General features: G+C 43.0%; 1 protein-coding gene and 1 pseudogene across 1 annotated transcript; both read right to left on the reverse strand.

The window, feature by feature from the left end:
- Nucleotides 1–1,968: 1,968 nt before the first annotated feature.
- LOC109867665 (capZ-interacting protein) lies at nucleotides 1,969–33,522 on the reverse strand. The gene is made up of 7 exons (XM_031801201.1): nucleotides 33,251–33,522; nucleotides 23,044–23,130; nucleotides 20,469–20,549; nucleotides 18,723–18,791; nucleotides 17,850–18,080; nucleotides 15,901–16,464; nucleotides 1,969–13,993 (listed from the first exon to the last, which is right to left on the reverse strand). Exons 1-7 carry the CDS (start codon nucleotides 33,254–33,256, stop codon nucleotides 13,976–13,978), a joined length of 1,056 nt encoding a protein of 351 aa, XP_031657061.1. The 5' UTR covers nucleotides 33,257–33,522; the 3' UTR covers nucleotides 1,969–13,975.
- A 14,690-nt stretch (nucleotides 33,523–48,212) lies between these two features.
- On the reverse strand, nucleotides 48,213–48,337 carry LOC116356430 (uncharacterized; annotated as a pseudogene).
- Between the last annotated feature and the right edge of the window lie 5,121 nt (nucleotides 48,338–53,458).

Genomic DNA, 53,458 nt, shown 5'->3' on the forward strand with positions numbered 1-53,458 from the left:
GTGACCAAAAACGAGCTACATATGGACAGTACCAAAATAAATGATCTAATGACTCTGCCTCCTCACAGAAAAATATGCAGTGCTGGGAAGATTGTATCCCCATGTATTTAACATTTTATTGGTTGCAAGAATAATCATTTAAATGTAAAAATTCAGTCTTGAATCCGGCATTGTTTTGTGTGTCAATTCATAAACCATGTGCCATGGAATCGGTACATCGAAAATCTCTTCCAAACTATTTTGCAATGTATGTGGCACAGCTGTCAATTTGTTGGTCCTTAAATGAAACTGGTACATATCTTTATTCATCACAATTTTCTTTAACCATTTTTGGTCTTTAATGCAGGGCCACCACTTGCCTCTTCCACTTTTGTGGTAATGCTGCAATTAGTTGGTTATAATTTTGGGTAGAGCAGACATTTCCATATGTCTGTGTTAGCTGCATGTGTGACATAACTCCACCAGTCCTATTTATGATATCATTTTCAAAGATTATACCTTTTTCAAATGTTTTTTTTTTTTCAATTAGTATATCAATTAGTATATATGATATACTAATATTTGTTGTGTTATTTGTTCTATCTTTCAGGTGGATTAAACTGAAATTGCAACCAACTTTCTAAGGCTTGTTTTTTCATGCTGTGGGGATGTGTTAAGGGAATTTTTATCTATAATGACTAATTATGTATACATTTCAATCAGGATGTACTAATCAGAATACTATTATGTTACTGTATATGTACTAATCAGAATACTAAATGTTACTGTATATGTATGAATTTTCTTATCTGATCCCAGTACTGAAAATAATGTGTGTGAATGTGGTCAAGAGTTTAGTAACAATGACGGTCTGTTCCTTGGTACAAATGAATCAGACTGGCTAGAATGCTTATCTACACAAGAAAACCTTGACTCGTAAATTATATTAAATTGGTAGGGAGACGGATGTGGGAAGGCTTGAGACACAGCCTTGGTACTGGAACGGAGTTGGCACGGAGTAGTGTTAGAACTAATGACGTCATTTTCAGTTTATAACCTGTGGTAACCTGTATTGTGGCAGTACTCTCTTGAATAAAGGATGTTACTTGACTTTAAGACCAGGGCTCTGTCCATTCCTATAAAATAAGGGTCTTACAAATTCTTATGAATTGACAGAGTGTTTAATTTTAATTGGGAATTAAAACAGAGGAATTAAATTCCTTCAACAGGATGTTTTTCAGTGGCAAGGACTGGGAGACTAGTCTGGATATAGGTAAAGATGAACGGAGCAAAGTACAGAGAGATCCTTGATGAAAACCTGCTCCAGAGCGCTCAGGTCCTCAGACTGGTGCGAAGGTTCACCTTCCAATAGGACAATGACCATAAGCACACAGCCAAGACAACACAGGAGTGGCTTCGGGACAAGTCTCTGAATGTTCATGAGTGGCCCAGCCAGAGCCCGGACTTGAACCCGATCTAACATCTCTAGAGAGACCTGAAAATAGCTGTGCAGCAACGATCCCCATCCAACCTGACAGAGCTTGAGAGGATCTGCAGAGAAGAATGGTAGAAATCCCTCAAATACAGGTGTGCCAAGCTTGTAGCATCATACCCAAGAATACTTGATGCTATAATCGCTGCCAAAGTTGCTTCAACAAAGTACTGAGTAAAGAGTCTGAATAGTTATGTAAATGTGATTTAGATTTTTTATAAATTAGCAAACATTTGTAAAAACCTGTTTTTGCTTTGCCATTATGGGGTATTGTGTGTTGATTGATGAGGGGAAAAAAATATTTAATCTATTTTACATTAAGGCTGTAACATAACAAAATGTGGAAAAAGTTGAAGGGTCTGAATAGTTTCCGAACTGTATACAATATTCTGCCTATATGAACAAATACAATATTTCTAGCTATACTTGATTTAATGAAAAGCAGTAAACATACACATTTAATTTAACAGACACGTGAACACAATAGTAAACACACACATTGTTTCACATTCTTTAATAACAGACTTGTAAAAAACAAACAAGCAATAGGCTACAGCTCGCTTCCGATTCCATTTCACAGCTGCCACTGGAACCTCAACCTATTGTAACCTATTGTAATTCACTGCTGCTGCAATGTAAGCAGTAAGATACACGTTGTGGCGGTACTTTGTGATTTTTTTTTACAGTGTGACTCTGTAGTTCACTGCTTCCTGTACGTAGTCAGTTATCTGTAATACTGTTTCCAGAGCCACTGTGGAAGGAACCAAAAATGTCACAAGGAATTTAATTGAATTCTGTAAGTTTTGTTTAATTTGTCTCATATGTGAGATATATGGTCAACTTTGTCATCTCTAGCTAATCATTTACTTATATTAGTGTGGTTGTGGTGGTTTTTGGCCAATAGAGAGGGCCGTTCGCTCTAGTGGTTGCTTCAATTCACGAGCTCTCGCTGCTGTAGTTCTCACGCTATGTTGTCAGTCGAATGAGTGACAAGCCAGCAGTGGCTGTACTAAGAGCAACCAGATATAAACTCATTGATTTCCAAGGTGAGTGAGTTGTCAAGCACATAATAAGAAACACAAAGTTAAGAGGAGTGTAGTTATGTTATTGTTGTATTGTTTTCGCAATGTTTTCAGAGTTAACCCTTTGACACATACATTGACGTATTTGTGATCATTGTTGGGTGGTCCCTGCGGCCTATGGAACTGTAGCAACAGAACGTATGACACAACAAATGCGTCTAAACAGCATTGTTGTCTGAACAGCATCTAAATATTTTTATACTGATGGAAAATAAAGATCTTAAACTTTATTCCTCAATTTTTCCATTAAAGATAAATGCGAACTTCATCATCCAAGCATCACACAGAACACATCCACAGCCAAACTCATTCTATAAAACAGTCTAAATAACAGGTTACTCTGACAAAAAAACTAAACATACTGTAAGTTAGCGTCCTAGACTAGTTTACAATGTATCACATCTCTGGTGAGCACAAAAGACTAATGTAATGTTGTTTAGAAAAGAAATGTGTGTCAGCTAAGCTAACAGCAGCAAAATTCTTTATGATGGCAGCCATGTTTGTTTACGTTTGCGAAAACTCCATAATCACAGAATGCAAATTCACTATAATGCCGCATTCAAAACAACTGGGAAATTGTAAATCTCCAAATTCTGACTTCAGTGTATTGAAAACCACTGGGAACTCTGAAAATAATGAGCCCCGACATGGAAAAATATATTTTAAAAGGTCGTCCAACTTGGAATTACAACTCGGGGCCTCTTTCTAGAGCTCTGACTTTCCGACGTGAACATCACTGATGTCATGATTTTACCTTGTATTTTTCCGATTTCCAAGTTGTTTGGAACGCGGCATAAGACACAAATAAACAAAGTCAAAGATGGCTGCGCCCATTGCCCTGAAATATCAACTTAGTTTGGCCACTTTTCAGCATATTACAAATCTGCATGAGCTTGTTATAGTGTATACACGAACCGGAGCACATGACTTGACAAGTTGTTTACAGTTTTTGACCAATCCCAAATCAAATAAAATATTATCGACTCACAGATCATCACCCAAATACAAGCCTACTGCTACTGGGTTTTCAGGTACATGGGGGAGGAGAAATGGGGGAAGGTATCGTGGGAGGGATATGATGAGGGAAATATTACTATGATTGGGGATTTATCAATAAATGGGGGGCAAACACAGGATGTTCATAAACTAAATCAAGTATAAATATACTGTGTAGTTAGTACTACTTGACGTTTATGTAAATGTAACCACGTTTTGGAAGGAGAGCGATAACTGGTCCACCCACGTGACATTCAGCCCCTTAGATGGCGCCAAAGCATAAACCTAGATAATCCTGTCTAGCTCCATAGTTTACGACAACCCATCATATCTAAAACTTCGCTTCACTCACGCCACGTTCTCTGCATATAATATAGCTGGTTAGACACACGCACCATTCAATCTGATCACCTTGCACAAACTACCTCACTTTGTTGCTTCCATGACTTTGTCCACCACCCTGTTCTCGTTATCCTCTGCCTTGACCAGGCAAAAACCTATCCAAGCCATAATACTCATCGCATTTGATGAGAAATATCTTCCTCGCTTGCTGACGAGGCAGGCATCTGTAGGCTACATGTCCAGTGGTGATAATACGTTGACATGGTGATGAAATGTAGGTTAGTTTTTCCAGGGGAGAATAAATTAAATCCATTTTTTTTAAATGAAGGAAAGGTTTTTAGGATGCCGGCCTTAGCAATGGTAGGCATATGTAATAATATATGCTCATAGCCCTCTCACTTTTTGTATGCCACTATTGTATCAAAGATAGGTTTCCCGCCCTATCTCTCACGTGCAGCCCCTCAGACAGGCTAATACCAAAGCCTCTTTCAGATGATAATACATGTAATATAGATGATGATAATTATACAATGATCAATAATACTATAGATACTCACTACTACTACTACTACTATAGAGTAAAGCCTCATATGAATCAGACATTGCGGTATTGATACAATGTGGGGTATGCTTCTGAATTCTAGAACAGAAGCATAGAATTCTGGTACCACGTGCTAAAAGAACGCGGTACCAGTGACAAACCTAGTGTCACTGACATTAGAGGGGAGAGGTCTGTGCAGAATCACACAGCAGGAAAACTGCCAGAGGTCACTATTCGGAGGGAGTCTCATATCAGTGGGCAGATAGGGGAGGGAGGGAGGTCAGAGGGACAGGCTCTCATACACCAACCTCATGCACCAGATAAACGGGGGGCTCTGCAAGGGTCACACAGAACCAGACATCATTGAAGCAGTCATCAAAGCCAAGGTGAGGGATATGTTAGAGATCAAGTGTAACCTCACACTTCAAAAACTCAGAACGATCTTAAAAGGGCACTACAATGAGGAAGACACCTCTGATCTATGTCAGAGGTTGCTGAGCATCTCCCAAGAACCCAGAGAGTCAGAACAAAACCTTCTGTTCAAGGCCATAGAACTAAAAAGACAGGCTGCTATTTGCATTAAGGGAAAGGATTGAGAGGAGCAGTACAGCCCAGATCTGATTATGAAGAAGATCCTGAGGTCAGGGTTGTTGTGTGGCAGTTTCAGATCAAGCCTTTCCTGGATAACCAGACAGTCAACAATGAGATGCTCATTAGAGAACAGGGGAATGAGGCTGCGAGTCAGAGAAACAGAACAAGCTAAAGAAAACAACAGTCAAGACAACCCGAGTGAAAGAGCTGTAAACGGGTTCGAAAGGCGAGAACACCCACATTCAGCAGGTGACCCCCCCCAAGACCCATCAACAGCACAGCCCACCAGAGGTGCCATTGGCTGGAGAGCAGAGGAGAGACCACTGACCGAGCTCCACACCATTGTGAGGGAGCTGAAAAAGGAGATGAGATGAGGAAGATGTGGACGGCATCCATTACCACCATTGACACCAAAGAAGCTTACCAGAGACAGCCAGCGGCAGAGAGAGGGCCACAGAGGAGAGGCCAGGACGAGGGAAAAGGACACAGCTGTATATCCCGTGGGTGTCATGTATCCCGTGGGTGTCTAGCCCCCAGCCACATGTAGGGAAACAGGAGAGGGTTGCTGTTGAGTGACCAGCTATAACCCACCCAATAAAGTCCAGACGCTGTCACTGCTGCCTACAAGGAGAACACAATAAGAACAGGCTGGAGAAATGTAAGGGGTGCTCTGCAGCTATGTACTGTTCAAAAACACGTCAGAGGTCAGTCAGTCATCGAGAACAAAGAGCAGCAGAGAAAGTACTAAAACACCAGACCCAAGAGGAATGTAAAGTCAACTACCTCTCCCCAAAACAAAACACCAGGCTTTTAAACCTAGTAGGTAAAGGGTGTATGGTGAAATGTAATTTGTCTCAGCACTCTGGGATACCGGGGCACAGGCAAGCCTCATCAACGACGACTGGTGACGCCACTACCTGAATCACACCATCATCCGAGTGATAGTCGAGCTACTAGGATCAGGACAGCTCACAGGTATGTCGGCCAATCAGACAATACCATTCATTGGTTGGAGAGCTGTAGAGATCAGCTAAACAGTTCAGGTGTTTCCAGTCCCATTCTCCAAATACCAGTTATTGTGTCCAGTAATCCTAATGTAGCAGAGGAACCTATCATAGGCTTCAATGTGATAGAGAAGGCAATCAAGGGTCAACAACAGCAGGGAATAAAATCAGACCAATGTTGTAAGTGGGGAGATGCAGATGGCCTATCAAGGATGCCATTGGATATGTTCATGACACAGTGTACAGAGGGAGTATGTCAGTGCCACAAAGCAGGGTATCCTAATGCAGCAGGAAGAGCCTACCCCACTGTTCAGCTCTATCACATGTAATGCCATCAAAGAGCAAGCAGAGAATGAGGGACTACTCAGCAAAGTACAGCCAATCTCCAGAGATGAAGTACGGTAGGCTCAAAAGAAAAATCCAGTGATCGGAAAAGGGGAGTACAAGAAGAGAAACCAGAGACCTGGTGCAGATGTCATTCATACAGAGGAAGTTGAAGTGAGAGCCTTGCTCAGAGAATGGGGAAAGCTAGAGATCAAACCAGACAGAACACTGCACAGGGGAAGTCATTACAGATGTCAACTCGTTCTTCCAAAGCTCTACCATCCTCTCAGCGTCAAGGAACTGCACCAGGAAATGGGACATCTGGGCACAGAAAGAACATTGAGCTTAATCAGACCCGGTTCTACTGGCCCAAAATGAAGCATGATGTGGAGCACTTCGTAACAAATGAGTGTGAGTGCCTGAGGAAGAGGAAACCAAATAGACCAGCACCCATGATGAGCATCAAAATGACTCATCTGTTTGAGTTAGTTTCTGTAGACTTCCTTCACCTGGAGACGTGCAAAGGAGGTTATGAGTACATACAGTTGAAGTCGGAAGTTTACATACACTTGGGTTGGAGTCATTAAAACTCATTTTTCAACCACTCCACAAATTTCTTGTAAACAAACTATAGTTTTGGCAAGTCGGTTAGGACATCTACTTTGTGCATGGCACAAGTAATTTTCGAACAATTGTTTACAGACAGATGTTTTCACTTATCACAATTCCAGGGGGTCAGAACACTAAGTACACTAATATATACACTAAGTTGACTGTGCCTTTAAACAGCTTGGAAAATTCCAGAAAACTATGTCATGGATTTAGAAGCTTCTGATAGGCTAATTGACATAATTTGAGTCAATTGGAGGTGTACCTGTGGATGCATTTCAAGGCCTACCTTCAAACTCAGTGCCTCTTTGCTTGACATCATGGGAAAATCAAAAGAAATCAGCCAAGACCTCAGAAAAAAATTGTAGACCTCCACAAGTCTGGTTCATCCTTGATAACAATTTCCAAACGCCTGAAGGTACCACGTTAATCTGTACAAACAATAGTACGCAAGTATAAACACCATGGGACCATGCAGCCGTCATACCACTCAGGAAGGAGACGCGTTCTGTCTCCAAGAAATGAACGTACTTTGGTGCAAAAAGTGCAAATCAATCCTAGAACAACAGCGAAAGACCTTGTGAAGATGCTGGAGGAAACAGGTACAAAAGTATCTATATCCACAGTAAAACTAGTCCTATATCGACCTAACCTGAAAGGCAAATACACATGAAAGGCAAATGCACATGGGGACAATGATCGTTATTTTTGGAGAAATGTCCTCTTGTCTGATGAAACAAAAATAGAACTGTTTGGCCATGGTGACCATCGTTATGTTTGGAGGAAAAAGTGGGAGTCTTGCAAGCTGAAGAACACCATCCCAACCGTGAAGCACGGGGGTGACAGAATCATGTTGTGGGGGTGCTTTGCTGCAGGAGGGGCTGGTGCACCTCACAAAATAGATGGCATCATGAAGATGGACAATTATGTGGATATATTGAAGCAACATCTCAAGACATCAGTCAGGAAGTTAAATCTTGGTCGCAAAAGGGTCTTGATGAAGGATGACCCCAAGCATACTTCCAAAGTTGTGGCAAAATGGCTTAAGGACAACAAAGTCAAGGTATTGGAGTGGACATCACAAAGCACTGTCCTCAATCCTATAGAAGATTTGTGGGCAGGACTGAAAAGGTGTGTGCGAGCAAGGAGGCCTACAAACCTGACTCAGTTACACCAGCTCTGTCAGGAGGAATGGACAAAAATTCACCCAACTTATTGTGGGAAGCTTGTGGAAGGCTTCCCGAAACGTTTGACCCAAGTTAAACAATTTAAAGGCAATGCTACCAAATACTAACTGAGTGTATGTAAACTTCTGACCCACTGGGAATGTGATGAAAGAAATAAAAGCTGAAATAAATAATTCTCTCTATTATGATTCTGACATTTCACATTCTCTAAATAAAGTGGTGATCCTAACTGACCTAAAACAGAGAATATTTACTAGGATTAAATGTCAGGAATTGTGAAAAACTGAGTTTAAATGTATTTGGCTAAGGTGTATGTAATCTTCCCGCCTTCAACTGTACCTGTTGTCATGGAACACTACACATGCTTTGCCCAAGCCTATGTAACCACAAACAAGTCAGCCAAGACAGGTGCAGACAAACTGTTTAATGAAATTCTGATTTCTTGGGAAAATACACCACGACCAGGGATTTTTTTTTTACTTTTACATCGACTGATCAGAGCTCTGTGGAATATGATGGTCACACACCACTCCATTTCACCCACAGGGGAGCGGTCAAACAGAGAGATTTAATCGTACCCTTCTCTCCATGCTAGCCTCCACGTCTCCCCATCAATCTCCTGTTCGGGATAAAAAGAGAGGACAATCCAGGCTCCTACCAGGAGAAAAAGAGAATGACTGAGGCCTATAGAGATAGCATCCAAAAATGAAGTCAAGTCAGCTGACAGTAGAAAGAAGCAGTACGACAAGAGAACCTATGGGTCAGAGCTTCAAGAAGGCAGCAGGGTCCTTGTAAGGAACATGAGAGAAAGGGGAGAGCCAGGCAAAATCCACTCCTACTGGGGAGATTAAGTCTATGTCATCCAGGCCCGCAAAGGTAAAGATAGTCCAGTTTTCGAGAGTGGGAGAGGTGAGATAAGAGTGCTCCATAGAAACCTGTTGTTGCCATGTGACTTTCTACCTGTAGCTGAAACTCCAGAACAACCTCAGAGCAACGACAGAGTAAAAAGAAGATTGAGTAACGGAACAAAACTTAGACCCCATGTGACACAGAACCATCAACACAGACAGCGAGGAACATTCTGATGAGGAGTTCCAGACAGGACAACTTACCTGGTCACCCACCGAGCCACCATGTCCACCCACACTGAACCACACAGCACATGAGTTCCATCCTCAGAGCACACCAGAAGTACAGGAGAGGTGTCAGTCGCCACAAACAGGTGCGATCTCAGCTGGAGAAGGAGTGGGGAAGGGGAAACCTAGTCAGTTGCACAACTGAATGCATTCAAACGAAACGTGTCTTCTGCATTTAACCCAACCATAGACAAACATTGGTAGTAGAATGGCCTTACTGAACAGCTGAGTGACTTTCAACGTGGCATGGTCATAGGATGGCACTTGTCCAACAAGTCGGTTTGTCAAATTCCTGCCCTGCTAAAGCTACCCTTGTCAACTGTGAGTGCTGTTATTGTGAAGTGGAAACGTCTAGGAGCAACGGAGCAGTGGAAACGTGTTCTCTTGAATGATAAATCACGTTTCACCATCTGGCAGTCCGACGGACAAATCTCAGTTTGGTGGATGCCAGGAGAACGCTACCTGCCCGAAATGCATAGTGCCAACTGTAAAGTTTGGTGGAGGAGGAATAATGGTCTGGGGCTGTTTTTCATGGTTCGGGCTAGGAACCCTTAGTTCCAGTGAAGGAAAATCTTAACGCTACAGCATACAATGACATTCTAGACGGTTCTGTGCTTCCAACTTTGTGGCATCAGTATGGGGAAGGCCCTTTCCGGTATCAGCATGACAATGTTCCCGTGCACAAAGCGAGTCCATACAGAACTGGTTTGTCGAGATCAGTGTGGGAGAACTTGACTGGCCTGCACAGAGCCCTGACCTCAACCCCATCGAACACCTTTAGGATAAATTGGAGAGCCGACTGTGAGCCAGGCCTAATCGCTCAACATCAGTGCCCGACCTCACTAATGCTCTTGGGGCTGACTGGAAGTAATTCCCCACAACGTTCCAACATCTAGTGGAAAGCCTGCCCAGAAGAGTGGAGGCTGTTATAGCAGCAGGTGTCCACATACTTTTGGTCATGTCATTTTTATCCGATTCGGTCACAAAGCTGCCTGCAAGCCCCCCCCAAAATGTAATTATTATTTAAAGTATTATTTATTTACAAAATCAGTCTCACTTTTACAGTTGCTTATTTCTTAAAGACATTAAACAGTGCTTTCGTTTCATTTTCAATAATTATAACACAAGTCTTTGTCATTGATCTATTTTTCCAGCAGAAAGAAAAAACAAGGTGAGATTTTTGGCTAAAAATACAATTCTGATCTTTGGGACACAAGCTCAAAAAGCAGCATTGAAGCAATAATGTTGTCTTATATAGTATATATATATATATATATATATATATATATATATATATATATATATATATATATATATATAAGACAACAGTATTGCTTCAAAGCTGCTTTTTGATACAGCAGGCTCTGCCACCTAGTGGGGAACAACTGTACATGTGGTGGTGACAGACATAACTAAACAGGTCAACATGGCCGCAGGGCCAGACGGATTACCAGGACCGAGTATGCACTGACCAACTGGCAACTGTCTTCTCTGACATTTTCAACCTCTCCCTGTCTGAGTTTGTAATACCAACATGTTTCCAGCAGACCACCATAGTCCCTGTGCACAAGAACACGAAGGTAGCCTGCCTAAATGATTACCGACCCGTAACACTCACGTCTGTAGCCATGAAGTGCTTTGAAAGGCTGGTAATGGCTCACATTAACACCATTATCCCAGAAACCTTAGACCCACTCCAACTTGCATACCGCCCCAACAGATCCACAGATGATGCAATCTCTATTGCACTCCACACTGCCCTTTCCCACATGGACAAATGAAACACCTAGGTGAGAATGCTATTCATTAACTACAGCTCAGCATTCAACACCATAGTACCCCCAAAACTCATCACTAAGCTAAGGACCCTGAGACTAAACACCTCCCTCTGAAACTGGATCCTGGACTTTCTGACGGTCTGCCCCAGAAGGTAAGGGTAGGTAGCAACACATCTGCCACGCTGATCCTCAACACGGGGGCCCCTCAGGGCTGAGTCCCCTCCTGTACTCCCTGTACACTCATGACTGCATGGCCAGGCATGACTCCAACACCATCATTATTTTTGCAGATGACACAACAGTGGTAGGCCTGATCACCAACTACGACAAAACAGCCTATAGGGAGGTCCGAAACCTGACCGTGTTGTGCCAGGACAACAACCTCTCGCTCAACGTGATCAAGACAAAGGAGATGATTGTGGACTATTAGGAAAAGGAAGACCGAGCACGCCCCAATCCATTGACAGGGCTGTAGTGGAGCAGGTTCAGAGCTTCAAGTTCCTTGGTGTCCACAACAAACTAACATGGTCCAAGCACACCAAGACAGTCGTGAAGAGGGCACGGCAAAACCTATTCCCCCTCAGGAGACTGAAAAGATTTGGCATGGGTCCTCAGATTCTTAAAAGGTTCTACAGCTGCACCATCAACTCCCCCCCCCCTTTTACGCTGCTGCTACTCTGTTATTATCTATGCATATATCACTTTAATAACTCTACCTACATGCATATATTACCTCAATTACCTCAACTAACCGGTGCCCCTGCACATTGATTTTGTCCCGATACCCACTGTATATAGCCTCGCTATTGTTATTTTACTGCTGCTCTTTAATTATTTATTTCTTGTTTTTCTTTAGGCAATTTTCTAAAAACTGCATTGTTGGTCAAGGGCTTATAAGTAAGAATTTCATTGTAAGGTCTAGCTACACCTGTTGTATTCGGCTAATTTGACAAATAACATTTGATTTGATTCGATTTTAACACCCATTTGAAATGATGCAAAAGAAGCAAACAGACCGAAATGGGGAGAGACTACCTGAACTTGTCCAATAAGGCACAGAGCGCGCTCAGGACACACAGAGTGCGCCCAGAGTAGGCTTTAGCGTTGTCGAATCACACAAAGTTAGTAAAAGGCGGTCATTTTTAAATATTTTTTGTTCAAATTGAACCTTTATTGAACTAGGCAAGTCAGTTTAAGAACAAAATCTTATTTACAATGACAGCCTACCCCGAACACTGCTGGGCCAATTGTGCACCGCCCTATGGGACTCCCAATCACAGCCAGATGTGATACAGCCTGGATTCAAACCAGGTCCATCTCTTGCACTGAGATGGAGTGTCTTAGACCACTGTACCACTCGGGAGCCCAAACAAAAGTCCTAAGTTGCTAAGTTTGCTAGATTACCTCCAATTAATGACTATTTGGCTAAATCTAGTTGATGATTATACAGACAGCATATCAGCCCATGAATAGAGGAAAGTGTTTAAATATCAAGGTATCTTAACGGAGACCAACTGTTTAAAAAATATTTCCATATCTACCCTCATCGGCCTACCATTTGTTGATCACACATTCTCTACTGAAGCTCTCACATCGGCAGCAATACCAGACTACATTATTAGACTACAGGATTACAGAATCAAGTTAGGAATGTTCATGCAAGACAGGAGTCAGGATTTTTGATTTCAGTGGGATTGGGACAATAGGAAAATTGCCTAGGCTCTATATAAGGCTACTACAGTACGTGAGTCCATAGATAAATAATCATCTTGATTTAGGCTACATTATTGCATGCTAAATGTTTCTAATCAGTGATAGATGAGCAAATGAATAGATGATCTACCACTTCCACTTGTCCAGCCAGAGATCAATTAACCAAATATACAGACAGAGATTCAGTGAAACAAAATCACATTGATTGATTATCAGACAAGTCACAGGCTTTTGGTCAGGAGTAGGACATGATTGATTATCAGAGTAGGACAGGCTGAAGAGCAAAATTCACTTGTAAAATGCTAGCGAAATGTTCTGATGAGTTAATATGTGAGCAAACTAGACTAAAGATGATCATTAGCACTCACTTCAACTTAGCTAACATTTCCCCAGCCTAATTGTAAAAAAATACCAAAACAGAGAATTGAATTTCTAATTGATTTATCTAGACCAGGGATTCCCAAACTCGGTGGGGCCCCCCCTGGGTGCATGTTTTTTGCCCTAGCCCTACACAGCTGCCTCCCGCCTCCGCAGCGTTGTTCTCAACACCAGTTTAAATCAAATAGCCTAACGTTTTCTAGAAATCTGTTGTTTTACTAATCTGCATGTTGTGTATTTTGTGGAAAATGTTATAATTTACCAGGTCTTGTCATAAAATGTTTTGGGGAAATGTGAAGTGGTTCCGAGACAGTCCTGGGATCCCGGTTACCTGTGTTAACCTTTACTAACGACACAGAATCAAGTGGAGCACCAAAACATTCTGTGCGGAAGCAAAGCTATCCAAATAAGGATTTTAAAAAAGCTGTACAGGCAAATCTCTTGCGTTAATCTGCCTAAAGATAACAAAGTCACAGGCTGACACCAAATAAGAATTTACAAGAAACATGTCCAAAAATGTGCATAGTTATGTCCCAAATGACACCCTATTCCCTATATAGTGCACTACTTTAGACCAGAGGCCTATTGAACCTGGTCAAACGTACTGCACTATATTGGGCATAGTGTGCCATTTGGGATGGAACCCGAGTGTAGGACCTTCCAGATGCAGAGGACTAAAGGGAGTCCATCCAGTGGCATAGTCTGCAGTCCATACTAGTCTCGCCTTTTCCACTACACTATGTGCTATGGGATGAGGGGAGTGAGTGCACACTATGGGGGTCTCCCACTCTGTAAGGCAGGGGCATGGTGCGGTTACGGACCATCAGAGCTTGGTGTTCTCCTGAGAGGTGGAAAGATAGCAACACACACACACATGACTGTTAGAGGTCAGTTTAAGGCCGGTATAATACAAGTCATTTCTTAAAGATAATAACAGTTGTTGTGTTATCAGTAAAACAGATTATATTCTGTGCATGGGGATGGCAAAGGATAACATAAGGTGACTTGATGTTGAATAGAGTTGTTTAAGAGTTTTTAGGAAACATCCATAGATGTCCATAGATACAGTTGAAGTGGGGAGTTTACATACACCTTAGCCAAATATATTCAAACTCAGTTTTAAAAACGAATTCCCTGTCTTAGGTCAGTTAGGATCAGAACTTTATTTTAAGAATGTGAAATGTCAGAATAATAATAATAATAGTCAGTTTTTATTTATTTCATCACATTCCCAGTGGGTCAGAAGTTTACAAACACTCAATTAGTATTTGGTAGCATGGCCTTTAAATTGTTTAACTTGGGTCAAACGTTTCGGGTTGGGTGAATGTTGGCCCTTTCCTCCTGACAGAGCTGGTGTAACTGAGTCAGGTTTGTAGGCCTCCTTGCTCACACACGCTTTTTCAGTTCTGCCAACACATTTTCTATAGGATTGAGATCAGGGCTTTGTGATGGCCACTCCAATACCTTGACTTTGTTGTCATTTTGCCACAACTTTGGAAGTATGCGTGGGGTCATTGTCCATTTGGAAGACCCATTTGCGACCAAGCAACTTCCTTAACTTCCTGACTGATGTCTTCAGATGTTGTTTCAATATATCCACAGAATTTTCCTACCTCATGATGCTATCTATTTTGTGAAGTGCACCAGTCCCTCCTGCAGCAAAGCACCCCCACAACATGATGATGCCACCCCCGTGCTTCACGGTTGGGATGGTGTTCTTCAGCTTGCAAGCCTCCCACTTTTTCCAACAAACATAACGATGGTCATTAAGGCCAAACAGTTCTATATTTGTTTCATCAGACCAGAGGACATTTCTCCAAAAGTACGATCTTTGTCCCCATGTGCAGTTGCAAACCATAGTCTGGCTTTTTTTATGGCAGTTTTGGAGCAGTGGCTTCTTCCTTGCTGAGCGTCCTTTCAGGTTATGTCGATATAGGACTCGTTTTACTGTGGATATACATACTTTTGTACCTGTTTCCTACAGCATCTTCACAAGGTCCTTTGCTGTTGTTATGGGATTGATTTTCACTTTTCGCACACCAAAGTACATTCATCTCCAGAAGACAGAATGCGTCTCCTTTCTGAGCGGTATGACGGCTGCGTGGTCCCATGGTGTTTATACTTGCTTACTATTGTTTGTACAGATTAATGTGGTACCTTTAGGCGTTTGGAAATTGCCCCCAAGGATGAACCAGACTTGTGGAGGCCTACAATTTTTTTTCTGAGGTCTTGGCTGATTTCTTTTGATTTTTGTATGATGTCAAGCAAAGAGGCACTGAGTTTGAACGTAGGTCTTGAAATACATCCACAGGTACACCTCCAACTGACTCAAATGATGTCAATTAGGCTTATTATCTGAAGCTTCTAAAGCCATGATATCATTTTCTGGAATTTTCCAAGCTGTTTAAAGTCACAGTGTATGTAAACCTCTGACCCACTAGAATTGTGATACAGTGAATTATAAGTGAAATAATCTGTCTGTAAACAATTGTTGGAAAAATTACTTGTGTCATGCACAAGGACAAATGTCCTAACCGACTTGCCAAAACTATAGTTTGTTAACAAGAAATTTGTGGAGTGGTTAAAAAACGAGTTTTAATGACTCCAACCTAAGTGTATGTAAACTTCCGACTTCCACTGTAGATAGTTCAGTGATCTTGGTTCGTGAAATATCTACCATCAATATCTTGGGGCTCTATTCAATCGGATTGAATAGAGCCCCTGAACGTGAAAGAACACCTTCCTCACCTTCTCTTCGTTGCAGTCTGTCTCTCTCTCTCCCTCCTTTTCTTTGCAGGTCAGCTCTTCCCCCTCTTCTTTCTCTCTCTCTGTAGATGACTCCTCCACTGAACAAGTCTCCCTCCCCTTCTCCTTTTCTTCTCCTCCACACCCCTGAACACACTCTTTCACCTCTTCTCCTCTAGACCCTGTTGCCTCCTCTCCTGTCTGTCTCTCCTCTCTCTGGGGCTCCAGCGTTTTTTCGGACTTTGTCTTTTCCAGTGGGTCAGTGTCTGTGGTTGATCTGTCTGTTGTGTCTATCTGTTGCTTTGAGTTAGCAGGGGTAGAGGAGCCTGTCTCTATCTTTTCTTTGGTAGACATAGTGGTGTCTGCTCTTTCGCAATCCTTCTCTTCCACTTCCTTCTCAAACACCTCCTCCCCCTCTCCCTTCTCTTCCTCCCCAACTTTGGCCTCGGGGTCGTCGGGTGTAGTTAGGGGAATCTCTTCACCCGTCACCCCGTCTCCTTCCTCTCCGCTGGACTTCCTGTGGCGTCTCGAAGGTGGGCGTCGCCGGATGGAGAGGCGGGCTCTTCCCTGGAGAGGCAGGGACACAGACCATTAAGAACAGGTATGACACAGGATATGACATAATACACATGCAGACAAACACACAGGCTTAAAGGTATAACACACACACACCCTGTCACACACACACACGTGTGTACACTTACACACACACACACACACACACACACACATTTGTTTTACTAACCTTGAAGGGACCAAAAAATGTATTCCAATCCAAATCCTAATTTCCCTAACCCTAACCTAACCCCAAACCCTAATTGTAACCCTAATTGTAACCCTAATTGCAACCCTAAACATAACCCTTAACACTTTTTTAAATTCATTGTTTTGCCAGTCCCCACAAGGAAGAATGCTATTTTAGCGTTAAGGGTTATGTTTAGGTTTGCAATTAGGGTATGTATATATATATATATATATATAAGAAAAAGCCTTGAATGAGTAGGTGTATCCATACTTTTGACCGGTACTGTGTGTGTGTGTATGTATATATATATATATATATACACACACACACAGTACCGGTCAAAAGTATGGATACACCTACTCATTCAAGGCTTTTTCTTCATTTTTACTATTTTCTACATAGTAGAATAATAGTGAAGACATCAAAACTATGAAATAACACATGGAATCATTTAGTAGCCAAAAAGATGTTAAACAAATCCAAATATTCTTCAAAGTAGCCATCCTTTGCCTTGATGACATCTTTGCACAGTGCTGGCATTCTCTCAACCAGCTTCATGAGATAGTCATCTGGAATGCATTTCAATGAACAAGTGTGCCTTGTTAAAAGTTCATTTGTGAAATTTCTACTTTAAGACATGAAGTTCAGTCAATCCGGAACATTTCAAGAACTTTCTTCAAGTGCAGTCACAAAAACCATCAAGCGCTATGATGAAACTGGCTCTCATGAGCACCGCCACAGGAAAGGAAGACCCAGAGTTACCTCTGCTGCAGAGGATAAATGCATTAGGTTTTAACTGCACATTAGATTGCAGCCCAAATAAATGCTTCACAGAGTTCAAGTAACAGACACCAACTGATCAGAGGATTTCCCAAACTTTTGATTGGTGCTGTATGTGTGTGTGTTTTATTGTCACATACACAAGATGGGTACAGTGAAGCGTGATCTTTTACAGGGTCAGCCATGGTAGTACGGAGCAAATTAGGGTTAAGTGCCTTGCTCAACGGTACATCAATCTGATTTTTTTTGCCTTGTCTGCTCAGGTATTCGAACCAGCAACCTTTCGGTTACTGGCTCTAACCACTAGGCTACCTGCCGCCCTAAAATGATACCACTAGTCTGAATTTTCCTTCTTTTACTATCCTTGTGAGGACTTCTGATCCCCACAAGGATAGTAAAACCAAAAACACACACACACTTAGCATACCTTGTTGATACTGGGCAGTAGGGATCCGTCGGTGGGTGTGGCTGGGACTTCAAAGGTGGCAGGTGTCTCTTCCTTGCTCAGCGACCGAGGGAGGGGTGCCCTGCTGACTGGGGTGGTGGGGGTAACAGGAGGGATGGGGGAGCAGGTGGAGGTGAAGGAGGGGGGCAACAGTCTCAGCCCAGGGCTCTTAGGAGAGGGCAGGAGGGAACAGGGGGATAAAGCCAGGTTAGCCTGGAGAGAGAGAGAGGGTGGGGAGAGAGGGTGGGGAGAGAGAGAGGGGGGGAGGGTGGGGAGAAAGAGAGGGAGAGAGAGGGTGGGGAGAGAGAGAGAGAGAGAGGGTGGGGAGAGAGAGAGAGAGAGAGGGTGGGGAGAGAGAGAGAGGGTGGGGAGAGAGGGAGAAGGTGGGGAGAGAGGGAGAGAGAGAGAGGGTGGGGAGAGAGAGAGAGGGAGGGTGGGGAGAGAGAGAGAGAGAGGGTGGGGAGAGAGAGAGAGGGTGGGGAGAGAGGGAGAGAGAGAGCAAAGAAGAAAGAGAGAGAGAAAGAAAGACAGGGAGAGAGATAGTTATTGCAATGTTATTACATACTAAGACGTACCTAAGATTCAGAGAACATAGCAGGCATTTTGTGTGGGCTGTCCATCAGGAAATGGCTGCTCTCTCTTATTATCAACCTGTGAGACTGTAACTGATCCTCTCCATCTGACCTCCCTTCTCTCTCTGCATGCACCTGCACAGCTCACTGACATACAACAGGGGCCTTGAATGCTCTTCACATAACTGTATGGTACAACAAGAGCATATCACTCTCCAAAATCAACAGGCACACAGATGCAGACCAGCACTCACACACACACACACACACACACCATGCTCACCTGCAGTTTCTCAATAAGAGCAGAGTTCCTTTTGGTTTTGGCAGGATGCAGAGACGGGGAGATGGGTTTCTGAAACACAGGTGAGAAATACACACACACACACACACACACACACACACACACACACAAGCACTGCATCACTGCATGCTTCTCTGTTTCGTCCTACATATTCACTTTATCTCTGCCTGTATTAGATACCAGGTTTAGGGTCAACTCTAGATACAGATTATGTACATAGAACTGTACAACACACAGCCCCTCACACTAGAGGTCGACCGATTAATCGGAATTCAGGGTATATGCAACAGTTTGGGCTGCCTGGCTCATTGCGAACTAATTTGCCAGAATTCTACGTAATTATGACATACATTGAAGGTTGCGCAATGTAACAAGAATATTTAGACTTAGGGATGCCATCCGTTAGATAAAATAACAAACGGTTCCGTATTTCACTGAAATAATAAACGTTTTGTTTTCGAAATGATAGTTTCCGGATTCGATCATATTAATGACCAAAGGCTCGTATTTCTGTGTGTTATTATGTTATAATTAAGTCTATGATTTGATAGAGCAGTCTGACTGAGCAGCAGCAGGCCCGTAATCATTCATTCAAACAGCACTTCCGTGCGTTTTGCCAGCAGCTCTTCGCAAGCAGAGCGCTGTTTATGACTTGAAGCCTATCAGCCTAATGGCTGGTGTAACCAATGTGAAATGGCTAGCTAGTTAGCTGGGTGTGCGCCAATACTGTTTCAAACGTCACTCGCTTTTAGATTTGGAGTAGTTATTCCCCTTGCGCTGCAAAAAGACAGGGAAAGGCTTTTGTGGAGCGATGGGTAACGATGCTTCGAGTGTGGCTGTTGTCTATGTGTTCCTGGTTCGAGCCCAGGTAGGGGCAAGGAGGGGGACGGAAGCTATACTGTTACACTGGCAATACTATAGTGCCTATAAGAACATCCAATAGTCAAAGGTATATGAAATACAAATGGTATAGAGAGAAATAGTCCTATAAATACTATATTAACTACAACCTAAAACCTCTTACCTTGGAATATTGAAGTCTCATGTTAAAAGGAACCACCAACTTTCATATGTTCTCATGTTCTGAGCAAGGAACTTAAATGTTAAGCTTTTTTACATGGCACATATTTTACATGGCGCACATTACTTTCTTCTCCAACACTTTGTTTTTGCATTATTTAAACCAAATTGAACATGTTTCATTATTTATTTGAGGCTAAATTGATTGTATTGATGTTTTATATTAAGTTAAAATAAGTGTTAATTCAGTATTGTTGTAATTGTCATTATTACAAAAAAAAGAAAAAAAGAAATCGGCCGATTAATCGGTATCGGTTTTTTTTGGTCCTACAATAATCGGTATCGGTATTGAAAAATCATAATCGGTCGTCATCTACCTCATACACACATGTACACACAGACATCAAAAGGGACATGGCATTATAGAACTGTACAACACACAGCACTACCCCTCACACACACATGTACACACAGACATCAAACGGGACATGGGATTATAGAACTGCACAACACACAGCACTACCCCTCACACACACATGTACACACAGACATCAAACGGGACATGGGATTATAGAACTGCACAACACACAGCACTACCCCTCACACACACATGTACACACAGACATCAAAAGGGACATGGCTGTACATAGAACTGTACAACACACAATTGTCTAACAGTCCCCTCAAACACTCACACACTCCTCTCACCTCCTCATCCACCTGTCCCTGTGCTGTGGTCTTGGGGAGCTGTAGGGTTCGAGGGGGGCGTCTCCTAACAGGCTTATTATTCTGGAAGAGAAGCCAACAACAAGGGTGTTACTATACCAACAGCCATAATACTATTACACATAGTAATAACATAACACTAACACACACACACAGATCAAAAGACACAAGACCAGAGGCTACTAAACCAACACTGTGCCATGAACACCATGGGCCTACTAACAACATAACATACACACAACACTGGAACGTCAACATAACAGAAGACAACAGAACAACACAACTAGAACACAGGGCGCTACAAACATGCAGACATACAAATCTGATACTACAACACTCACACATGCCACTGACTAACAACACAAACGTTAATTTTAGAGATAGACAAAAAACGATCATAGTGTACTGTCACTGACATGACTCAGAGGCACACAGCACAAATGCAGTACACCGACTGACAACACAGCAACCACAACCCATACATGAACACTGACAAACAAACACACTCCACATACACACACATGGCATGCTGACATCAACGAACACACCAAAGTACAAGAACTGTGCAGCAAGTCAGAACGAAATATGTCGATAAGAAACAGCATTACACATAAATGATATGTTGAAGTACAGTACCAGTCAAAGGTTTTAGAACACCTACTCATTCAAGGGTTTTTCTTTATTTGTACTATTTTCTACATTGTAGAATAATAGTGATGACATCACAACTATGAAATAACACATATGGAATCATGTAGTAACCAAAAAAGTGTTAAACAAATCAAAATATATTTTATATTTGAGATTCCTCAAAGTAGCCATCCTTTGCATTGATGACAGCTTTGCACACTAGATATTCTCTTAACCAGCTTCATGAGGAATGCTTTCCAACAGTCTTGAAGGAGTTCCCACATATGCTGAGCACTTGTTGGCTACTTTTCCTTCACTCTGCGGTCCAAATCATCCCAAACCATCTCAATTGGGTTGAGGTTGGGTGATTGTGGAGGCCAGGTCATCTGATACAGCCCTCCATCACTCTCCTTCTTGGTCAAATAGCCCTTACACAGCCTGGAGGTGTGTTGGGTCATTGTCCTGTTGAAAAACAAATGATAGTCCCACTAAGCGCAAACCAGATAGGATGGCGTATCACTGCAGCATGCCGTGGTAAAGGGAACTGAATGTACTCAACTGAAATGTGTCTTCTGCATTTAACCCAACCCCTCTGAATCAGTAGCCACGCTGGTTAAGTGTGCCTTGAATTTTAAATAAATCACTGACAGTGTCACCAGCAAAGCACCCCACACCATCACACGTCCTCCTCCATGCTTCACAGTATGAACCACACATGCAGAGATCATCTGTTCGCCTACTCTGTGTCTCACAAAGACATAGCAGTTGGAACCAAAAATCTCAAATTTGGACTCATCAGACCAAAGGACAGATTTCCACCGGTCTAATGTCCTTTGCTTGTGTTTCTTGGTCCAAGAAAGTATCTTATTATTATTGGTGTACTTTAGTTTCTTTGTAGCAATTTGACCATGAAGACCTGATTCACGCAGTCTCCTCTAAACAGTTGATGTTGAGATGTGTCTGTTACTTGAACTCTGTGAAGCATTTATTTGGACTGGTAACACTAATGAACTTATCCTCTGCAGGGTCTTCCTTTCCAACGGTGGTCCTCATGAGAGCCAGTATCATCATAGCACTTGATGGGTTTTGTGACTGCACTTGAAGAAACTTTAAAAGTACTTGACATTTTCGGGAATGTAGAAAATAGTAAAAATTAAGAAGAACCCTTGAATGACTAAGTGTGTCTAAACTTTTGACTGGTACTATACATTTCATGAATTAATGTTTACGACTGAGTGTGTGTTTAAGATCTATTTGGTCAGAAATAAACACGTATAAAACATCAATAAGGAGCTAAAATTATTATATTGACACATTACAGTGCCCATCAATACATCAATGAATGTGGTTGTGTGTTTTAAAGCAGGGTTGACACTGTGTTCACACAGAAGCACAGTGTCACGCCCTGACCGTAGACTGCTTTGTAGGTTTTTATTTTTAGTTTGGTCAGGGTGTGATGTGGGTGGGTATTCTATGCTGTAGGTCTAGGGTTTTCTTTTTCTATGTGTTTGGCCTGGTATGGTTTTCAATCAGAGGCAGCTGTCTATCGTTGTCTCTGATTGAGAGCCATACTTAGGTAGCCTGTATTCCCACTGTTAGTTGTGGGTGATTATTTTCTGGTTAGTGTTTCTTGCACCTGTCAGAACTGTTGTTTTGTTGTTTTTGTTTGTGTATTCATTCTGGATTAAAAGTATTATGGATACGTACCACGCTGCACTTTGGTCCTCCTCTCCTTCCACCAACGAAAATCGTTACACACAGATATTCATAGAACCACTTCCTGTGTGTAACTTCCTGTTTCACTTATCAGCGTTTTAACATGTGTAGCTGCTTGAGTACTACCTATCTATCTATCTGAGTGTGAAAGAATAGAAGAGAAAAGAGAGAAAAAAGAGAGATAGAGAAAGGGAAGTTATAATGACCTCACCCCGTCAGTTCCCGTGGGGAAGGGAGGGGCATGAGCTTTGAACTTTCCAGCCAGCTCCGCCACTGACTTCTTAGGCGGGGCGTCCTCCTGAAACACAGGAAGTACAATATGGCTTAGTCCACACACACAAAGTAAATGGCTGCTGACACACAAAGAGATGAGGTGAGGTCATTGATTTGGGGGAAGCTGGGAATGCTTCCCAAATGGTACCCTATTCAATAAATGTTAAAATCAAATGTTATTGGTCACATACATGTTTAGCAGATGTTATTGTGCATGTAGCGAAATGCTTGTGTTTCTAGCTCCAACAGTGAAGTAATATCTAACCATTCACAACTACACACAAACCTAAAAGTAAAATCATGGATTTGAGGAATATATTAGTATTAGGATGAGCAATGTCAGAGTGGTATAGAATAAAATACAGTAGAATAGAGTAGAGTATATACATATGAGATGAGTAAAGCAAAAATATGTAAACAATATTAAAGTGACTAGTGTTCAATTATTAAAATGGCCAGTGATTTCAAGTCTATGTAAACGGGGCAGTAGCTTCTAAGGTGCAGGGTTACGGAACCGGGTGGAATCCGCCTGGTGATGGCTGTTTAACAGTCTGATGGCCTTGAGATAAAAGCTGTTTTTCAGTCTCTATGTCCCAGCTTTGATGCACCTGTACTGACCTCGCCTTCTGGATGATAGCGGGGTGAACAGGCAGTGGCTCGGGTGGTTGTTGTCCTTGATTATCTTTTTGGCCTTCCTGTGACATCGGGTGGTGTAGGTGTCCTGGAGGGCAGGTAGTTTGCCCACGGTGATAAGTTGGGCAGACCTCACTATCCTCTGGAGAGCCGTACGGTTGTGGGCGGAGCAGTTGCCGTACCAGGCGGTGATGCAGCCCGACAGGATGCTCTCAATTGTGCATCTGTAAATGTTTGTGAGGCTTTTAGGTTAATTATTTCTGTTGCGCCTTTTTCACCACGCTGTCTTTGTGGGTGGACCATTTTAGTTTGTCAGCGATGTGCACACTGAGGAACTTGAAGTTTTCCATCTTGTCCACTGCGGTCCCGTCGATATGTGGATAGGGGCGTGCTCCCTCTGCTGTTTCCCGAAGTCCACGATCAGCTCCTTTGTTTTGTCGACATTGAGTGAAAGGTTACTTTCCTGGTACCACACTCCCAGGGCTCTCACCTCCTCCCTGTAGGCTGTCTCATCCTTGTTGGTAATCAGTCCTATTACTGTTGTGTCGTCTGCAAAATTGAGTTGGAGGCGTGCGTGGCCATCCAGTCATGTGTGAACTAGGGAACGAGGGACTGAGCATCCACCTTTGTGGGGCCACTGTGTTGCGGATCAGCGAAGTGGAGGTGTTGTTTCCTACCAGGACCCAGTTGCACAGGGCAGGGTTCAGACCCAGGGCCCAGAGCTTAATGATGAGCTTTGAGGGTACTATGGTGTTGAATTCTGAGCTGTAGTCAATGAACAGCAATTTTACATAGGTATTCCTCTTGTCCAGATGGGTTAGGGCAGTGTGATGGCGATTGCATTGTCTTTGGACCTATTGGGGAGGTATGCAAATTGAAGTGGGTCTAGGGTGGCAGGTAAGGTGGAGGTGATACGATCCTTGACTAGCCTCTCAAAGCACTTCATGATGATAGATACGAACAAAGGATCCAATTCGGGAAAGTCGTAAAAGTTATTTCCAGCTTTATGTAGTAACACAAAAAAAATCCTGGGCTAATAGAGTAAGAATTAACACACAAAAAAATACTGCAAAGCCGTATATATCCCCCCCCCAAGCAGACACATCGATGGCTCTGAACGAACTTTATTTAACTCTCTGCAAACTGGAAACGATTTATCCGGAGGCTGCATTCATTGTAGCTGGGGATTTTAACAAGGCTAATCTGAAAACAAGACTCCCTAAATTTTATCAGCATATCGATTGCGCAACCAGGGGTGGAAAGACCCTGGATCATTGTTACTCTAACTTCCGCGACGCATATAAGGCCCCGCCCCGCCCCCCTTTCTGAAAAGCTGACCACGACTCCATTTTGTTGATCCCTGCCTACAGACAGAAACTAAAACAAGAAGCTCCCACGCTGAGGTCTGTCCAACGCTGATCTGACCAAGCTGACTCCACACTCCAAGACTGCTTCCATCACGTGGACTGGGAGATGTTTCGTATTGCGTCAGACAACAACATTGACGAATACGCTGATTCGGTGTGCGAGTTCATTAGAACGTGCGTTGAAGATGTCGTTCCCATAGCAACGATTAAAACATTCCCTAACCAGAAACCGTGGATTGATGGCAGCATTCGTGTGAAACTGAAGGCGCGAACCACTGCTTTTAATCAGGGCAAGGTGTCTGGTAACATGACTGAATACAAACAGTGCAGCTATTCCCTCCGCAAGGCTATCAAACAAGCTAAGCGCCAGTACAGAGACAAAGTAGAATCTCAATTCAACGACTCAGACACTAGAGGCATGTGGCAGGGTCTACAGTCAATCACGGACTACAGGAAGAAACCCACCCCAGTCACGGACCAGGATGTCTTGCTCCCAGGCAGACTAAATAACTTTTTTGCCCGCTTTGAGGACAATACAGTGCCACTGACACGGCCTGCAACGAAAACATGCGGTCTCTCCTTCACTGCAGCCAAAGTGAGTAAGACATTTAAACGTGTTAACCCTCGCAAGGCTGCAGGCCCAGACGGCATCCCCAGCCGCGCCCTCAGAGCATGCGCAGACCAGCTGGCCGGTGTGTTTACGGACATATTCAATCAATCCCTATACCAGTCTGCTGTTCCCACATGCTTCAAGAGGGCCACCATTGTTCCTGTTCCCAAGAAAGCTAAGGTAACTGAGCTAAACGACTACCGCCCCGTAGCACTCACATCCGTCATCATGAAGTGCTTTGAGAGACTAGTCAAGGACCATATCACCTCCACCCTACCTGACACCCTAGACCCACTCCAATTTGCTTACCACCCAAATAGGTCCACAGACGATGCAATCTCAACCACACTGCACACTGCCCTAACCCATCTGGACAAGAGGAATACCTATGTGAGAATGCTGTTCATCGACTACAGCTCGGCATTCAACACCATAGTACCCTCCAAGCTCGTCATCAAGCTCGAGACCCTGGGTCTCGACCCCGCCCTGTGCAACTGGGTACTGGACTTCCTGACGGGCCGCCCCCAGGTGGTGAGGGTAGGCAACAACATCTCCTCCCCGCTGATCCTCAACACTGGGGCCCCACAAGGGTGCGTTCTGAGCCCTCTCCTGTACTCCCTGTTCACCCACGACTGCGTGGCCACGCACGCCTCCAACTCAATCATCAAGTTTGCGGACGACACAACAGTGGTAGGCTTGATTACCAACAACGACGAGACTGCCTACAGGGAGGAGGTGAGGGCCCTCGGAGTGTGGTGTCAAGAAAATAACCTCACACTCAACGTCAACAAAACTAAGGAGATGATTGTGAACTTCAGGAAACAGCAGAGGGAACACCCCCCCATCCACATCGATGGAACAGTAGTGGAGAGGGTAGCAAGTTTTAAGTTCCTCGGCATACACATCACAGACAAACTGAATTGGTCCACTCACACAGACAGCATCGTGAGGAAGGCGCAGCAGCGCCTCTTCAACCTCAGGAGGCTGAAGAAATTCGGCTTGTCACCAAAAGCACTCACAAACTTCTACAGATGCACAATCGAGAGCATCCTGGCGGGCTGTATCACCGCCTGGTATGGCAACTGCACCGCCCTCAACCGTAAGGCTCTCCAGAGGGTAGTGAGGTCTGCACAACGCATCACCGGGGGCAAACTACCTGCCCTCCAGGACACCTACACCATCCGATGCTACAGGAAGGCCATAAAGATCATCAAGGACATCAACCACCCGAGCCACTGCCTGGTCACCCCGCTGTCATCCAGAAGGCGAGGTCAGTACAGGTGCATCAAAGCTGGGACCGAGAGACTGAAAAACAGCTTCTATCTCAAGGCCATCAGACTGTTAAACACCCACCACTAACATTGAGTGGCTACTGCCAACACACTGTCAATGACACTGACTCTACTCCAGCCACTTTAATAATGGGAATTGATGGGAAATGATGTAAATATATCACTAGCCACTTTAAACAATGCTACCTTATATAATGTTACTTACCCTACATTATTCATCTCATATGCATACGTAGATACTGTACTCTATATCATCGACTGCATCCTTATGTAATACATGTATCACTAGCCACTTTAACTATGCCACTTGGTTTACATACTCATCTCATATGTATATACTGTACTCGATATCATCTACTGTATCTTGCCTATGCTGCTCTGTACCATCACTCATTCACATATCCTTATGTACATATTCTTTATCCCCTTACACTGTGTATAAGACAGTAGTTTTTTGGAATTGTTAGTTAGATTACTTGTTCGTTATTACTGCATTGAAGGAACTAGAAGCACAAGCATTTCACTACACTCACATTAACATCTGCTAACCATGTGTATGTGACAAATAACATTTTATTTTATTTTATTTTATTTGAAGTTGCTTAGGAGCTAGAAGCAGAGCTGCCCTATCTGTCGGCGCCATCTTGCCCTGGTCAAAAGTAGCATACAATGTAGGGAATAATGTGGCTTTTGGAACACAACTTCTCCAATACTCAACCATACTGACACAACAGAACATTTAGATTGATATTTTAGTCATTTAGCAGACGCTCTAATCCAGAGCGACTTACAATAGTGAGTGCATACATTTCCGTACTTTTCCAATTTTCCACAACAGGAAATGACCTCACACCCTCAGAATGGCTAGGGAAGGATATAGGGGGGAATAAAGCGAGGAGCATGATTAAAAGAAAACTGAGAGATGGGTATAGAAATAGAACAAACAGTTGGATGTGTTTGCCTGTCTGCCATTATGTCTGTCTATGGATGCTCTCTCTCTCTCCCTCTTGTCTCCCTGTATCCTGTGACCTCACCACACTTATATTTGCCACTCCCCTTTCCTTCTAACTCTGGAACAGTCAGATTACACAGGTTACACACAAATCCCCTCTCTCGCTCTCTCTCTCTTTCCATCTCCCTCCCTCCCTCCACCCACCCCTCCTCTCTCTCTCTCTCTCTCTCTCTCTCTGCGTATGTCTGGGCTACCAAGTTTTCCTAGCAAGTTTGTAGCTTTCCTCAATACTCCTATAAATCTAACATAGAGATGGATGAGAACCACTCTGTGTCTTATGGTAAGTAATTCTGCCATATACTGTGGCTCACTCTACAGTCTAAGTATGATCTCACCCTGCTCTCTCTCTCACTAGGGCAAAACCCAGTTAGATCATGACTACGTCCCAAAAGGGCCTTGGTCAAAATCTGTGCACTATAAAGGGAATATGGTGCCATTTGGGATAGAGCCCATTCCCCTCCCTCCATCCAGAGCTGAGGTCATATCCCTCTCTCTTTCCCCCCTGCTCTCAGCTGTTTTCCCCTGCTCTGGTCAACAAGCACTTCCCTCTCTAGATATCCCCACTGCCCACACAAGAGAGTGTGAAGAGAGAAATAGGGAAGACAGAGAGATGGAAGGAGAGAGAGAGAGAGAGAGACAATATTGATTATTATTTTTATTATGTTCATATTGGAAATCTCAGTAAGCTTTGGCAATATGTACATTGTTACATTGTTACATTACAAATGTAATTGAATTGAATTTAGAAAGAGAGAGAGAGTGCAAGCCATGTGTCTGTCTGTGTGTGTGTGGGTGGGTGGCTGGGAACCTGGGGACTTGGGATTGGAGGACATTACATAAAGTGGCAGTGAATAAGGTAAATGACAGGCTGGTGAAAGAGAGAAAGCACTGGCTTGAGAGATGTACTTAGGGAGAGGGAGAGAAAGCACTGGCCTGAGAGATGTACTAGGGAGAGGGAGAGAAAGCACTCTCTTGAGAGATGTACTAGGGAGAGGGAGAGAAAGCACTGGCCTGAGAGATGTACTAGGGAGAGGGAGAGAAAGCCCTGGCCTGAGAGATGTACTAGGGAGAGGGAGAGAAAGCCCTGGCCTGAGAGATGTACTAGAGAGAGGGAGAGAAAGCACTGGCCTGAGAGATGTACTAGGGAGAGGGAGAGAAAGCACTGGCCTGAGAGATGTACTTGGGAGAGGGAGAGAAAGCACTGGCCTGAGAGATGTACTAGGGAGAGGGAGAGAAAGCCCTGGCCTGAAAGATGTACTAGGGAGAGGGAGAGAAAGCCCTGGCCTGAGAGATGTACTAGGGAGAGGGAGAGAAATCCCTGGCCTGAGAGATGTACTAGGGGGAGGGAGAGAAAGCACTGGCCTGAGAGATGTACTAGGGAGAGGGAGAGAAAGAATGAGAGGGAGAAAGATGAGAGATCAGTAACAGATTGAGAGTCTGCTGCCTGGAGCACAACCCTTACTCTGTGGTGTTTACAAATCTGAAGAGATGGGATAGGTGTGAGCAATATGTAACAATAAAGCCTAAGTAGGGTCAGCACTATATTACTTAGGCCCCAGACCCCCTGTCCCCTGACCTGACCCAGATGCCTGGCCCCCCGGACCTGGACCTGGACCCAGACCCTCAAACCCAGACCCCCTGTCCCCTGACCCAGATGCCTGGCCCCCGGACCTGGACCCAGACCCTCAAACCCAGACCCCACCAGGCTCTGCTCTATGGACACATCCTGAAAGGATGGATTGGATGCCAGGCATTTTTTCAACAGTTTCACTTATTCCCATGGAATTTTCTCTGGTGGTAAAAGTTTATATGAGGAAAATGGGATGGCCCTTCTTACTGAGGTGCGTTGTTTAGGGTAGAGAGAGAGAGAGGGAGAGAGACCAGAGCTGTTGACAGTTCCAATGTCCCATTCAGGCCTGCTTCTACAGTACAAGACCTTTCTTCCTGTTTATAAGTCCATTTAACACATACACTCAGTATTTGGGACCCATGCAAGGAATTAAACCCACAAACCTAGTGTTGCCACTGCCAGTACTATGCTCCACAATGCTCCAAGTTAGCTCACTGACGTGTGTTATAGAAGAGCTTGGGATAACATTATAGCTGGTCTAACCAAACACACTCTCTGAAGGTGGAACTTCAGACATTTATGTACACTCTGTGTGAAAAATTGTCTTTAAAAGAATATAAACCAAACTGCACAATGCATCCAGTGAGTGCTGCCTGGCCTTCTTCTGGCATCATTACTAGACACACACCTGTTCCACAGTGCATGATGGGAGATGATGTCACACCATGGCAGACAGCTTCAACACCTGAACTGCTGTTTTTACGATGCTTTTACAGCATTAAATAAACACGCCAGTCTCACGCACTCCCTTCCCAGCCCCGCCCCATCCCTCCAGACTTGTTGTTCATTTCGTGTGAGCGTGTGTGTGTGTTAAATGGGCTTGGCAGCACTCCAGCCATAGGGAGAGAGTAAACACTGCAACAGCACAACAAAAACACAACATCTTAATCACTTTACCATGCTGGACCTCTCCCTCCCTCTATCTCTCTCTTCCTCTATAATCTACACACTCTGCTCTGCTCTCCTAACAGTCATGTTGCTATGTGTGTGGTCTCTGGGGAGACGTTATTGGTTGCACCCTTCCAGAAACATCCAGATATAACTCATCTGATCCCTATTTATATGCCTGTATACATCATCCTCACACATACAGTGCCTTCAGAAAGTATTCATACCCCTTGACTTAAATGTCTCAGAGCTTTCCACACCTGGATTGTGCAACATTTCTTCAAGCTTTGTCAAATTGGTTGTTGATCATTGCTCAACAACGATTTTCATTTTCAAGTCTTGCCATAGATTTTCAAGTCGAGAGAGAGAGAGAGCAGAGACAGACAGAGAGAGAGAGAACAGAGACAGAGAGAGAGAGAGAGAGTCAGAGCGAGAGAGAGAGAACAGAGATAGAGAGAGAGAGAGAGAGAACAGAGACAGACAGAGAGAGAGAGAGAACAGAGACAGACAGAGAGAGAGAGAACAGAGACACAGAGAGAGAGGGAGAGAGAGAGAGAGAGAGAGTCAGAGCGAGAGAGAGAGAGAGAGAGAGAGAGAGAGAGAACAGAGAGAGAGAGAGAGAGAACAGAGACAGAGAGAGAGAGAACAGAGAGAGAGAGAGAGAGAGAGAGAGAGAGAGAGAGAGAGAGATAGAACAGAGACAGACAGAGAGAGAGAGAGGCCTATCATGGAACCGTCAGATTACACAAATTACAATCTGACTGTTCCATTCTGTCAGATAGACACCTCTCTCTCTCATGACATCATCATCTGGATATGCTTATGTGTGGTGGATATGAGGTGGAGTCCAGTGTGTGTGTTGGCAGAGACTAAACATTAAGCTCAAACAGCATCCCAAATACACTCCGAACACACACACTTTCAGTAAGACCATACCCAGATCTTTACAGTCCTTTAGTCCCCTTCCTCTCTTACTCTCGCTCTGTCCCTCTTTCCTTTCTCTCTTTATCCCCCTCTGTCTTGTATTTCTTTGTCCTTCATTATCTGCCCTCACTTGAGGCAGCAGCGGCCTACACACACACACACACGGCTGTTGAAGTGGGGTTGATACACACTAAGTTGAAGGACTCACATTGCTGGCATTCAGCAGATAATGAAATCACATAGCCCGGAGGCCAGGCGAACGTGGGGGTACACACACAAATTAATTCTCATCCTTAAAGGCAGGAGACCAAGTGTATGAGTATAAAACATGCCTTTATCATGGACTGGACTTGTCAAATGGCACCATATACACATTTAGTGTACTTTTGACAATAGGGAATAGGGTGCCATTTGGGATGCAGACAGTCTTGATCTAACGTCTCTTCTCTGGACAACTAGTCGCCCAATCAATGTCACGTTTCACATCCCACTCATGTATATGTCTACAGCGTGTAGAATTGTGCAACTCCATGTGTAGAAACCTGTTGCAAAGGCAACGGTTACACCACTTCCTCTGTGTGTGGTGTGTGTTCCTGTCATATTTCCTGTTTGAGTAACGTACTGAACAACATCGATGCAGAGATGCAGCTACAGTATAGGGTCAGCAAACCAGGAAATCTTGCTGTGATAGGCTGCCATTCCACCACCACATGCATCATGCATCTAACTCAAACCAATATGTCTGCTCCAAAATGTTACAACTCTATTCTAACTACTACAAGAGACATTCTTTCATCATATCCTAATGCAGAGGTGTCAAACTTAATTCCTGGAGGGCTGGTTTTCGCTCTTCCCTTGTACTTGATTGATCAATTAAGGAAATTGTTCAGTTAGAAACTCACCTCACCTGGTTGTCTATTTGTTCACCGTCCCCAGGTCCAGAACATATTCAAGGAAACGTACAGTATTATACAGAGCCATGATTGCATGGAATTCCCTTCTATTTCATATAGCACAGGTGAAGAGCAAACCTGGTTTAAAAAAACAGATACAGCAACACCTCACAGCACAACGCCTCTCCCCAATGTGTTATACCTGCTTTTTTGTATGTATTGACATGTGTATCTAATGGATGCGCGCACACACACACCTTACATGTTAATATGTTTTGTATGTAATGTGTAATGTCTTCTTCTTTATGTCTCGGACCCCAGTAAAACTAGCTGTCACCATTGGTGTCGGGATCGTGATTTAAAAAATACAACATTTTAAAAAGTCTGCCTTAATTGTACACAAATTGAAAGGTCGTAACAAAAACCAGGAATAACATTTGACACTCTGGGCTTAATGCATACAAATTCAGTCATTAGGCTATATGCTTGACAGTCTCTCACACACTGATGGCACTATGAACATGAGAGAAAGAGAGTGAGATGTCATGACAAGTGACAACATGCATGACAAAGTTTAGTTCAGTGAAATGTACGGGCTAAAACTAAGCCCAGGCCTGGTTGTTATGCTCCTCTGTAATTCAAAACATATGAATCATCTAAATCTGCATGCTATCAGTTTGGTCCATACAGATCACACAGAGAGTGTCATGTCTTGTGCAGGTTATTAGACTACATAGCCGACGAAACTCAACTCTACCATTTACGAGTTTAGTCGGCTATAGACTACATTGTACTGGACAGCACAGAATCACAGATAGAATTCGATATGTAAATCAACAACTTAACTCTTCAACACAAACAAAAACGGATTTTAAAACACCCAAAACTCTGTTTACCTCCATCCTCTGCTGCAGCTGCCTTGACTGTCGTCCCGTTCACAGCAAGTTTCAACTCCCTCTAAAGGTTTTATTTTGGGACTTGTCAAAGTTGCGCTCGGTCTCCTCTCCTCACACCCTTCTCTCTCCTGCCAGGCCCGTGTATGTGAGCTCAGCGAGAACCCTTAGTCGGCTGGAAAGGTGCTCTCTCTCTCCCGCTCTCTCTCTGCGGTTATATTTAGAAAGCACTCTCACAACATTTCCAGAACGTGTGACTAGAGTGAGAGTGAGTGAATCAACAGTAGCCTGTTGGTCGGTTTCAAACTGTAGTGTTGCGTTGCATGCATTTTCATGCTGAGCCGATGCTGACATTTATACAAAGTGATTTAAGTTCATTTTAGGGATGCGTATGACGCAGGTGTAGCTACCAGTGGAGGCTCTTCAGAGGAGGAAGGGGAGGACGATCCTACTCAGTGAATTTCATAAAAATAATGCAACATTTAAAAATTTATCCTTTTTACTATACTGAATATATTAATGTCACCAAATAACTGATTAAAACACATATTGCAATTAAGCCTCAGCAGTACCCTCTAGGGTAGCACCATTGTGAAGCTGGAGGACAGCTAGTTTCCATCCTCCTCTGGGTATGTTGACTTGAATACAAAACTTAGGAGGCTCATGGTTCTAATTGAGGACTTCCGGAGGATGTCATCTAGAGCCTGACTGATATATCGGTTTACCAATATTATCCTTTTACCAATGTGCTTGTATCGCATTTAATCCATTGAAAATGACCGATATCAGATGCGGAGAAAACGCTATATTTGCTCTTTGTGAAGGGTATTCCTCAAGCTCGGTCTTTCAAATGTTTTCAGAGACACTAAAAAAACTTTGCAGAAAAGTAGCAGTTTGTTACTTCGTTTTGAAGTATGGGTTCATTGTCACTTGATAGGGATTGGTCCAAATTCACATTTCGCCAATCGCCACCCCCATTTCCATGATGAGTGCTCGCTAGCTAGCCAGCTAACTAGCTGTGTGAGACTACTTGACACCATCACTGAGGTTTAGTGCTATCTGGAATCCTCTTAACACTTACCGTAACCATGTGTATGGATGTCCCAAGGATCTAAGATTGCACCTTGGCAATGCTTGCTGCAAGAGGCAGTGGCAAATTTTGTGAGTTATGTTTTTCAATTCAACTGAATTCAGTGGCTACAGCCCTACAATCGATGAAAACATAGTTAAATATTAATGCATTGAAAATGTGTCCTATGTCGTTGTTTTCTGCTTTGCTTTTCAACACTGGACCCCCTCAGGGGTGCACGCTCAGTCCCCTCCTGTACTCCCTGTTGACCCACGACTGCATGGCCAGACACGACTCCAACACCATCATTAACCTGTTGAGTGTAGGGGGCAGTATTTTGATGTTTGAATGATAAACGTACCCAAATGAAACTGCCTATTTCTCAGGCCCAGGATCTAGAATATGCATATAATTGTCAGATTAGGATAGAAAACACTCTAAAGTTTCCAAAACTGTCAAAATATTGTCTGTGAGTATAACAGAACTGATATTGCAGGCGAAAACCTGAAGAAAATCCAACAAGGAAGTGCCTAAGAGAAAATAATCTCCCTGTTCCATTGCATGCCTTCCCTCCATTTAAAGGGATATCAACCAGATTCCTTTCCCTATGGCTTCCACATGGTGTGAATAGTCTTATTCGAGCCTGTGGATTTCTGAACAAAACGTGCCAAACAAATGGAGGTATTTTGGATATAAAAATAATCTTTATGGAACAAAAGGAACATTTATTGTGTAACTGGGAGTCTCGAGGGTGCAAACATCCGAAGATCATCAAAGGTAAGCAATTAATTTTATTGCTTTTCTGACTTTCGTGACCAATCTACTTTGCTGCTATCTGTTTGTAATGTTTTGTCTGCTGAGAGATATGTCCTAACATAAACACTTGGATAGGTTTTGCTGTAAAGCTTTTTTGAAATCTGACACGCCAGGTGGATTAACAACAAGCTAAGCTGTGTTTTGCTATATTGCACTTGTGATTTCATGAAAAATAAATATTTTTAGTAATTTAATTTGAATTTGGCGCTATGCAATTCAGAGGATGTTGACGAAAATGAACCCGCTAACGGGATGGGTGCGCCAAGAAGTTTTAAGTTTGCAGATGACACAACACCGACAATGACGAGACAGCCTATAGGGAGGAGGTCAGAGACCTGATTGTGTGGTACCAGGATAACAACCTCTCCCTCAACATAATCAAAACAAAGGAGATGATTGTGGACTACAGGAAGAGGAGGACCATGCACGTCCCCATTCTCATCGACGGGGCTGCAGTGGAGCAGGTTGAGAGCTTCAAGTTCCTTGGTGTCATCTGTTGTGTCATCTGCAAACTTAAAACTTCTTGGCGCACCCATCCCGTTAGCGGGTCACCGACAATGACGAGACAGCCTATAGGGAGGAGGTCAGAGACCTGATTGTGTGGTACCAGGATAACAACCTCTCCCTCAACATAATCAAAACAAAGGAGATGATTGTGGACTACAGGAAGAGGAGGACCATGCACGTCCCCATTCTCATCGACGGGGCTGCAGTGGAGCAGGTTGAGAGCTTCAAGTTCCTTGGTGTCATCTGTTGTGTCATCTGCAAACTTAAAACTTCTTGGCGCACCCATCCCGTTAGCGGGTCACCGACAATGACGAGACAGCCTATAGGGAGGAGGTCAGAGACCTGATTGTGTGGTACCAGGATAACAACCTCTCCCTCAACATAATCAAAACAAAGGAGATGATTGTGGACTACAGGAAGAGGAGGACCATGCACGTCCCCATTCTCATCGACAGGGCTGCAGTGGAGCAGGTTGAGAGCTTCAAGTTCCTTGGTGTCCACATCACCAACAAACTAGAATGGTCCAAACACACTAAGACCTCTTCCCCCTCAGGATACTGAAAAGATTTGCCATGGTCCTCAGATCCACAAAAGGTTCTACAGCTGCAACATCGAGAGCATCCTGACTGTTTGCATCACTGCCTGGTATGGCAACTGCTCGGCCTCCGACCGCAAGGCACTACAGAGGGTAGTGCGTACGGCCCAGTACATCACTGGGTCTTAGCTACCTGCCATCCAGGACCTTTATACCAGGCGGTGTCAGAGGAAAGCCCTAAAAATGGTCAAAGACCCAGCCACCCTAGTCATAGACTGTTCTCTCTGCTACCACATGGCAATCGGTACCGGAGCACCAAGTATAGGTCCAAAAGGCTTCTCAACAGTTTTTACCCCCAAGCCATAAGACTCCAGAACAGGTTATCAAATGGCTACCCGGACTATTTACATTGTGTCCCGCCACTCCCCCCCAACCCTTCATTTACGCTGCTGCTACTCTCTGTTTATCATCGAATCATAGTCACTTTCACTTTAAATTCACATACATATTACCTCATCTAGCCCGACTAACTGGTGTCCCCGCACTTGGACTCTGTACCGGTACCACCTGTATTTAGCTTTTTCATTGTCATTTTACTGTTTTATTTTTATTTGGTATTTTGTATCTATTGTTCACCTAATACCTATTTGTTACTTCGGGGCGGCAGCGTAGCCTAGTGGTTAGAGCGTCGGACTAGTAACCGGAAGGTTGCGAGTTCAATCCCCCGAGCTGACAAGGTACAAATCTGTCGTTCTGCCCCTGAACAGGCAGTTAACCCACTGTTCCCAGGCCGTCATTGAAAATAAGAATGTGTTCTTAACTGACTTGCCTGGTTAAATAAAGGTAAAATAAAATTAAAAAAACGTAAAAATCGCACTGTTGGTTAGGGCTTGTAAGTAAGCATTTCACTGTATTCGGCGCACGTGACAAACTTTGATTTGACCCAGATGCAGACACAGGAGGCGGACAGTTTGATTCTCTGAATATTTATTATAACAAATGCAAAGGACTGGTCAATGGCAGGAAGAGGTTCATAATCCAAGACAGAGTCAATCAGGGACAGAACGGCAGGCATGCTCAGGTTCAGGACAGGCAGAAAGGTCTAAACTGGGAAGACTAGAAAACACAACATCTGAACAAGTGAAACACACTGGTAAGACCTGACAAAATAAGACGAACTGGCAACAGACAAACTGAAAATGCAGGTATAAATACACAGGGGATAATGGGGGGAGATGGGAGACACTTGGTGAGGGGTGGAGACAAGCACAAGACAGGTGAAAGAGATCAGGGTGTGACACCATGCTCATAAAACTATTTGAATCCTCCCTAATCTTAAACGGCACTGGTAGCTACTGTAGGCTACAGGCCCTATCTGTCAAAACATGTCAAGAGCTCCACTGCTTCTCTGCTGGGGCAGGTGAGGGATAGTGAAGCCCTATTCTGTAACGCACTGAACTGCAGACCTAATGGAGGTAACACATTTATTCAACTCCAATGAATCAACAGTGCATGGATGAATGATCAAACTAGATGCTTGAAAATATTCAACAAACTAATGGCATTACAATGCAATGTCCCCAAAGTATATTTCTGCTAGGATCATAATAATATTTTAAACACTGCTTTATTTAGGTTATTTAATTCATCTCGACTAATCATCAAGCGGTTGATTAGTTGAAGCAGGTGTATAAGTGCTGGTCAGGAACAAAAATGTGCAGTCCATTGGGACAGGCTTTATGACTATTGTCACGCCCTGGTCTAAGTATTTTGTGTTTTTCTTCATGTATTGGGTCAGGCCAGGGTGTGGCATGGAGTTTTTGTATTGTGGTGTGTTTTGTCTTGGGGTTTTGGTGTGTATGTATTTGGGATTGTAGCTAGTGGGGTTATCTAGCAGAGTCTATGGCTGTCTGAAGTGGTTCTCAATCAGAGGCAGGTGCTTATCGTTGTCTCTGATTGGGAACCATATTTAGGCAGCCATATTCTTTGAGTTTGTCGTGGGTGATTGTCCTTAGTGTCTTTGTTCCTGTCGCTGTATTTAGTTGACAAGTATAGGCTGTTTTGGTTTTCATTACATTTATTGTTTTGTAGTGTTTTGTGTTTATTCGTATTTACGTTTGTTTTCATTAAACATGGATCGCAATCTACATGCTGCAGTTTGGTCCGACTCTCCTTCACCACACCTATAAAGCCGTTACAACTATGGGCCTTGGATTGCACTTTTGTGTCATGTTGGGTCGGGAGACAGGCGCAGGAATGCATAAGAGTTTTTTTATTTCTTACCCAAATGATGGAGTGCTGTGTAAGGCACGGGGACAAAGACCAAACAAACTCTATACAAAACACAGGGTTGAAACCCAAACAAGAGCGAGAAGTACCTCGAATAAATAACACACACCCACGGGAGGAGACCTATAATCATCTGCACAATCCACAATGGCATAAAAGCCTAAACACACAGCACAGGTACTCACACACACCAATGGACATTGTAACAATAATCGACAGGACACTGGTAAACCAAGGGCACACTTATACAATTACTAATCACTGGGAATAGGGGCCAGGTGTGCATAATGAAAGTTCCGTAGGGATCTGACATTTTGGCTTCCATAGCATCAGGCAAGCTCAGTCAATTGTCTGAGAGAAAACAAACAGTATTTGAAGGTGTGTAGAAACATTTGTCTCTTCTCTCTAACTGCATCTTTGCTCCTCACAGGAAGTTGAGTCACTGAACTGCTTTCACTTCTGCTTCTTACACACTGTGAAAGTTGTGAGTCACATTCAGAAGCAGCTCCCCTCGATAGAGCACACTGTCGTGTCTAAGCTAAGCAGGAGAAGCTCTCCCTTGAGAAAGATACCTCCCACCCTGAGTGGGTCAAACCAGACCTCTTCATTATATAACCCCACAGACGAAGAACCCCAAGCCCCCTCGGAGCACCCCCCCGTCAGCCACCCTGATCGCCCTCCTGACAACCCCCCCCCCCCCCACACACACACACACACACACCGATTGAGGACATACATAAGACACAGATTGTAATCCTTATGGACTCAAACTGGAAATATGTTTTTGAACACAGTGTCTGAACTCTGGTGTCCAAACACCCAGCACACCCTAGACCTTCTGTCTGAGGACCAACTAGGTTCACCTAGCCACATAATAATACACACAGGCACAAATGACCTGAGAGCACAGCAGGAAAAGGTGGCCACCGCACTCAAGGGAGTGATTGAAAAAGCTTCTTCCACTTTCGCCAATGCACAAGTGATTATCTCCACCCTGCTACCATGAAAATAAAAACCATTCCCACACCCCATTTAGGCCCCCTCAGATCAGACCTATGCCCTTTCCTGCCCACCCCATGCACCCCACCCCCGCAAAGAGGGCCTCAACATGGAAGTCACACATACGCCCAGGCCGTGAGCAGGCAAACAGGCCCAACCCCCACTCTTACACTAGCCCAAGACAATGGCATTTACCAGATGCTAAGCAGGCTCTGCTCACACTTACTGGCCTGAGGCCAAGCCACACGACCAACGACACTATGGAAAACAAAGCCTTGACTATCTCATCCTGGAATATCCCAGGCCTGAGGTCATCTGCCTTTGGCGTAAAGAGCAGGAACCTGGACTTCATCAAAGAAATCTGAATACAGACATTGTCATCCTACAAGAAACATGGTACAGAGGAGACAGACCCACTGGTTGCTCTCTAGGTTACAGAGAGCTGGTAGTCCCATCCACCAAACGACCAGGTGTGAAACTGGGAAGGGACTCTGGGGGTATGCTAATTTGGTGTAGAGCAGACCAAACTCACTCCATTAAATTAATCAAAACAGGAACATTTGACTAGAAATTCAAAAGGAAATGATCTTAACAGAGAAAATGTCATCCTGTGTGCTACCTATATTCCCCACTAGAATCCCCATACTTTAATGAAGACAGCTTCTCCATCCTGGAAGGGAAATCAATCATTTCCAGGCCCAGGGACATGTACTAGTCTGTACTAGTCTGTGGCGACCTAAATGCCAGAACCGGACAAAAACCTGACATCCTCAGTACACATACATTTTAGACAACTTCCTGGACAATTTATTTTAATTTATATTTTTATTTCACCTTTATTTAACCAGGTAGGCTAGATGAGAACAAGTTCTCATTTGCAACTGCGACCTGGCCAAGATAAAGCAAAGCAGTGCTACACATACAACAACATAGAGTTACACATGGAATAAACAAATACAAATACAAATACAGTCAATAATACAATAGAGAAAAAAAGGAAAACAAAATGTCTATATACAGCATGTGCAAATTAGATAGTTAAAGGGAGTTAAGGCAATAAATAGGCCATGGTGGTGAAGTATTTACAATATAGCAATTAAACACTGGAATGGTAGATGTGCAGGAGATGAATGTGCAAGTAGAGATACTGGGGTGCAAAGGAGCAAAATAAATAAATAAATACAGTTTGGGGATGAGGTATATAGATGGGCTGTTTACAGATGGGCTATGTACAGGTGCAGTGATCTGTGAGCTGCTCTGACAGCTGGTGCTTAAAGCTAGTGGGGGAGATATGAGTCTCCAGCTTCAGTGATTTTTGCAGTTCGTTCCAGTCATTGGTAGCAGAGAACTGGAAGGAAAGGCAGCCAAAGGAAGAATTGGCTTTGGGGGTGACCAGTGAGATATACCTGCTGGAGCACGTGCTACGAGTGGGTGTTGCTATGGTGACCAGTGAACTGCGATAAGGCGGGGCTTTACCTAGCAGAGATTTGACGATGACCTGGAGCCAGTGGGTTTGGCGACGAGAGTCAAGCGAGGGCCTGCCAATGAGAGCGTACAGGTCGCAGTGGTGGGTAGTATATGGGGCTTTGGTGACAAAACGGATGGCACTGTGATAGACCGCATCCAATTTGTTGAGTAGAGTGTTGGATACTATTTTATAAATTACATCGCCGAAGTCGAGGACCGGTAGGATGGTCAGTTTTATGAAGGTATGTTTAGAAGGATGCATTGTTTGCGAAATAGGAAGCCGATTCTAAATTTAATTTTGGATTGGAGATGCTTAATGTGAGTCTACAGTCTAACCAGACACCTAGGTATTTGTAGTTATCCGCATATTCTAAGTCAGAGCTGTCCAGAGTAGTGATGCTGGATGGGTGGGCAGGTGCGGGCGGTACTCGGTTGAAGAGCATGCATTTGGTTTTACTTGCATTTAAGAGCAGTTGGGGGCCACGGAAGGAGAGTTGTATGGCATTGAAGCTCGTCTGGAGGTTAGTTAAATTACAGGTTGTAATCCAACAAAATAGGAAAAACGCCAAGGGGGTGAGTACTTTTGCAAGGCACTGTAGTTGGGAAGGTTTCTGTCTCTTTCTGTGGCTAAACCAACTTGGCTCGTAATTTAACAATTGTATTTGCATTTACAGATGGCATACACAAGGCACATTAAAGTTCATGTACCAGAAGGCATTTCTACCCAAAAAATGCATTGATTTAAAAAAAAAGAATTACGTTCAAATGCCTCTCCTGTGAAGTAGGAACCCGCGACGACTAGTTTCCATTAGCTAACTGCTTTTTGTCACTCTAAACTCTGAGAAACACCTGTACATTTTTATTGGTTTTTGTTCAAATGCCAAATTTGAATAGCAGAGATGTAGAGGAAGATTAAATACACTAAGTTTTTGTGACTTTGTAAAGTGCACGCTGGGAGTCGGGAAGCAAGTTCAAAGAGTGAATTTAATAAATATACTCCCTGAACCAGTTGAATCATGGGAGTCTGTCGCGCCTACCAAGTCTTGTGAACCTGTCAATCCAGCTGAGGCATCCTCGGTAGACTCAGCAATAGATGCTTGATGGGCCAACCGGGTCTTGTCAACCTGACGTGTCGGCAGAGGCATGGAAGCCTGACTAGCCAGCTGAGGCATCTCTGGTTGCTCCGGTAGCGACACCTGAACCCTACGTCACCTACACTAAAAAAAATTCTAATAAATTCTAACTCCCTGATGCTTTCCTTTGGTGAAGCGTTATTTTGTAACGTGTATGCTGGGAGTCGGGAAGCCAGTTCAGGAAGTGTATTTAACTCTTTTGGGATAGGGGGCAGCATTTTCACTTTTGGATGAATAGCATGCCCCGAGTAGACTGCCTCCTACTACTGTCCCAGATGCTAATATATGCACATTATTAGTAGTATTGGATGGAAAACACTCTGAAGCTTCAGTTTGAATGATGTCTGTGAGTATAACAGAACTCATATGGCAGGCAAAAACCTGAGGGAAATCTGAGGTTTGTAGTTTTTCAAAGCTTGGCCTACCGAATACACAGTGTCTATGGAGTCAAGTTGCACTTCCTACGGCTTCCACTAGATGTCAACCGTCTTTAGAAACTTGTTTCAGGCTTCTGCTATAAAGGAGGGGCTCATGAGACCTGTTTGAGTCAATGGTCTGGCAGAGTGTCTCAGGCTCGTGACACGCGCTCCCGACAGAGTTAGCTCTCGTTCCAGTGCTTTTCTTCAGACATAGGAATTCTCTGGTTGGAACATTATTGATGTTTTATGTTAAAAACATCCTAAGATTGATTCCATACATTGTTTGACTTGTTTCTACGACCTGTAACGGAACGTTTCGAGTTTTTGTCTGGATGAAGTGCTCGCACCTCATGAAGATGGATTACTGGGCTGAACACGCTAACAAAAAGTGGATATTTGGACATAAATGATGGACTTTATGGACCTTTATGGAACAAATCAGTCATTTATTGTCAAACTGGGATTCCTGGGAGTGCCTTCTGATGAAGATCATCAAAGGTAAGTGAATATTTATAGTGTTATTTCTAACTTCTGTTGACTCCAAAATGGCAGACATTTCTCTGGCTGGATTGGGCTCTCTGCGCCATTCTGAGATTATGCTTTTTCCTTAAAGTTTTTTTAAAATCTGACACAGCGGTTGCATTAACTTTCTATGACTGCAGGGGCAGTATTGAGTAGCTTGGATGAAAAGGTGCCCATTGTAAACGGCCAGCTCCTTAGTCTCAGTTGCTAATATATGCATATTATTAGTAGTATTGGATAGAAAACACTAAAGTTTCCAAAACTGTCAAAATATTGTTTGTGAGTATAACAGAACTGATATTGCAGGTGAAACCCTGAGGAAAATCGAAACAGGAAGTGGCTTCTATTTTGAAAACTCCATGATACATAGCCTCCCTTTGCTCCATTTAAAGGATTATGAACCAGATTCCCTTTCCTATCACTTCCCCAAGGTGTCAACAGTCTCCAGACATAGTTTCATGCTTTTAGTTTGAAAAATGAGCCAGAACGATAACATTGTGTCAAGTGGTCACATGAGTTTTGCTAGCGCAACAGAGTTTGGATAGGTATTGCTTTTCCCTCTCCTACTGTGAAAGACATTTGCGGTTGATATATTATCGATTTTATATTTTAAAAACAACCTGAGGATTGATTATGAAAAACGTTTGACATGTTTCTGTGGACATTATGGAAACTATTTGGAATTTTCGTCTGTGTTGTCGTGACCGCTCTTTCCTGTGGATTTCTGAACATAACGCGACAAACAAACGAAGGTATTTTGCATCTAAAAATAATCTTTATGGAACAAAAGGAACATTTGTTGTGTAACTGGGAGTCTCGTGAGTGAAAACATCCAAAGATCATCAAAGGTAAACGATTAATTTGATTGCTTTTCTGATTTTCATGACCGAGCTACCTGATGCTAAGTGTACTTAATGTTTATCGTGCGATCGATAAACTTACATAAAATCTTGGATTGCTTTCACTGTAAAGCATAATTTCAAAATCTGACACGACAGATGGATTAACAAAAGGCTAAGCTGTGTTCCCTATATTGCACTTGTGATTTCATTAATATAAATATTTATAGTAATATTTATTGTATGTAGCGCTATGCTATTCAGCGGTTGTTGATGACACTTATCCCAATATTGGGATTGCAGCCATAACAAGTTAAGGAGAAGTCTATCTTTAATTCTGTGAATAACACTTGTCTCTTTTATCAATGTTTATTATGAGTATTTCTGCAAAATCACTGGATGTTTTGGAATCAAAATATTATTGCACGTAACGCGCCAATAATGTAAACTGATATTTTTAGACATAAACATATAAATATAAATATGCACATTATCGAACAAAACATACATGTATTGTGTAACATGATGTCCTTTGAGTGTCATCTGATGAAGATCATCAAAGGTTAGTGATTAATTTTATCTATATTTCTGCTTTTTGTGACTCCTATCTTTGGCTGGAAAAATGGCTGTGTGTTGTTTTGACTTGGCGGTTATCTAACATAATCATATGTTGTGCTTTCGCTGTAAAGCATTTTTTAAATCGGACACGATGGTAGATTAACAAGAAGTTTATCTTTCATTTGCTGTATTGGACTTGTTAATGTGTGAAAGTTACATATTTCCCAAAAATATTTTCAGCGGAATGTTGTCGAGGGGTTCCGCTAGCGGAACGCCTGCCCTAGAAAGGTTTTAATAACTAAATGAACACAGAACAAAACAAGAAACACAGGTAGAGTACAGACATGAACACTGGAACAGAAACAGTAAAGCGTAGAAAAAGAACCAATGGGAGTTACAAATATAGGGAAGGTAATCAGGGAGGTGATGGAGTCCAAGTGAGTCTGATGAGGCGCTGGTGACAGGTGTGCGTAATAATGAGCGGTTCCCACCTAAAAAGTCAGAAGTATGACGAAGATTTAAAGTCGGGACTTTTGCTTCGCAAGTCACACCTAATAATATGAGTATGTAAGAAATCTACAGTTGTGCATTGCTTTGCATGCACTTAATAATAAGTATGTTAAAGATTTAAGTGTGGGCTCTTGCTTCGCAAGCCCCACTAATAATAATAAATAGTATGTTCAAGATTTAAAGTGGCAACTCTTGCTTCGCAAGCCCCATTTAATAAATAATTGAAGTAGGATGAATAACAGTAGTGTTTACATAACCAGATACACAGCCTTCAGTCTATGGTCTAGCTACCTGTATACTCACCACCATTGGGGACCAACGAACTCCAACCACCTATTTCGCATGGTAGTGTACTAGGGTCCTTCGGCAGAGCATGCAAACCATAGTTGGCTGTGGTCAATCCGTATAAGGCTATTCAGTCTCGGCCGTGATACTTTAATTAAACAAGTTGGGGGTGATGAATGGAGTACCCCCATTCAATGAAGGGAAGAAAAGTGGTAGGAGGGGCGATATGCACGTAGTGCTTGCCAAAAGGGGGCATGAATTGTTGACAATTGTAATCCAAACCCAACTTCAATTTACTCATTGTGACGCACTCAGCTTCCAAACTCTGTTTTAGAAGAAACTGACATTATGACCAAAATTATCCTATTTAATAATAATTTATTACATTTGTAAAGCACTTTTCGTTATACAGAATAATCTAAGTGCATTACACATTACATATTTACACTTGTAGTAAATATTGACACTAGAATAAATGTTTCTGATTTAAATCGATGCTACAGGTCGTTTTCAAAGGGATTAGTTGCTTTTTAGGGGCAGTCGCTCTAATATCTTCGGCAGTGAGTGAGAAAACAAAAGGCCTTCATAACAATTACTGGAAAAAATTCTACGGATATTTTTGGTACAAAGGTGATAATGAAAGTGTCTTATTTAGTACTGCAGTTTAACAGACGAGAAGAGGAAAATTTGACTTCTCTATGGGGAGATCTATGGGAATTGTCCTTTTGGGCTCAGCTTTAGCTAAACTGCCATACCGAAAGTGCCCTCTGAGCACAGTGGAAAGTGTGCTTCCAGATCGGAACCATGGCCCCCTGGCCAGAGGAGGGCCTCAGGCTCCCAGCCTACTGCAACACAAGCAGTCCAATTGATATTTTTTCACTCTGAAAAAGATCTGATGTGAACATTAGTTGAAAAAATATCCGAATTCGGCTGCCTGTGTAAACGCAGCCTCAGTATACTGTCTCTGAGACGTACACGTTACTCAGAAAGAAATCCTACCCAATCCATAGGTTTAATGGCAGATGCTAGATATTCAGTGGAAATAAAATGATCTAAGATCACAGAAAATAAAAGACAAACTAATTCTAGAGAACTTTATTTGGTATTCAAGTCCCAAGGTGACAAAATAATTAAAAAGCTAACTTTGTAAAAGGGGTAGGAGGAACCAGGGAGACGCAATCCAGAAAGCCACCCCAATCACTGTTCACACAAACAAACTGTCAGATTTCTTTTTATTGAATATTGAGTATTTTTTACCAAACAAAATTGCTATTGTTTCTCAAACTTCTGCAAATAATGTATTTAAGATTTCCAACAATGTGATTGTAAACCAGGATCAGAGACAACTGTTTAGAAACGTTAGTCGCTAGCTATGTCTTGTCGTACACAGCAGTGTAAAGGTCGAAATGTTATTCCTCCTTACCTATTGTAAACTTAAACCATCGATAAATTAATAAACTAAACTGCTTATTTTCAAATTAATTTACCACATATAAACGCAACATGCAACAATGTCAAAGATTTTACTGAGTTACAGTTCATAAGGAAATCAGTGTAAATGAATTCATTAGGCCCTAATCTATGGATTTCACATGACTGAGAACACAGATATGCATCTGTTGGTCACAGTATCTGGTGTGAACACCATTTGTGACCACCATTCGCCTCAAGCAGCACGACATCTGCTTTGCATAGAGTTGATCTGGCTGTTGATTGTGGCCTGTGGAATGTTGTCCCACTCCTCTGGGCTGTGCGAAGTTGTTGGATTTTGGCAGGAAGTGGAACACGCTGTCGTACACGTCATTCCAGGATCGGATGAATGGCACAACAATCGGCCTCAGGACCTCGTCACGGTATCTCTGTGCATTCCAAATTGTTTATTCGTTGTCCCTAGCTTATACCTTGCCCATACCATAACCCCACTGCCACCATGGCAAACTCTGCTCACAACGTTGACATCAGCAAACTGCTCGCCCATGCAATGGATATACGCTGCCTGCCATCTGCCTGGTAAGGTTGAAACCGGGATTCATCCGTAAAGAGCACACTTCTCCAGCATGCCAGTGGCCATCGATGGTGGTCATTTGCCCACTGAAGTCAGTTACGACGCCGAACTGCAGTCAGGTCAAAACCCTGGTGAGGATGACGAGCACCCAGATGAGCTTCCCTGATACGGTTTCTGAAAGTGTGTGCAGAAATGATTTGGTTGTGAAAACCCACAGTTTCATCAGTTGTCCGGGTGGCTGGTCTGAGACGACGCCGCAGGTGAAGAAGCCGGATGTGGAGGTCCTGGGATGGGGTGGTTACACTTGGTCTGTTGATGTGAGTCCAGTTGGACGTACTGCCAAATTTTCTAAAACAAAGATGGTGGCGGCTTATGGTAGAGAAATGAACCTTCAATTCTCTGGCAATTTCTCTTGTGGACATTCCTGCAGTCAGTACGTACGGATGAGAGCAGCCCGTAAAAGAGAAAAGAAAAAGAGAAAGCAGCAGGGGGGGGGGGGGGGGGGGGGGGGGGTGAAGAGAGACCAACGACCCCAGGAGGAGAAAACATGATCAGCTAGAGGCATAGAAATATTTGAAAGACTTAATTCCACAGACCAAACAAAAACACAGATCAAGCATGTAAGCTGATACATAACTGTTTGTAATCTTCAAAACACAAAGGAAGATATATCTGTAAAAATATATTAAGACAAAAATGTCAAATTTGATTAGAATTTCCATCTGTACATTCCATTATTAAAAGGATGATTTTACATGCTCGTGCTACGAGTGATCTCTGTAGTAAACAACCACATTCTCGTCGACTCGTCATCCCTCTCGTCATCCCTCAGGTGCCACTTCTCTTCCTCCTCTTCCCAGTACATCTGAAACGGCTTCTGGCAGATCTCACACGTCTACACACAGACAGAGGAGGAAAGAAAAGTTTGAATCTAACAACATTCTGACAATGTGCAGTGTCTAATTAACAACATAACAAGACATAATATACAGGCTACAGCAGCATGATGTGAGAATGTCCCAGCGAATGAGGATAGAACCAGAAGACGGGGAACATTCTGGCACCGAAGACATAGCACTGGACTTGTTAACACACACAAACATGAGTACAGATGAACAGTGTGCATGCCAAGAATGGAGGTTCAATCCCTAACTTTAACTATAAATGAATCTTCACTGTTCTGTTACATGAGTGTTTATTTCCATTTGGGTTTGTTTATCTCCCCCTCCTGGCGGTTGTATATAAGCAGCTTTCCTTTCTGCATACAGTACTACAGTATTAATATGCAGTACTAGAACTACCCATCCCGGATCCGGGAGAATTGTCATCAACTGACACTAATTAGCATAACGCAACAGACAAAAAATATTACTCGAAAATATTCATATTCATGAAATCACAAGTGAAATATAGTGAAACACAGCTTAGCCTTTTGTTAATCACCCTGTCATCTCAGATTTTGAAATGATGCTTTACAGCGAAAGCAATACAAGAGTTTGTGTAAGTTTATCGATAGCATACCAAAACAATAAGTACACCTAGCATCAGGTAACTTAGTCACGAAAATCAGAAAATAAATCAAATTAATCGTTTACCTTTGATGATCTTCGGATGTTTTCACTCACGAGACTCCCAGTTAGACAACAAATGTTCCTTTTGTCCCATAAAGATATTTTTTATATCCAAATACCTCCGTTAGTTTGGTGCGTTATGCCCAAGAATCCACCGGAAAGAGCGGTCACGACAACGCAGACAAAAATTCTAAATTATATCCATAATGTACACAGAAACATGTCAAACGTTTTTTATAATCAATCCTCAAGGTGTTTTTCAAATATCTATTCAATAATATATCAACCGGGACAGTTGGCTTTCCACTAGGACCGGGAGTAACAATGGCCGCCTCTCTCTTTCGCACACAAATCACTCTGAGAGCCCCCACTTGTCCACTTACGCAATGTGGTTGTTCACGCTCATTCTTCAAAATAAAAGCCTGAAACTATGTCTAAAGGCTGTTGACACCTTAGGGAAGCCATAGAAAAAGGAATCTGGTTGATATCCCTTTCAATGGGCAATAGGGATGCATAAGGGTTTCAAAATAAGAGTCACAGGATTTTTCTCAGGCTTTCGCCTGCAATATCAGTTCTGTTATACTCACAGACAATATTTTGACAGTTTTGGGAACTTTAGAGTGTTTTCTATCCTAAGCTGTCAATTATATGCATATTCTAGCATCTGGTCCTGAGAAATAGGCAGTTTACTTTGGGAACGTTATTTTTCCAAACATAAAAATAGTGCCCCCTAGCTTCAAGAGGTTAATAAGTTGAGAAATAACTATAGTAGGCCTAGCCTATAGAAAGCTGATGGGATCCTCCTCTTTGTAATAGAGGATATCAAAACTTTTCTCACGCAATTGTATAGCCTATAAAAATGTTGCTCAACATGAGCAGGGCTCTCATTAAGTGATTGATTAGATTTTTAGATCACATTTGCAATGATGTCAGAGTGATTAAAGGGACAATAGAGTGCTGAGTACCAGACAGTTAACAAGTTTGGTAGGCTACTAATGACCATCAGCAGCATCAGAGCTTGGTGAAGCCTAATTACCATGACTGAACGGTCATGTGGAATTTGACTGCCTTCATTTCTCGTGACCGCCGGTGTGGCGGTAATACGGTCACTGTAACCGCTCTACGCGTAACTTATTCTTTAACTACTTATCTCATGTTGTGGAAGTTTGAAACATTTATATAATTATTTTGTGGAGATTGATGAAATAGTTATCTTAGCTATGGCTCTAATAGTTTACATGTTAGCTACACAAAGTGTGTGTTGTTTTCTCACGTTAGATCATGCTAGTTTTGTATAAGAATGCATAGAGCTCTTTTGGTTGTATTAGTCAGAAGATGGATTATGTCTATGACAGTACATACTGTTCTGCATTAGCTTGCAGCATACCACCCTGCATACCACTGCTGGCTTGCTTCTGAAGTTAATTAAGCAGAGTTGGTCCTGGTCAGTCCCTGGATGGGAGACCAGATACTGCTGGAAGTGGTGTTGGAGGGCCAGTAGGAGGCACTCTTTCCTCTGGCTTAAAAAATATCCCAATACCCCAGGGCAGGGTGCTGTATTTTGGATGGGACGTTAAACAGGTGTCCTGACTCTCTGAGGTCATTAAAGATCCCATGGCACTTATCGTAAGAGTAGGGGTGTTAACCCCGGTGTTCTGGCTAAATTCTCAATCTGGCCCTCAAACCATCACAGTCACCTAATCATCCCCTGTAACTATTCCCCAGGTTGTTGCTGTAAATGAGAATGTGTTGTCAGTCAACTTACCTGGTAAATAATAATAATGTTAAATTGCAATAGTGGCCTTTTTAGCTGCCATGATGTTGTATAATACTGTAGTTTTAAGGACTTTGAGTAATTGTTCCCTCTTTGTCCAAGTTTCACCATTTACCAGTCAAACCTGAGGACAAATGGATATCCTGTCTTCAGAGGTTTGGTGGGGAATACGTTTACAGGGTATCTGCAGGTTCCATGAATTAGAATTTATGACTAATGCCACTTGCCACCTCCGAGGCCTCCGCAATGGATTAGTCTACTGAGACAGGCATGAAAGAAAATGTATATATTTGCAACTGCCTACAGCTTGTTCAATGAACCATAAAAAATGTATGAACATGCACCTGTGGAACAGTCGTTAAGACACTAACAGCTTACAGACGGTAGGCAATTAAGGTCACAGTTATGAAAACTTATGACACTAAAGAGGCCTTTCTACTGACTCTGAAAAACACCAAAAGAAAGATGCCCAGGGACCCTGCTCATCTGCGCGAACGTGCCTTAGGCATGCAGCAAGGAGGCATGAGGACAGCAGATGTTGCCAGGGCAATAAATTGCAATGTCCGTACTGTGAGACGCCTAAGACAGCGCTACAGGGAGACAGGATGGACAGCTGATCATCCTTGCAGTGGCAGACCACGTGTAACAACACCTGCACAGATCTGTACATCTGAACATCACACCTGCGGAACAGGTACAGGATGTCAACAACAACTGCCCGAGTTACACCAGGAATGCACAATCCCTCCATCAGTGCGCAGACTGTCCACAATACGCTGAGAGAGGCTGGACTAAGTGCTTGTAGGCCTGTTGTAAGGCAGGTCCTCACCGGACATCACTGTCCACAACTTCGCCTATGGGCACAAAACCACCATCGCTGGACCAGACAGGACTGACAAAAAGTGCTCTTCACTGAAGAGTCGCGGTTTTGTCTCACCAAGGGTGATGGTCGGATTCACGTTCATCGTTGAAGGAATGAGCGTTACACCGAGCCCTGTACTCTGGAGCGGGATCGATTTGGAGGTGGAGGGTCCGTCATGGTCTGGGGCGGTGTGTCACAGCATCATCGGACCGAGCTTGTTGTCATTGCAGGCAATCTCAACATTGTGCATTACAGAGAAGACATCCTCCTCTCTCGTGGTACCCTTCCTGCAGGCTCATCCTGACATGACCCTCGAGCATTACAATGCCACCAGCCATACTGCTCGTTCTGTGCGTGACAGGAATGTCAGTGTTTTGCCATGGCCAGCGAAGAACCCGGATCTCAATCCCATTGAGCACGTCTGGGACCTGTTGGATCGGAGGGTGAGATCTAGAGGTCGACCGATTAATTGGAATGGCCGATATTTTGGGGGACACGCCAATTTGGCCGATTTTTTTAAATCATATTTTTTTACACCTTTATTTAACTAGGCAAGTCAGTTAAGAACAAATTCTTATTTTCAGTGACGGCCTTGGAACAGTGGCTTAACTGCCTGTTCAGGGGCAGGACGACAGATTTGTAACTTGTCAGCTCGGGGGTTTGAACTTGCAACCTTCCGTTTACTAGTCCAGCGCTCTTACTAGTCCAACCCTGCCGCCCCAATAATCAATCAATGCTTAATCAATCAACGACAGTCCATTCGTGAAAAAGGACTGTCGTTGCTCCAACGTGTACCTAACCATAAACATCAATGCCTTTCTTAAAATCAATACACAGAAGTATGTATTTTTAAACCTGCATATTTAGCTAAAAGAAATCCAGGTCAACAGGCAATATTAACCAGGTGAAATTGTGTCACTTCTCTTGCGTTCATTGCACGCAGAGTCAGGGTATATGCAGCAGTTTGGGCCGCCTGGCTCGCTGCAAACTAATTTGCCAGAATTTTATGTAATTATGACATAACATTGAAGGTTGTACAATGTAACAGCAATATTTAGACTTAGGGATGCCACCCGTTAAATAAAATACGAAACGGTTCCGTATTTCACTGAAAGAATAAACGTTTTGTTTTCAAGATGATAGTTTCCGGCTTCGACCATATTAATGACCAAAGGCTTGTATTTCTATTTGTTATGTTATAATTAAGTCTATGGTTTGATATTTGATAGAGCAGTCTGACTGAGCGATGATAGGCAGCAGCAGGCTGCCTACCATAAGCATTCATTCAAACAGCACTTTCGTGCGTTTTGCCAGCAGCTCTTCGCAATGCTTCAAGCACTGAGCTGTTTATGACTTCCAAGCCTATCAATTCCCGAGATTAGGCTGGTGTAACCAATGTGAAATGGCTAGCTAGTTAGCGGGGTGTGCACTAATAGCGTTTCAATCGGTGATGTCACTCGCTCTGAGACCTTGAAGTAGTTGTTCCTCTTGCCACGGCTTTTGCGGAGCGATGGGTAATGATGCTTCGAGGGTGGCTGTTGTTGACGTGTTCCTGGTTCGAGCCCAGGTAGGTGCGAGGAGAGGGACGGAAGCTATACTGTTACACTGGCAATACTAAAGTGCCTATAAGAACATCCAGTAGTCAAAGGTATATAAAATACAAATGGTACAGAGAGAAAGAGTCCTATAAATACTATATTAACTACAACCTAAAACCTCTTACCTTGGAAAATTGAAGTCTCATGTTAAAAGGAACCACCAGCTTTCACATGTTCTCATGTTCTGAGCAAGGAACTTAAACGTTAGCTTTTTTACATGGCACATATTGCACTTTTACTTTCTTCTCCAACACTTTGTTTTTGCATTATTTAAACCAAATTGAACATGTTTCATTATTTATTTGAGGCTAAATTGATTTTATTGATGTATTATATTAAGTTAAAATAAGTGTTCATTCAGTATTGTTGTAATTGTCATTACAAATAAAGAAATAAAAATCGTCAGGCTTTTTTTGGTCCTCCAATAATTGGCATCGACGTTGAAAAATCATA

The sequence above is a fragment of the Oncorhynchus kisutch genome, linkage group LG22 (genome assembly GCF_002021735.2).
Source record: "Oncorhynchus kisutch isolate 150728-3 linkage group LG22, Okis_V2, whole genome shotgun sequence".
Classification (NCBI taxonomy): Eukaryota; Metazoa; Chordata; class Actinopteri; order Salmoniformes; family Salmonidae; genus Oncorhynchus; species Oncorhynchus kisutch.

What these genes read in the sequence shown, in the direction of transcription:
- LOC109867665 (XM_031801201.1), bottom strand. An exon ending in AGGGACAGGTGGATGAGGAG is followed by an intron (nt 18,792 to 20,468) that starts GTGAGAGGAGTG and finishes CCTGTGTTTCAG; the next exon opens with AAACCCATCTCCCCGTCTCT. An exon ending in TACTGCCCAGTATCAACAAG is followed by an intron (nt 16,465 to 17,849) that starts GTATGCTAAGTG and finishes CTGCCTCTCCAG; the next exon opens with GGAAGAGCCCGCCTCTCCAT.